Below are 71477 nucleotides of genomic sequence, written 5' to 3'. Positions count from 1 at the left end.
TAGACGGAAGGAGCCTTGGGGAGGCAGCTGTGCTATAGTCTCAGTTTCTGCCCGAGTTTCAATTCAGGTTTATCCAAGTAAGGGTGGCATTTATAAAATTAATCTAGTATGGGTAGTACTTATAAGACTTAATCTAGTATACATGAGCATGATAGGAGTAGTATAACTTTTAATATGCTATTTTGTTTGTATGAAGGTTGTTATTTATTTAAATTGATGGTTGTTATTTATTCAAGTTGGTGGTTGTTTTGGATATTTAATTTGGCATGGTTATGATTATATTTATATATATAATTATGAAGTATGCTATGTGTATGTGGTTTGGAAAAGTAAATAGGACTGAGAGGAGTAAGGTTATGGATGGGAGGTCTCTTGGTGAGATCAGGGATATAATCTTTGGAGAAAATATGGTATTTCGGAATCCCATTGTGAGGATTTCCAATTTGGAATTTTTCCAAGGATTATATAGTAAACCACTTCAGATGTTAGGTGGATTCTGAAGTACTCCTCTAAGTATCTATTTGCTACCGGTATGGGTCTGGGTCGAGTCATACCGATGGATGAGGTGACCCCACCAGGGTTACGTGACGACGTAATCCAACTGTATACTTTCCATGAGAGGTTAGGCGTGACACATGGGTTGCTGACATGTTTCACCGTATCAACACTTGGTTTGGATAGGTGTTGAGGCCAACATTTGGTTTGGATGTGTTGGTTACATCATGGATTATACGGTGGTGTGACTTTGCTTTGGATGTGGATTATGTATATATATATGGTATGAATTGTATACTTTGGTTATGGATTTCTTTAATTAATATGTATGCATTGGCATGGATGTGTATACATTATATTGGTTGGTTTGAATAAATAGTTGTTAAAATGATATTTATACTATGGTTGGTTTTATACGTGCTAACCCTTATGTTTCCATGTGGTGGAACTGTGATGATCTCACTATGTGGGGGAGCAGATCAGGTGTGAAGCCATAGGATAGCAAGGAGTCTTCTGGGTAGCTGCTTTGAGAAGTGGCTAGGCTTAGAGCTTGACCAGCACCTAGGGTGTTTCTGTTAATGGTTAATGTTAATATATTTTGGATGACTGTATGATTTTACTGAGAATGACTAATATACTTATGTTTGCTATTATGAAAACAATTTTTACACTCTAGCGTAGCTGGCTTTTGCTCTATTTTTTTTATTATTATAAATGCTCTTTTATTTTGGTTGGTTATTGATGTGATGACCTAAGGTGGGTCGTTACAGTTTTGGTATCAGAGCTGGTCAAGTCTCTTTAGGATTTGTGGGGAATGGTCTTGTTATGTTTCCGTTGTATGGAAACGAATTTTGAAAGGAACTTCATGAGTAACTCATGAGTTTCTTAATCTTGATTAGAAATTTCTTATGAGTTTCGTGTAAACTCATAAAGTTCTTTGACCTTTTTAGGATGACTGGTAGGGGAAATCATTCTAATTCTTCTTCAAGCATGGATGGGCGGCAAATTGCTCGAGCTATGGAGCTAATTGCTGCTACTATTGGATAATAGAATACTTTATGGTGAGCTTAGGTACCAATAGTATGAATAAAGCCTTGATAATCAACTAGAAATTATTGACACCTTAGATTTAGGTGAGACATTGATTTGGCAAGAGTTTACAATTAATGGAATTTAGGAATCTATAGTAGTAGTGATTGAATCCAAAGAGGTTGTATCTGAGAATTGAAGTTTTGATGGGAGATTGGAACGTTCCTTGAGTGTTGGTGCTTGCATGATAACTTTTATGGTTGAGGTAGTATGTGAATTTTATTTTGTGAGCTGTTTTGGTTTAGGATTGTAATGAAAAGCTTGAATATGAGTTTAAGGTGGAAAGGAGTGAGTTTGGAATGATTAAGGTATGTTAGTACACTAATGCTGTATGATATGGGGATTATTTTTGTTGAAATTTTGTTGTGCCAGTATGAGTATCATATTGATAGAATCTGATTTTGTGGTCTTTATGAGAATTATGACTTTAGATACTATCTTTCTAATGGAACTGGAATCAGGTAAAAAGCAGGTCTAGAACTCTAGTTATGACTGCTTTGGTGATCAGAAGTCTAGTTGTTAGAGCTGAATATACTTGAAGTGATTGTTGAAATTTTAGTTAGGAAGGTGATCTTTTTGAAATCTTAAGAGTTGTAGCTTATTCATTTAGCTTTCATTTAAGACAGGTTTGAAATCATTTGGATGAGTATAACTCTATAGATATATACTGTCATGATAGGCATAACAAGGATAAAATAGATTTGGTGATGTTTTGAGGTTTGGTCATTGAAAGGTTGATTAAAATGATATGCTTGGTTCATGGTGATCAATTCATATATGCTTAGGGATAGTATATGTGAAGGAAGTATTCTAATATGAATTGATATGCAAGTATGTGACCTTATGGATCAATTAGTGGATATTTGTGTGTTAATGAAAGGTTTTGATCTTAGGATGTGATACCATCATATTAGAGTTAAGTGTGAAGATATATCCAAGATAAACTTAGGCTAGATTATCTAAGTATGACTCTGATTGTATTAGGTGCGTGTTTTAGGCCATGTAATTTCTTGTGAAGGTTTAACATAGAGCTACCTAAGGTAGAAGTTGTAGTGAGAGATACCTAATTCAATTAGTAAAATTAAGAGTTTTCTTAGGATAATTTATAGGAGATTTATTAAGTAAATTTCTAAGATAGCAGTTCGAGGTTTAGGCTACTCTCATCTCACTCGCCTCTACTACAGGAATCGCTTTGCTTTCTTTTCCTATAGCTACTAAGATAGATTCGGGAAGAGTGTTGATGCATGAAGGAAAGGTAGTAGCTTATGATTCTAGGCAATTGAAAATTCATGAGAGGAATTACCTTACCCATGACCTTGAGTTAGCAATTTTAATTAAGATTTGGAGACACTACGTATATGATTCTAAGCTTGAGGTATTTAGCGATCATAAGAATTTTAAATATCTATTGACAAGAAGGATAATTGGAATTTTTAAGGACTAGGATTTTGATCTTAGTTGTCATTTGGGCAAAGCTAGTATGGTGGTTGATGCTTTGAGTAGAAGACCTCTAAATATATCTTCCCTTATGGTTAGAGAGATAGATCTTTTGGTTTGGTCTAAAGATTTAAGTTTGGATTATGAGGTTACCCTAGGTATGACTCGAGTAACAAGTGGATTATTGAAGGAAATTGGAGAAGCATAATTAGTTGATTCTGGAAACAAGACAAGAGGATATAGGACAGGGTAGTGGATAAGAGCTGCCTTCGGTATAGATGAAGTGGTAAGACTTAGAGATTGATTCTGTGTACCTAGTGAACTTATGCTTAGGCACTTGATTTTTGAAAGGGTCGTAGAAATGAAGATATTATTCTGGAAGATACCTTGAGTAGGATGATCTTTCGCCTACCACATTTGATGATTTAAAGGTTGGATTTGACTAAAGAACTTAGAGACTTAAGCGTGATGTGTGAGCTCACCCTTAGGAGCATTGAATTTAGTATGTTGAAAGTAACTAATGAATTAATGGACGAGATTAGAGAAGCCTAGGAGTTAAATTCTTTCTTAGTGAACCAAGTGGAGAGGATTAGTAGGGGTGGGTATAAATAGCCCTTTACGAGTGGAAATTGATGATGTTTTGGGGTTCAATAATAGGATCTATGGCCTAGTAATCTTGAATTTAGGAAGATGATCTTAAAGGGAGGACACAAGTGTTCTCTTAGTATCCATTGAGGAGCTACTAAGGTGTATCAAAGTCGTGCAGTGGAAGCATGGTGGCCTTAAGTGTAGAGAGGAATAGAGGATGGTGTGTACTCATATTTAGTATAGTATAAGTCTGAGATAGAACATTAGAAGCCTTTTAGGACTTTTGTAGCCTTTAGATGTTCCTATTTGAAAATGAGATAATGTGTATAGACTTTGTTGTGGGTTTTCCTAGGAAGTTTAGGAAGAATCTTGAACAAGATATGGATGGAGTTTTAAGGTACAAGTGCAGAATTTGTATTCCACAAGATGCAAAATTGAAGAAGTTGATACTTGAGGAAGGTCATAAAAAGCAAGTTGAGTGTACATCAGGGTATGACAAAAATGGTGGAATGGTATAAAGAGGGAGGTGGCCGAGTATGTTGCATCTTGCATTGTGTCAGAAAGCTAAGGTAGAACATCAAAAACCAGGAGGTTTATTATAGATGATGGAAGTGCCAGAATGGAAATGGGATAGTATAACTATGGATTTTGTTGTTGGATTTCCAAGGTCTATTAAGAATTGTGATTCTATTTGGGTGATTGTGGATAGATTAACTAAGTGTGCTCATTTTCTTCCAGTGAATATAAAGTGGTCCTTGGAAAAGTTAACTCAGTTGTATATTAAGGAGATTGTTAGATTACATGGTGTGCTCTCCAGTATTATTTCTGATAAGGATCCTCGTTTTACTTCTCGATTTTGGCAGAGTTTGCATCAGGCATTAGGGACTAAGTTGAGACTCAGTTCTGCTTATCACCCACAGACTGATGGACAGTCTCAGAGAACTATCCAATCTTTGGAGGATTTGTTGCTTGTATTTTGGATCATCTAGGGAGTTGGGAAGAAATGTTACCTTTGGTCGAGTTCACTTATAATAATAGTTTTCACGCAAGTATAGGAATGACACCATTTGAGGCTCTATATGGGAGGAAATGTAGAACACCTTTGTGTTGGTTTAAAGAGGGAGAACATGTATTTTGAAGGTGACTCCTACCACCGGTGTGGGAAGAGCTATTAAAGCTAAGAAGTTGAATCCTAAGTTTATTGGGCCGTATCAAATTCTCAAGGGGATTGGATCAGTGGTATATCAGATTGCATTACCTCCATTCCTGTCTAATTTGCATGATGTGTTTCATGTTTCACAACTGAGAAAGTATATTCACGATCCGAGTCATGTTTTGGAATCAGAGGCAGTACAAGTTAAGGAGAATTTAACTTTTGAGAAACAGCCAGTCTCAATGATAGATAAGAAAGTTAAACATTTGCGGAGAAAATCTATCAATTTGGTAAAGATTATTTGGGATGAGGTTACTAATGAAGCCACTTGGGAGTTGGAAGATAAGATGAAGGATCAAATCTCTTTTCAAGTAAGTGAATTTTCGAGGACGAAAATTTTTGTTGTTGGGGAGAATTGTAACATCCCAGTTTTCAACATGATTATTACTATTATTATTATTATTGTCATTATTACTATGTGGTATTTGGTCATAATTTGGTGGTTATATTTTAATTCAATTATAGATAATTCATACTCCATTTATGCTTAGAAAGATATGTGTGTTGTTAGATCTAATTAGATAGTTGTGAAATTTTTTTTAAGAATCATTTCTCGCTGGGCTGACTGACTAGTCTCAGTGTCCGAGGCATAACTTGGGCTGTGATGGTCCAAATGATGCAAAATTGGTGTCAATGCAAATCTAAGAGAAAAACGCACAACTTTTGCAGAAATAGCCATTTGCAAAATCGGTCGTTTAGGAGGTCAAAATTGGAATTTTATTTATACAATTGTTTCTCGCTGGGCTGATTGGCAAGTCTCGGTTTTTGGGGTATAACTTGGTCGGTGGTTGTTCAAATGATACAAACTTGGTGGCTATGGAAAGATAAGAGAAAATCCTACAACTTTCATGAAGGAAATATTTTCAGATTCGGCTGTCTATAAGGTCCAAATCAGTAGCCAAAGTCGGTGCGGAAAAGAACATGGCACCAACTCCATTAATTCACACCAACTCCATTAATTCATCCCACCAACTTCTATAATTCATTCCACTAATTCATTCCACTTAGTTTTGTCTATCTTTTTCTCCATTATTTTACATTTTTTAATGTGTTTTGGAGGCTATAAATAGGCCTTCACTTCTCCATTGCAAACCATCCCAAGAAACACTTCTCATTCTCATCCTCTCTTCTCTCATACTCTCTTCTTTCCCTCTTCTTCTCTTTGAAGACCAAGGGAAATCTAGAGGAGGAGGTTCTGTCCTAGTTTTAGCTCCGGCCCCTATTTTAGACGGAAGGAGCCTTGGGGAGGCAGCTGTGCTATAGTCTCAGTTTCTGCCCGAGTTTCAATTCAGGTTTATCCAAGTAAGGGTGGCATTTATAAAATTAATCTAGTATGGGTAGTACTTATAAGACTTAATCTAGTATACATGAGCATGATAGGAGTAGTATAACTTTTAATATGCTATTTTGTTTGTATGAAGGTTGTTATTTATTTAAATTGATGGTTGTTATTTATTCAAGTTGGTGGTTGTTTTGGATATTTAATTTGGCATGGTTATGATTATATTTATATATATAATTATGAAGTATGCTATGTGTATGTGGTTTGGAAAAGTAAATAGGACTGAGAGGAGTAAGGTTATGGATGGGAGGTCTCTTGGTGAGATCAGGGATATAATCTTTGGAGAAAATATGGTATTTCGGAATCCCATTGTGAGGATTTCCAATTTGGAATTTTTCCAAGGATTATATAGTAAACCACTTCAGATGTTAGGTGGATTCTGAAGTACTCCTCTAAGTATCTATTTGCTACCGGTATGGGTCTGGGTCGAGTCATACCGATGGATGAGGTGACCCCACCAGGGTTACGTGACGACGTAATCCAACTGTATACTTTCCATGAGAGGTTAGGCGTGACACATGGGTTGCTGACATGTTTCACCGTATCAACACTTGGTTTGGATAGGTGTTGAGGCCAACATTTGGTTTGGATGTGTTGGTTACATCATGGATTATACGGTGGTGTGACTTTGCTTTGGATGTGGATTATGTATATATATATGGTATGAATTGTATACTTTGGTTATGGATTTCTTTAATTAATATGTATGCATTGGCATGGATGTGTATACATTATATTGGTTGGTTTGAATAAATAGTTGTTAAAATGATATTTATACTATGGTTGGTTTTATACGTGCTAACCCTTATGTTTCCATGTGGTGGAACTGTGATGATCTCACTATGTGGGGGAGCAGATCAGGTGTGAAGCCATAGGATAGCAAGGAGTCTTCTGGGTAGCTGCTTTGAGAAGTGGCTAGGCTTAGAGCTTGACCAGCACCTAGGGTGTTTCTGTTAATGGTTAATGTTAATATATTTTGGATGACTGTATGATTTTACTGAGAATGACTAATATACTTATGTTTGCTATTATGAAAACAATTTTTACACTCTAGCGTAGCTGGCTTTTGCTCTATTTTTTTTATTATTATAAATGCTCTTTTATTTTGGTTGGTTATTGATGTGATGACCTAAGGTGGGTCGTTACACGGGTCGTTACATTTTGTACTTTAGGTGATATCTTTCCTTAATCTTTTTAATTACTTTGATAGGTTTCTCAAGGTAGATGAATTCTCGAGTAGGTTTCTCAAGAAAAATAGGTATCTTGTAGTGTGGGGTGCTATAAGGGTGCTTCTTAGGGTTCAAGAAGTAGTTTTTTTTTATTTGTTGAAGTGTTTTGCATGTGGTTGTGTGATTTGTAAAACTTTAAAAATTTAAAAATAATAGAATTACTCAATTAAGTTGATTGGGGACTAGATGTAGGTCACTAGTAGAAGTGGTTGAACCAGTATAAAATGTTGTACAAGCTTCTCTTACCCTTTAACTTGAATATACTTTCTTGTTAATATGATTACAAGCTTGTTAGTATTTTTTTTGTATCTTGAATATTGCATGTAGGGTAATTAAAATCTAACTTGCATTAATAAGTATTTTTAGCAATCCATTTCACTTTGGATAAAAATCAATTGGTTCAATTGGAAAGTCTTTAGAAAAGTTTGTTCAAGAAAGTTAAGGAGAATTATTAAAATCCAATTCACCCCCTCGTAGATCAATCATCTTTTCTAACACTCAAGACAATTCTCCCCCCTCACGTCTGACACTAATCCAAACAGATTCAATTATCTTATCTCACATCAGACATCATTCAAACTATGTTTGGTGCCGATTCAACTTGATACATCAGATGCCACCAATCCTACGACTGGCATCAGTTAGATATAATGTCTTTAATTGAACCACGTCCAACACGATGAAGGCACACCTAACATGACAATGACGTCTGCACTCTACACCTCACAAATTTGACTCAAACCACCTAAAAAACAGAAAAATCCAACATGCAATGCACTACAATATATTTATACACAGTCAACAACTTGAATCAACTCAAAACAACAACATGCATTCACAAATCATTGCAAGTTATCAATTTTGCTCAATTCATTCAAGAGAACACCAGCCCCCAATCTCAACATTCAATCTACACCAAATCAACCAACACAACTACAAATTCCATGAATTCCAATAACATTCAACTTCATGAATCAACAACTAAACAGTTTCTAGCTTTCCTTACCTCCAAGTCTCACAATCCAAGAGAGATCAGAAGAGGAAGAAAAAGATGAAGCTTTTTGGGGACTCCACACAACACTACACTCACTCCAATTTCTTAGCTATGAAGTTTCAGAACACTACTCCAACCCTCAACAATGAGCTCCTATAACTCTTAAGAATATGGAGGAAGAAGAAGTTAGAAAAATTACAGTTCCTCTCACTGTTATCTCTTTAGGCTCCCTGAAGAAATGAACTTATATATGAAACTTATTTTTCAAAGAAAAGCTTTATATACTCTTCTCATACAAATCTAACTTGACCCTTATTCAGAGATACTTTTAAACAACTAAAAACTCGTAAAATTTTTCATAATTTTAAAATTTCTCAATAATTAGATAACAATTTGACATAATACTATTATATATATATATATATATAACCGACGACACTTAATAAAAGTGTAATCCAATTATAATCAAATCAATAAATTGTGAATTAGTATATTTACATATTTACAAGTCAATTCAATATGTGGTGGTTACTACGTACTTATGATTTTCAAGGAATCTCCTCTACAACCTACCAATCTATAACTTGTCAGTTTTGTACCTTGTATTCTTTAATCCTTTGCCACGTTCATACAAATACAATGCAAACACACTTATATTAGGGTGTAAATGTAACAAATATGATGAGGAAGTATTTGTCCCAAATACTAAAGATGAGATTTGGAACGTCAAACGTAAAATTTTCCTTTTTGATTTACTTTTTGTAAAGTTGTAATAAAATGCATGATTCTTTCAATATATATCCGTGTGAATGGAAAGGAACTCATATTATTTAATTAAGTGATCAAACTTTTACTAATGTAAAAAACTTAAATTAAAAAAATACGTTTATCCAATTGATGTCTGCCAAATTCTTAAAAAAAAAAAATTAACCTTTGTATTTGACAAAAAGGAACTCTTTCATAATGGAAAAAAAAAACACACAATTCGTGAATTCAATCTAATATGATTTAAGCTAATTTAGATTTGTAAAGAGTTATAATAAGGTTAGTTCTAACGAAAAGAACTACTTTTTCATTACATAACAAATCAAAATTCATATTTTCGTTGGGGAATTGTCAAAATATAGTACATAACAACGTTTCAAGTAAAATTTAATTTAAAAAAAAAAACGAATGAGAGAAAAAAAAAAGTGATGGAAAAGAGAGTAACATATATAATAGGAGAGAGAAAGAGAAAATGTACAAAATAACATTACTTTATATAAAAATAATGAAAAGAAAATAAATAACCATAGAATATGAATACAAATAACTGAAATAAGCTTCTAAAAAAAAATATATATTATTGAGTGAAAAATGTTATGAAGAAAACATTTCAACAATTTAAGTTACATGATACTTTTTTTTTGGACTTTTTTTTTGTAAGATATATCGATTGTTTTGTAAGATACTTTCTCTATTTTTGTTTGGACAAATTTTATATAGAACTTTTTAATTAAAATTAAAGTTTTATGTCGGTTACATATACTAACATATCATCCAAATATTTATTAAATGAAACTTGATTTAAATTTTAAAAGCACCTTAAAAAGTAAGAAAAACTATATATAAGTCTCATCCTTATTATTTGCGATACTTGACGTGTTTAAAAGTAGTAAAAGAAAACGGTGATGCTTACATGATCGACCCACAGCAACTAATTCTTTTTCATCTGAAAACTCATTACTAACCACAAAATGAACTCTTCACGTAAAACATAAGTGGCACTTTGATTCCCAAATGAAGAGAATAATTTCTTGTAGATAATCAAACCCCAGATAGACCAGGACGGGGAGAACCTAAAATTAAACCCCACATAATCATATTGTCATTTTATGAGTCTAGACAAAATACTAAATTAAAACTCTTTAAATATAAATATAAAAAAAACATGTAACTTTATTAAAAATATTGTACATCTTATTATATTAAGTACATAGTATGATTTTAGAGATGACAAGTATAATTATAATATAAAATGAATTTAAAGTGTTGAGATATGTACAATTAGGAGTCCTTCTAAGTAATTTTTTTTTTCTTAACATATGAGAGACTAAAAAAAATTGAATCTCTCAATTAAACACCCTACACAACTAATCCCAAGCATGTGCTTTAGCGGTAAGGGTTGATCCATGCTTAAGCAAGGTCAGAGGTTCGAATCCTGCCTTGTGTATGCAGCCGCGTTAAATCTTGAGACCAGTTATCCACCCTTTGAGTATTAAATACTCCAAGGCACGAACCAGAAGAAGAAAAAAAAAGCTTCAGGTCCGGCTTTAGAACACTCACGTTCACACCAATTGAAAAGACACCCAAATTTTCGCACCAAACAGAACGAAAACAACACTTTTTTTTATCCTCTTTCTTCATAGGTATTTTCTGTACCAAAAACGAGATAATTCTTTTCGAGCTACAATTAATTATTAAATATTAAAAGTGTGTTCGGGGAGAAGAAAACAAAAAGTTAAAGATAGAATGAACAGAAAAAGAAAATAAATAAATATAAACGAGAAATAGAATTAATAGAGATGATTAATTTGAAAAAAAAAATGTCTTTTTAATCGATTTTCATTTATTACAATCGATTTTTATTTGTTAAAATTGATTATATTCTTTTAAAATCAATTTTTATTTGTTAAAATAATATTTCATCAATAAAAATCATATTTTACAAGTAAAACATTAAAACAATACATGTATTATGTTCATGAACCAAAAAAATCAATTTTTATATTTGATTTGATGAACACATGAATTAATTAATATGAGATTATTTTAACTTAATTAATAATCTTGAATTCAAATTATATATAATTATGTTAAATATTTGAAAAAAGAGTTTTATCATTCATAATAATTTTATATAAAAAATATATATTGTCTTTATAAAAAATAAAAAAAAAGTTAACTTTTATATATGGTGTGAGAAAGTGCTTTCATTCTCTTTATTTTCACACCTTTCTATTCCCTTTTTTTCCTATTTCCATGCAGTTAAACAAGAAGAAAAATTCATTTCTCATCTAGTAACTCTCTAACTTTTCCATTTCTCACTAATTTTTCTTTACTAAAGAAATTATAAATTTAATCGGTCATATTATCTATGATCATAATTAAATTCGATATCCAAATATTTACAATTACTCATATACTCTTCTTGTTGAAATAAAATTTAGGTAAACTCTAACAATTGGACTTATAAAATAAAAAAAAATGGCATCCAACTCTATTAGCACCTTTCTGATGGGCTATCATTTTTCCCCGACTAAACATAGTACCAAGTAATTAATGTTATTTAGTTTATAAAAATAGTAAAAAAGAGTATAAAATGGTGATTGTTGAGAGGGAGGTTGACTAGTAGTATTTATTGGCGATGACAGGCCGTTTACTTTGCAGTTGTTGCTGCTTTCCCCGCAACTCGGTCACTGAATCTGGACGTCACTAAAGCAGCCACCCCACGCACCATTTTCCACTTTCAAACCCAACGCAACACGGAAACAAACAAAACCCCCAAATAAGACCAACGAAAACAGAACCACCAGCCACCACCAAAACGGTGCGTCGTTTAACGCCTCTTTCTTTCGCTCCTCCTTTTAAGATTCCTCTGTTTTGCGGATTCTTATGCTTTCTTAACGCCGCAGTCCTTAATTAGGATCGCGGATCCGTTGCTTTTCGCTCCTCTTGTTTTCTTCTGCTTCCAGAGATTTTGCAATTTCGTGATTTAGGTTCACTTCCCAGCTCGAATCTGCTGTCAATTTCTCTATGTTGTAGAGAAGAGTAATGGATCTGATGAAATTGTGCTATTCTGGTTTGATTTCGCTTGCTATTGTTTTTTATTAGCTGAATCGTGTCTTTGAGATGCTGGATTTTGGTTATAGTTAATCTTAGTTCGCTCTGTATATCGTGAACTTCAATGTCCATGTCTCTGTCCTTGGAACCTTGACTTGTTTGTTTTCTTTTTCATTTTTTGTTTACGCCTTTTTTTTTAGGATGTTTTGACCAATAAAACAAGGAGTTTCTCATAAGAAACTCAGATATGACTCAATTGTTTCTAACTTTATATATATCTATATATAGTAGAAGCCTCTGCTGTTGATGTCAACTCTCTGGACGGAGGCATCAATGAAGTGAGGATTGGATTTTCATATTTCTTGTTGTTTTCCTTTGTTAGTAAATCTCCTTATATATTAATATAAACTCCTACTGTTTACTTGGATTTGGACTTATGCTCGATTGCGTTTTTTTTTTTTTTTTTTTTTCCTCTGTGTGAAATGTGAAGCAGCGTGAGGATTTTATTCTGTATATAGTAATACGTGCTTCTTCTGATGATTTATTTCTCTCTACAGATAAAGCTGTGGGATTCTGAAACTAGTGATACATTTTATTGCATGAAGGCGGAGTAGTGAGGAATTCAGTTTTTGTTAATTGGAAGCTCTAGTTCAATATGTCTTCTGTAAGCAAGGGTGATAGGAAGGCCTCCCTTGATGCAGCATCGTGGTTGTTCAACGTGGTCACGTCTGTGGGAATAATCCTTGTGAATAAAGCCTTGATGGCTACGTATGGTTTCAGTTTTGGTATGCCTCATCTTGACTTTTCCCATTCCCTCTCTTGAATCTTTGATTTCTCATGCCTTTGATTGTCATGCTTCTTTTCCACGAGTTGTTTGGATAAACTATCAATCTTGTGCATGCCTTTTTGGATAAACTACCATATTTTTTACTATATGTGGAGGACTAAAGAAGGAGAAAGCTTTTTGGTAAAATAGAGTTGTGTTTTACGAGCTTAATTTCACTTTGATATTATCTGTTAGTGTCGTTCAGATTTTTCAACATTAGTATCTCAGGTTGGATCATTGAGGATGTGGTTCGATAGTGCTAACTATAAAATGACCTAATAAACTGGAGTTATGATGTAGCTTGGAAATGGACTGGAAAATATACTATAGGATGGCATTTGACATGGTGGTTGGTAACAAACTATAATATAATATTTTAAATGATTTACTCCTGACTTTAATTTCATTCTCTAAATATAAGTTATGCTAAATTAGGAATACTTTAAGTTGATGTATTGATTAGGTATGGCTTTTATTGACGTGTACAACTGTACATTATAAAATTTTCCTACCATTTGAAAGAAGCATCCATTATGTCTTAGTGGTAGTTGAATCGGGAACAAATTAGCATCAATGATGCTGTAAGCAATATTATATTGTTTGGTTAGAAAGAAAATCTGAGGAAAAGGTCTGCATTTAGATGACAAGCTGAGGTAGTACAGTCTGCAAACTTTTTGTATTAGTGATGTTAAATCCAAAAATACGAGCAAAATCTGCGAATTTTTTTTTCATCCAAAAATTTGTGATGATGTTCAAGATAGGCACTCAAGTTTACCCTAGGAAAGCTTTTTTAAAACAACTTTTCGTTGCCTTTTTTATTTGGCTGAGATTGATAACAGAAGTATTGTGATTCATATATCCCACAACTAAAATGGCATTAAAGTACTGAAAATAGCATTGGATGATAGATTAAAAATCTATTCTATAACTAGTCAACCAAAGAATAATTTGGTTTATGGTTTCTTTTGATTTAACTTGTAAGGCTACAGATTATTGCTTCTGAACTTCTGGACTACTCCTGAAGCTTGACATTCTATATCATATAATGCTATTATGCAGCTACAACTTTAACTGGTCTGCATTTTGCCACGACAACCTTGTTGACGTTCATTCTTAAATCGCTGGGATATATCCAGACATCCCATCTTCCATTCTCTGATATAATCAAATTTGTCCTGTTTGCGAATTTCTCCATTGTTGGAATGAATGTGAGTTTAATGTGGAACTCTGTTGGTTTCTATCAGGTAACTTCTATGCTTTTAGTAATATTTTAACATTTTGAACTCTCTATAATAAAGATAAATATTTATATAATTCTTCCTTGAAATAAAATTGTCAGATTGCTAAGCTGAGCATGATTCCAGTATCTTGTTTCCTGGAGGTTGTCTTGGACAATGTGCGATATTCAAGGGATACAAAGCTTAGTATTGTTTTGGTTTTGCTTGGCGTTGCTGTCTGTACAGTGACTGATGTCAGTGTTAATACAAAGGGTTTCGTGGCTGCTGTAATTGCAGTTTGGAGCACAGCCCTGCAACAATATGTAAGTAATGTACACTAACAACAAAGCCTGAGTCACCAATGAAATTGAATTGTGTCATAAAGGCAGGTCCGGATTGGTAAATGTTCACTTTCTGGTTTATGATGCTTGTTGGCAACATTCATACATGTAATAATTAATTAGATTTGTTATAAAAATTAAAATGAAAAATTGGGAAGCCTGCAATATTTTTTCTTTGTTTTTCTTCATTTTTATTACACAGTATTCTCGGGTGTGTCTTCTAGATCAGACTTCAATAACATGCTTTAGTTCACAATGCTTCTTATTATTCCTTCTGGCTTTATTTGGGTTTCATGACCTCAATCAATCTTGTTGGGCTGATATTTAACATAACTTTTTGTACAGTATGTGCATTTTCTTCAGAGAAAATATTCTATTGGGTCATTTAACTTGTTGGGCCACACTGCACCGGCACAGGCAGCCAGTTTACTGCTAGTAGGTCCTTTTCTGGACTATTTTTTGACAGGCAAACGAGTTGATGCCTACGACTATGGTTTCACATCCACAGTAAGTTTCTCTATTTCTTTTCTAGTATTTCTTTAAAATGTTTTGTTGTGAGGAGGATGAGAAGAGACTTAATAAATTTATTTATATGACGTTTAGGCTGCCTTAATTTTTTGGTGAGTCTTAGAATGTGAGTTTGAGCTCAACTTAACCCTACAAAACCTACTAATAAGTTTAGGTTTATCCCCAACTTATATACTTTATTTTGCTCTTATCCCTTGTCAATGTAAGACTTGGGTTTTTCCTATACATTTTCAATACTATTAAATTTGATGCATAGATAATATGGTGGTGGGTGGGCATTTTTAATAGATTTAGAATAGACTTTGATATCATCTTAAAATGTGAGTTTAGGCCTAACTCAACACTACAAAATTGATTTGTAAGGTGAGGGTTGCTCTTCACTAATGTACTCTATTTTGGCCTTATCTCTAATCTATGTGAGACATGGATTTTTTCCAATAAAGAGAAATTTAAAATAACTTGCAACCATAGGTACTAATCTTGAATGTTTCTTGCATGGTGAATTTCCTGTTTGTTATAAAAGTTAATATCCTACGTATTGCTTATTATGTAACTGGGTGTCAAATTCTACTGTCTAAATTCAGTGTCAGGTTGCTTAGAGACACTGAGAAAGAATCCTTTGGTTGACCAAGACTAAGTCTTAACTAATTTATACTGCTTTCCAACCATCTCATTTTCAATTTATAAGTTCAGCTAGAAGTTCTAGAAGGTTCCTTCCATTAAGTGTTTTTCAAAACTCCATATTTGCTGCTTTGGGTCAGCTAAAATAGCATTTGAAGATCAGTGTCATGACAATCCAAATAACTTCTATTAATGCACATCATTTTTCTTTTTAGAGTGAAATTACCCTTTCAGTTTCTTTTAAAGAAGTGGAGTTTCGTTCTTAACAAATGCATGTTTCTTTACCATTCCCTTTTTTTACTCCATATAGCGGATATTTGGTTGACTTTTAGCCTTACAACTAATAGCATGTCTATGTAAAATCTAACGCACATTTGTTTCTAATTTTCTCCTCTTCCAAAATGTTGTTTAGACAAGAAAGTAATTCTGAAAAGTGCCACAGTTATTTCTGTATTTTGTGCAAACTAGTGCTGCTCGGGAGATTAACTGATCCTTTAATTCATTTAGATACTGAATGTTTGGTTCTTTGTATTCTTAATGTGACCAATCTAGTTTAAAATATGAAACATGTTATGAGAAATTTTCTTTAAGAAAGATCTATCAAATTTGTTTATCATGTATAGTCTGAAGGAGTAACTATCTTTTTGAATCATTAATTTTTTTTTGTAGTTTCCAGTGAATGTTGAAGATTCTAAATAGATTTATATAATATTGTTTGTGTAGACCACTCCCCTATTTTTGTATGTATCGTATGTCCCATTTATGACTTATTGGAGATTTTTATTTCATCCCACCCCGATTTGCCAGTGATACTGCTACAATATTTTCCTTTGTCTACAATGTTGCTTGAGACCTATGATGCACCGATACGATACGCGTATCGGATACGACACGTATCCGATACGGCGATACGATTATTTAAAAATATATAGGATACGATACTTGTAAGATACGTGTTCATCAAGGACCAATAGTTTTAGTTTTTATATTAAACATGTTTATATATCTTATTTAGCTGTAATGGGTATTTCATAAATTTTCAAAAATTTGAACACTTTATTGATACGTATCACTAATAAGTATCGGTGAAGTATCTGAAAGTATCAAAATTGAATAAAATTTTTATAATATTTTTAAAGGCTAGGATACTTCATTGACACGTATCGGTGAAGTATCCAAGAGTATCGTATCGGATACGGATACGTGAAGCAAATTGAAGTATCCGTGCTTCATAACTTGAGACTAATGCTAAAAATGATTAGTATCGTGCCTATCCATACTGTGCCTGTAAAATGCATGAAAAACTCACTAACATCCATGTAAATTTTCTTTTATCCCTATACTGAAGACATCCTTATACATTTAAAAGGCATGAAAGACTTCCTACATCCATGTAAATTTGCTTATATATACTGGTAGGCAGCGGCATGATGTAGCTCTTCTTTTCATTCATAAAAGCAGTGTATTTTTGACAATTGGTACTCATCAATAACTGGTTGCTCACTACACGCACAGAATTTGCTATGGTGCTCATCCTTGGTCTACCTTAGAACCAAATGTTCTATCTGTCATTTTGTTTTTTGGTGGATTTTATGCCTTTGCCTTAGGAAAATACTGTCTTTTTTTTAGAAACATTTATTCTGCAGATGGACCAACTGTTTCCTGAGCATGCACTCTGCACGTTTTGTTTGTCTTTCTCTCTTGAAAATGACACTGGCATTTTCCTGAGGAAAAAGAGAGAATCCAAATATGTATACACTTTATGTCAACTTTATAAATACTGTACAGTGTGTACCTTTACTCAAGAAAATAATAATGAATACTGTGACTACTGGAATACTATTATTAAACTGAGCTTCTCCTGTTGTCTGCAGTTGTTCATCATTCTGTCTTGCACTATCGCAGTAGGGACAAACCTCAGCCAGTTCATCTGCATTGGTAGGTTCACGGCTGTAACATTTCAAGTCCTGGGTCACATGAAGACTATTCTGGTCTTGATATTAGGATTCATTTTCTTTGGAAAAGAGGGTCTCAATCTACATGTTGTTCTGGGCATGATCGTTGCAATAGCAGGAATGATCTGGTATGGCAATGCTTCTTCTAAGCCAGGGGGGAAAGAGCGTCGTAGCTTTTCCCTTCCCAAAACACAAGAATATAGTGCAGTACCCGTGTCCTCTGAACCAGATACGAAGGAATAGAAAAATAATAGAAAATCGCTAGAGAAAGTGATGAAACTTATGGTGAACTGCATGGGAAAATCAGATGCCCCTTAGGCGAGTTGATTCATTTTCTTTATACCTGGAGTGAATTCCAATTAGTTATAGATCATAGTCATATCTTTGCTTGTGTTAATGAATTGTTTGGGAGAGAAATGGGAGGAAACACTGAAACAGCGTTGTTTAAGATGGGGAAAATCCACGTTATGTTCCATTTTTTTATAACAGAAATTGTTACTGTTACTTTAATAGTAAAAGTCTAATTCCATTTTTGCCATCAGGGTAGGTTTCGTTGTTAGCCTTCTGCTCGTGACAACTACGTTTTTTGGGTTCAAATATACAAATCAGTTGTAGTAGATGAAATATAATGGCAGCGTGAATCCCTTTGGCTCCACCTTTTGTAAATAACTAAATATCAATTTTCAAATGGATTGCTGTGCTAAAACAAGCAAGCAATCACTCGACAAAGAAACTAGACGAAACAAGGAATAAAACAGGAAATAAAAAGTAGATATTGCCTTGACCGCTCGGGCCATGGGATTGGGCATGCACTATAAATGGACCACATTGTAAACTATGGATTATTAGTGGAACAAAATACCTTGTAAGTCCAGTAATACCTTTGGAATGCAATCTATAGGTTTCAGTGAGAGGAGCATAATTTAGAAAATGAGGATCTATTTAATAGTTAGAGTAAAAATTAGGTGTATGGTAAATAAAAATGTATTGGGCACTCATTTGTCTGTAGGAAAAAAAACAATAAAGGTTCAGATAAGTTGTACCTGCGATTGGCAGAGCTAAATAAAAGAGCATAGTAAATGCCTAACGTTATGTTAGGTGGGCTTCGCAGTAACGTAATCCTGAATAATTGAAGTTGCTTTCTGGAAGGTTTTTGTAGGATTCACTTGCCATGGTCCCAACAACAGCTAGATCTGCATATTTAACACAGCACTTTTGAGACAATGGTAAAGCAGGACCTGTAATAAAAGCCTGATTTTCTGAAACATGGGGAATGATGCATTCATGCAAAACAGTAAAATTAGGTTAAAACTTGACATTTAAGGCGTCACGTACCAGCTCTTCTGTAGCAGCAGGTCAGCACCTGGCTCTGTCACAAGCTAAATTTTTTGGTTTTGTTTTTCCTTTTAGTTGAACAAACTTTTTACTGTTTTATTTTCATCTAACTTTATAATGTAAATTGCACGGCTTGCTACATGCTACTTTCAGATTCCCCTACAGTGCCTTGTTTTTATTTAGGAGCATTAATTTTAGAATGAAAAATGTTTCTTTACCTGTCAGTTTTCGCTAACATTTTTAATACTATATAATACCTCAATATATTTTGTTTCAATTCATTAATTTGTTTTGATCAAAATTATTTTCAAATGACTTTTTTATTTTATTTTTAATGATATAACAACTGAAAAAAAAAATGTTTTCGATAAAATTGATTTTAAAAAAATTCATTCTGGCAACTTAACTTGTAGGTAAATATTTTTTTAAAAAAAATCTTAATCTTAAAAAATTATTTCCACAACTTTTTAAACACGTACTTTTTCAGAAGAGTTTTCGACAAGTTACTCACGCACATTTTATCAAAAACAAAACAAACAAAAAATGATTTGTTGGAATTTGGGTGGATTGGCTTTTGTAGGGTATTGTTTATTGTTTATTGTTTATTATGAAAAGATAAGGGATGATGGAGAAATTTGTTGGTTACGGAGGACAATAGGGAGGAATGAAAGGGGCGAAATCGTTATAGTTTGTTGCAGAATGAGATCACCAATGAGAAAGCCTATGCTTGCTGGGCTTATTATGTTTGTTGTTGAGATCCTGCTATGCTATTGCTAGCTGCTGACTCAATGAGAATTGCCACTATCACTATGTTCCTATGATGTCAATATCCAACCAACGAGATACCTGTTTCCTGAGCTTGGCTGTAAGATTTTTTCTTATGCATGCACTATGTTCCTAACTATTTTGATGGGATTTCTGTTATATTTACACACCTATCAAATAATGATAATTAATGTAAAGTAAATCAAACTTTATTAAAAACCAAAAAAAAAGCAGGATATTTTTTTTTAACTTATCTAAAAATATATTAGTAATGCAAAATACTTTTATATGATTATTTAATATATTGATAATTAATGTATGGTAAGTTTTTTCTTTTTAATGATAACTATTTTAAAAGATATATTTGAGACTATTTTTTATTGAATTATGTGATTTTAATTTCTATAATCATGATAAGGTTAAAATATTTTTTTAATCTTTATAGTTTTACTTATCTTATATTTTAGTCTTTGTAGTTTAAAATACACTTTTTAGTCTTATACTTACATTTTTAATCTTTTTTAAACTCTCATTTTGATGGAGAAGGTAGGAAAAGTGAATGTAGTTCTTCTCCTATTCTTCACCTAGCTCGGATCCTCTTCAATGGAGATGCAAACCGAATGGAATAGAGGCTTAAGTAGATGGAGATTTTCGGAATGGAAGGAGGTTAAGCTTAGAAGGAAGTATCCAAGCTCAAGCATCAATGGATTGTCCACTTCAAAGAGAAGGAACAATGGTGAATTCCTAAAACTAGAGTGAAATTCTCGGTGACTTTGAGGGAGAAACTTGGCTCAATGGCTCTCAAATTTCTGAATATTCAAAGTAAAGTTTACAAGGTGTGAAGGAGGCATTTAAAAGGATCCGGAATCAAGCACTTGGCGCCTAATGTGAAAGCCTCACATGTGGCGCCAAGTTTTGAATTCAAATTTCAAAAATTTGAATTCAAAACTTAGCTCACATGTGGTGACCGGTCACACTTAGAGCTAGGTGCATTTGGCTTTGATTTAGTATGCATTTAGGGTTAATTTTGAGTCACACATGTTCAGCCAAGGTGGCGTCAAACATGTGACTCAAAATGTAACTTAAATGCATCCTAAATTAAATCTAATTTAACCTAATCCAATTAGACTACAAATCCTCCTTAAACTCTAATCTAATGACCTAAATACAATGGTCAAGAAAATACAATAAATAGGAAAAATTACAAGAAGAAGAATGAGCCTAATATTGGGTATCAAAAGCCCAAAGCTCAAGAAGCCCAAAAATAAGCCCAAATACAAAAACTCTATTCTATGGTCAAAATACAAGACCAAACATCAAAGTAACTTCCTATACTAAGTAATGCAATAAAACATGGGGTTTATTCAATGAAGGCCCAAGTGAGAAGCACCCTAGGCCCACCAAGCCCATTGGGCCCACTAAGCTCTGAAGCAGTCAAATCTTCAAGTAATCTCCTGGCCATAGCTCTAGTGGTTGGGCCTTTAGCCCATGCTCTTCCATCATTCCCTCCCTCTTGAGAAGGATTCGTCCTCGAATCTGAAGACTCTTCCTCATCATCACTAACACCTACAAAAGATTTAAGATCACTAACATTAAAAGTAGTGCTGACTCCATAATCAGAGGGTAAATCAAGTCTATAAGCATTATCATTGATACGTTGTAAGACCTGAAATGGACCATCTCCTCTAGGACTGAGTTTGGACTTCCTTTGATTTGGAAAACGTTCTTTTCTTAAATGAAGCCAAACCCAATCTCCTTCCTCGAAGATCATAGGTTTCTTGCCTTTATTTCCTTGCTTGGCATACTTCTCATTTTGATTTTGAATATGAGTTTTAATCCTTTCATGAAGTTTTTTAACAAAATCAGCCCTTGAAGCCCCTTCCTTATGAATGAAATGTTCAACATTAGAAAGAGGTATCAAGTCCAAAGGAGTTAAAGGATTAAACCCATATACAGCCTCAAAAGGAGAAATATTGGTAGTTTTGTGAACTACCCTATTGTAGGCAAATTCAATATGAGGTAAAAACTCATCCCAAGATTTGTGATTACCCTTTAGGACTGCCCTAAGCATAGTTAACAGAGATCTATTCACTACCTCAGTTTGGCCATCTGTTTGAGGATGACAAGTAGTTGAAAAGAGGAGTTTGGTTCTTAGTCTTGACCACAAGACACGCCAAAAGTGGCTTAGAAACTTTGTATCTCTATCTGAAACTATAGTCCTAGGAAGCCCATGGAGTTTAACCACATCTCTAAAGAAGAGTTTTGCAATGTTGCTTGCATCATCTACTTTGTGGCATGGAATAAAATGAGCCATTTTACTAAAACGGTCCACTACCACAAAGATAGAATCCATTCCCCTTGGAGTTCTAGGCAAACCTAGCACAAAATCCATGCTAATATCTACCCAAGGAGAAGAAGCAACAGGCAAAGGTGTGTATGTACCATGAGGCATTACTTTAGACTTAGCTTGTAAACAAGCCAAACATCTAAAACAATGCCTTTGGACATCTTTTCGCATATGGGGCCAATAAAATTTTTCTTTTAGCAAACTAAGGGTTTTCTCAACACCAAAGTGCCCCATAAGCCCACTTTCATGACTCTCTTTAATTAATAATTTCCTAATGGATCCTTGGGGTATGCATAACTTTCCTTCTTTATACAAGTACCCCTCAACCATATAGAAACCATCAAAAGCTTTTTGTTGACATTTTTTATAATTATCACCAAACTCAAGATCTTCCTCATACAACTCCCTAATATTATCAAATCCAAGAATTTGAGTCCCTAGAGACACAAGCAAAGTATGTCTTCTAGATAAAGCATCAGCTACAACATTTGATTTTCCTTTCTTGAATTTAATGATATATGGAAATTGTTCAAGGAACTCTAACCATTTGGCATGCCTCTTATTTAACTTACCTTAACCTCTTAAATACTTAAGTGACTCATGGTCACTATGAATGACAAACTCTTTGGACACAAGGTAGTGTTCCCAAGTTTGTAAGGCTCAAACCAATGCATACAACTCCTTGTCATAGGTAGGGTAATTGAGGGAGGCACCTTTTAGTTTTTCACTAAAATATGCAATGGGGTGTCCTCCTTGCAATAACACAGCTCCTATGCCAACTCCTGATGCATCACATTCTAGCTCAAAAGTCTTTTCAAAATTTGGTAGAGCTAAAATGGGTGCATTAGTAAGTTGATCTTTAAGAAGTTGAAATGCTTGGTCATGTTTTAAAGTCCAATCAAATAAAATATCTTTTTTGACTAGCTCATTCAAGGGTGAAGCAATGCTAGAGAAGTTAGGCACAAATCTTCTATAAAAACTTGCTAGTCCATGAAAACTCCTAACTTCACTAACATTTTTAGGCTTGGGCCACTCTTGAATGGCTTTGATTTTCTCGGGGTCCACTTGCACCCCATTTTTGCTTACAATGAACCCTAGGAAAACCACATGATCCACACAAAAAGTACATTTTTCAAAATTTGCAAATAATTGGTTTTCCCTAAGGATCATCATAACTTTTCTAAGATGTCCTAAGTGATCATCTTGAGACCTACTATAGATTAAGATGTCATCAAAATAAACAACAACAAATTTTCCTATACACTCTCTTAAGACATGATTCATAAGCCTCATGAATGTACTTGGTGCATTAGTTAAACCAAAAGGCATAACTAGCCACTCATACAATCCAAATTTGGTCTTAAAAGCAGTTTTCCACTCATCACCCTTTTTAATTCTTATTTGGTGATAACCACTTTTAAGATCAATTTTAGAAAATATAGAAGCACCATGTAATTCATCAAGCATATCATCAAGTCTAGGGAGTGGGTGCATGTACTTGATTGTGATATTGTTAATGGCCCTACAATCACAACACATTCTCCATTTTCCATCTTTCTTGGGCACTAACAATACAGGCACAGCACAGGGACTCAAACTCTTTTGCACTCACCCCTTATCCAAAAGTTCTTGGACTTGGTTCTCTATCTCCTTAGTTTCTTGAGGATTTGTCCTATAGGCTGGTCTATTGGGTAGACTAGCCCCAGGCACAAAATCAATTTGATGTTCTATACCCATAAAAGGAGGAAGGCCCTTTGGACCATCACTAGGGAATACATCATCAAATTCTTTTAATAAATGAGAAACTTGAGGAGGTAAAGAACTAATCTCAATGCTTAAATTATAACACTTAAGCACACCTCTACAAAGAAGAAGGTAAGAAGGTTTTTCAACAATTAAGGTTTGTTTTAAAGTTTCTTGTTGAATTCCTTCTATAGAAAAATATTTCTCTTCCTTCTTCTTTGAAGCTTTATGCTTTTTCTCTTCTTCTTTTTTTTAATTAAGTTTTTTTTTCTTCTTCTCTTTTCTTTTTCATTTGTACTTGATCCTCTATCACTTGTGAAGAAGACAAAGGATGAAGTACAAATTTCTTCTCTTTATGAGTGAAAGTGATTTCATTGGTAAGGCCATTGTGCATGGTTTTCTTGTCAAATTGCCATGGCCTTCCCAACAAAATATGGCAAGCCTCCATTGGAACTATGTCACAAACCACTTGATCTTCATAGTTACCAATAGAGAACTTGACTTTCACTTATCAACATTGATATCCCCATCTTCATTAATCCAATGAAGTTGATATGGTTTCGGATGGGGAATAATAGTAAGACCAAGCTTCTCCACCAACCTTGTACTACAACAATTGCAACAAGACCCACTATCCAAAATGAGAGAACAAGCATTATCAAGAATTTTACACCTTGTGTGGAAAATATTCTCTCTTTGTGAAAGGTGAGACTCATGAGGTTGGCTTCCTAGAAGTCTTCTAATCATAAGAAGTTGACCATCACAAGGATATGCACTTTCAATTGGATGGTCTTCCTCACTTGATTCACTATCACTTGAAGTAGTGGAACTAGATTCATCAACACTACTATAAACATATTGCCCTCTCAAAATCATTACCTTTTTAGTTGGGCATTGAGAAGCTATGTGGCTTCTCCCAAGACATTTAAAGCATTTGATGTCACTAGTCTTACTACTAGAAGTGACAACATTTTTATTTTTCTCTTTTTCATTTTCTTTTTCTTTTTCAAGACCTTTGCCAAATTTCTTAGAGGAATCATATTGACCCTCCCTCTTGTAGTCTTTCTTAACATAAGAGCTAGATTGAGTTTTGCCTTTAAAAGAGCTTTTTCTCAAGTTTTGTTGTTCCACCCTTATACAAAGTTGGACCAAATCATCAAGGTCCCTATAAGGGAGTAACTCAACCTTATCTCTTATGTCAAAATTGAGACCACTTAAAAATCTAGCAATGGTCAATCTTTCTTCCTCCCTTATCCCGGCCCTCATGAGATACAACTCCATCTTTTGCCTATATTCCTCAACACTCATATTCTTTTGTTGGAGTCTTTGGAGCTTATCCATAAGCTCCCTACTATAATAAGAAGGAATGTGCCTTCTTCTCATAGCACTCCTCAATTCATTCCAATAAGTGATGGGAGGATCATTGTGAAGTCTTCTCTCTCTTTCCAAGGATGTCCACCAATACATGGCTTGTCCTTGAAAAGCTAGGGTGGCTAGAGGAACTCTTCTTTCCTCACCTACTTGATGACAAGTGAAGATTTGCTCCACTTTCATCTCCCAATCCAAGTAGGCGTCCACATTTTCTTTTCCATGAAAGTAAGGGAGATCAACCCTTGATTCCCTCACTTTGGGTTCTTTAATGACTCTTCTAGGATGGGGTTGGTAATATGCATCAAGGTTTAGGCTATCCTCATTTTGGCTAGGAGAGTCATTGGAACTCCTTGTGGAACCTTTTGAGGAACTTTTTTGACTTTTGTTTTTATGTAATTTTTTTAAAAGTTTTGCTTCTTGTTGTTTAATCTTTTGAATCTCTTCTTCTAAAGCAAGAAGTTGTACTTCTCTTTCAATCTTTTCTTTTTGTTTTTGAAGTACTTCTTCATGCTTCCAAAGTTTTAGTGTTTCAACCTCCTTGACAATTTTTCTAAAACTTTTAGGAGTATCAAAGTCATTACTACTTGGAGAATGATGACTCATGATTAAACAATAAGAATTTGTATGCTATGCAAAAGGTATAAAATGTTTTTGGTATTTTCTAGGAATGAAAATAGCACTTGGAAATCTAAGTGTACAAATTGCACTATCAAGGGAGGTGAGCTACAAAGAGCCACTTAATAACCAAGCCTTTTCAAGTAGAAATCACTAAACTCCTTTGTGGTACTTCCAATTCCCCAAAACTTTTAACAAAAATTTTGAATGCTTTTTCACAATTGGTTTGTTTTGAAAGCTAAGCTAAACGTGAACAATTAAGAACTACACAATTCTAGACGTTTCAAGGCAGCAAAATAAAGCAATTAAAAGACAGGGAACTTAAAGGAAGCAAGATAAGTAACTAGTCGGGTTCCCTAAGTGGAAGCTTGAGACATATGAAATTTTCAAGTCACTTCCACTAGTACTACACGTGAGTAGACTACCAAGGAGTTAGATATACCTGACCAGCTTCTTAATACTCCCTCCAAGCTTTACAAATTGGTTTAAAATACAAGAGATTATGGCAAAAATGTAAACTAGCCTAGAAAGCAATTAAAAGGTGGCTTTAGTAACTAATTAGTGACGGATTTTTGATGTTCAAATTTCCTACACTTATTCAAGTGTTTAATCCGCCACTAATCCTTCAAATATGATGCTCCTGGACCTGCAAAAGAAACACAACAAAGAGGTTAATGGTGGCTGCCTCACAAGGTGAAAGGAATGGTCACTCAAGTGAAGGAAGTTTAGGAAAAGCTAGGTCACTAAATTAGGTCAATTTTTGTAGTCTTAGTGTCCAAACTTTTCCTACTCTTTGTTGAGCAATGCTTGATCCTTGAGCAAGGATTTGAGGCCACTTCCAGCACAGGGAATTTAATGAAAGAAAACTAGACAAGCAATAAAGCACAATTTGGAAAGCTTATACCAAAAGTAAAGAGTAATAAGTGTATATAACAAGACACAAAGAGGTTCAACAAGTAAAACTGAAAATTAAGACTCCAAATAAAAGCTAGCACTCAGTTAGGAAGGTTCCTAGATAGGTACTAGAGTAGATGAACAAAACAAAAAAAAATTTGAAAGCAATTGGATAAGTATAGAACAAATAGTAGTCAAAACAAAAACAAGGAATCAAGTGAAATTTATCCAAGAACACCTCACGGCTTTTGCATTTTAAATTATCTTTTTTTTTTTAATTCTTTCTTTTTCCAGTCTCAAATTAAGACTCCAGAGAAGGTGTTTGCCTTTTGTTTCAAATTTTTCTATGATTCCAAGCTATAGAAACCGAGACTACAAAAAAATTAGGTCAAAATCCAAGTGAAAATGAGAAACTAGTGCACTAGTCTTAGGTTTTTTTTTGTATTGAATTCTTTTTGCACACTTTTCTTTTGAACTTTAGAACTTTTCTTTTGTTTTAGGCTCTGTTTTATCTTTGTTTTCAGCCTCTAATTTTTTTTTAAAATTGAATCCACAAGAAAAAGTGCACTAGAAGTAGAATTAAACACTTGAAATTTTGAGTCAAACAAATTTTTATAAGATTTTTCAATGGAAAGTGATTTGAAAACTCAAGTACACAATGGAAACCTAACTCTAAAGAAACTTGTTAGGACTAATAGCAAATTATGAACACAATAAGGTAAAAGAAAAAGCACATATAGGTAGGCACAAATTAGAGCAAACCGAGAGCAACATGTAGACACAAAATTCAAAATAAAACTAGGTTAAACATGTTATTCAAGGAATTTGCAACATATAAGGACTAAACATGAACTTCTAAGACAAAACAAGATTAAAAAACCAAAATCTAATGTATATGCATGAGGTCCAATCACGGACACATACAAGAATGGAGAGACTCAAAGAAAACAAAATATAAGCACAAGAAAAAAGGTCCTAATTCATGTTGATTGTGAAAGGAACTCAAAAACAATCAACCAATGGATCTATGGAACACAAGAGGATTCAAAACATATAGATCCACAACGAAACTTAAACAAGACAAGAAGAACACATTGAACACAAATTCGGACACAAAAAGATGAAGCACTTATCTCCTTGAAGAACCTTGCTCTTGATACCAAAATTGATGGAGAAGGTAGGAAAAGTGAATGTAGTTCTTCTCCTATTCTTCACCTAGCTCGGATCCTCTTCAATGGAGATGCAAACTGAATGGAATGGAGGCTTAAGTAGATGGAGATTTTCGGAATGGAAGGAGGTTAAGCTTAGAAGGAAGTATCCAAGCTCAAGCATCAATGGATTGTCCACTTCAAAGAGAAGGAACAATGGTGAATTCCTAAAACTAGAGTGAAATTCTCGGTGACTTTGAGGGAGAAACTTGGCTCAATGGCTCTCAAATTTCTGAATATTCAAAGTAAAGTTTACAAGGTGTGAAGGAGGCATTTAAAAGGATCCGGAATCAAGCACTTGGCGCCTAATGTGAAAGCCTCACATGTGGCGCCAAGTTTTGAATTCAAATTTCAAAAATTTGAATTCAAAACTTAGCTCACATGTGGTGACCGGTCACACTTAGAGCTAGGTGCATTTGGCTTTGATTTAGTATGCATTTAGGGTTAATTTTGAGTCACACATGTTCAGCCAAGGTGGCGTCAAACATGTGACTCAAAATGTAACTTAAATGCATCCTAAATTAAACCTAGTTTAACCTAATCCAATTAGACTACAAATCCTCCTTAAACCCTAATCTAATGACCTAAATACAATGGTCAAGAAAATACAATAAATAGGAAAAATTACAAGAAGAAGAATGAGCCTAATATTGGGTATCAAAAGCCCAAAGCTCAAGAAGCCCAAAAATAAGCCCAAATACAAAAACCATATTCTATGGTCAAAATAAAAGACCAAACATCAAAGTAACTTCCTATACTAAGTAATGCAATAAAACATGGTGTTTATTCAATGAAGGCCCAAGTGAGAAGCACCCTAGGCCCACCAAGCCCATTGGGCCCACTAAGCTCTGAAGCAGTCAAATCTTCAAGTAATCTCCTGGCCATAGCTCTAGTGGTTGGGCCTTTAGCCCATGCTCTTCCATCACATTTTAATTTCTTCATAATACCTTTTTCATGTAAGTAATGTGGACTTATTAAATCCATATGATAGAGATATATTTGATTTTTTGGATGATAATGTGTCATTTAATGTTTTACTACACAAGCATTAACAATTTGGTCATTCATCTATATTATATTCAATCATAATAAACATTGATTGTTCACAAAACCATCCGAACTCCTTATTTTTCTTCCTCTCAAATTATTAAGTGACGCATCATCATCCAAAAAATCAAATATATCTAATCATGTGGATTTAATAAATTCACATCAGTCACATGAAAATGGTGTTAAAAAAACAATTACACAAACTAAAAAGGATTAAAATATGTAAGTTATGAATTAAAAGTATTTATTTTAAACTATAAAAACTAAAAAATAAAGTCAAAATTATAAGAGTAAAAGGTATTTAAATCTTATGAAAATATTCAATTTTAGTTGAAAAAATTATTTTGTTTTCTTTTGATCTCCATTTATGTAATGCGTCAAATAAGGTTCTTATTTTTTTTAAAATACTTTTGGTCCTTTATTTTAAAAAAATAAGTATATATGACATATTTTCATAAACAAGAGACTTAAAAAGTGTCGGTTTATTTTTTAGAGATTAAAAATGAATAATACTCTATTTATATGAGCTAAAAGTATATTCAAATCATTTTTGTTAGTGAAAAGTGTGAGAATCTTTATACAAATGATACATAAAAATAAAACTTTTTTTTTTAAGACCAATATCGTGTTCGTTTGTTAAAATTTAAAATAAAATATCATATGGTATAATTTCTTCCTATATTTTTTTCTTCTAGTTTTTGTTTTTGGTTTGAGAAAATTATTAAAATAAATTCTATTAGGATTTTAATTTATTATGTTTTTACATAAATATTATAAGTTTTTTTTTTAAAAAAAACTTAACTATATTTTAAATCATTAAATATGAGATAAACTAATTTTTGATTTTTCAAATTTTAAATTAACTTTTTTAGTTAATGTAATTTGATTTAAAAAAAAAAAGATTCTTAAATGTTGTCGACAAATTTGTTAAACAATACTTACCGATTATTGAATCTAACATATAAAATCTATGCATTTATATCTTGTTAGAGAAATCACATTAAATTTAGATGATGTTGCATAACTTAATATATCTCTGTTAATGAGAGTATTTATAGGTAACATGCAAATCTAAATTGACTCAATAAATTTAAATTTAAATTTTTAGTATTTAGATCAAACCTAATACAAGTTGATCAAAACCCGATATTATATATATATATATATATATATCCTTTTGCACTATAATAATTTTGGCATTGGCGGTAGAAGTTCCAATAGCTTTTGTTTTATTATTCCTTTGCATGTCAATTTCCTTGATTAAGGTCGAAGCACTGATAGTGTTGAAGAATATTTTATTTGATTTTTCTATTTCTTTTAATAATATTCTTGCTGCATGTATCATTTTATGTTGTGAATTTAATTTGTGTTTTTTTTTTTTTGTATACACTAGAATACCTTTCTCCTTCGTCAAGTTTAGTGTTTAGGGCAATTTGGATGAAATATTATGAAACTTTTATGTTTGGCAATGACTCAATGAGTGATTTGAGGTCTTAACTATTGGGCTGTACACCACTAGTACTTTATGGAAATTTAGACTATACTTGAGCAATTTAAGATGCATTTTGTTAGGTTATAACTTGTTCAGTTAATTTAATATGTATCTAATATAGACTATGTTAGTTTATTGTATGAATAATGTTTTGTTATGAATATGATGATCATTTTTGTATTATTGACGATGAATTGTTTGATTGTATTTGTTTACAAGTTTGAAAGAAATAAAACCAAATTAATTATTCACTGATGTAAAAAAAGGATACAAATTAGGCTTTAATATCAATTATATGCTACTTGATATAATAGAAGAGATGGTGTCATTTTTAAAATTAATGACATTATGTTAACATGGATTATATTTTAATCAATGTTGTATACAATATACAACATTATATAGGATATATAACATATGTTAGAAATTAAAATGTAATCATTGTTATATATTTTGTTATAACATGCATGGAACCCTTTCCTCTTTTGCGTCTTCATCATTTTCTCCCTCCTCTATCAAGCTTGATCTACTTTAGATTCATCGGCGTTGTCAATCATGTCTTCCATAAATTGTGTCATTATGCTCACTCTTCACTATTGTCGCTCATTCTCCCTTCAAATTTTTTGACGATAATAAGTAGTGGTTTAACACTCTTCTTTATTCGTGTTCACATAATCAGCATGATTATCTCTGAGTATGTTCTTCTCCATTTTGGTTCTTGTTCATTATGGAATAATTGTTCATTATGCTCTAATTGTTGTGTTTTAAGAGGAGTGTTAGCAAAAAGGGAGGCAATGAGGGGTGTTCACTAAAAGGGTTTATGATTTTGGTGTGTGACAAAGAAGGTGACGGTGACAACGATGTGAGAAAATGGAGGTAACTTGACGAGATTTTTGTTTGTTTTTTTACTAACTCTTTTACATTAGCTATTTATAACCAATAAACATATGATGTTTTATGTGCTCAAATACCATATTAATAAAAACAACAACAGTTATACAAACAATATTATATATCCAAAATAATCGATGTTGTAAATTATTTTCCCGCTAGTAATAAAGAAAAAAAAAAGTACAACAATTATACCATAATCGTTATAATAAAAAGGTCTTGCACATCAATTTTAAATATAATTGATATACCTTTATATTCGTTCTATTTATAACCATTGTAAGAAACTATATTTTACATCGATTCAAATATCAATGTCACAATATTCCTCTTTTGACATTAGTGGGAACAATAGTAATAGATTTAACAACTGATAGAAAGGTATTAACATAAAATTATTTCCCTCCATCGGTGCCTATAAAATATGATGCAGTTGATTTGTGGTAGTGGAAACGTAGGAAGAATGAAATATTTTGAAATTTTTAAATAGCACGGGACAATTATTTTGCATAAAATTCTACAAAGAGAATAAGTTAAATTAATTTAGATTTTTTTTGGCAAAAAAATGAAATTAAGATTGAAAATAATAGCATATATGGAACTAATGGGAAAAAAATACCAATTGGAATTAAGAAATTTTGTGCATAATTTGATTAATGGAGACACAATTAGAAGTTTGATAATTTTTTTTTTTTTAGTTTCACATCTCAATTGACTAGAAGATAAGTAATGTATGATAAAGGATTATTTTTGTTAAAAATTGAATTTGGAGATTACCTAAATTCAACCTTAAATTTAACTCATTGATCACATATGCAGAGTTTGATGAATTTTACAAGGATTGTAGAATAGGAAATAGTAAAAAAAAAAAAAAAAAAAAAAAAAAAAAAGTCTCAACTCCTATTTGATTTCCTAATGAATTATATCCTATCCTTGCAAATGGTAAAAGAAATTATTTTCCATTTACGAAATTATATCATTTCGTTTTAACCATCTAGAACTTTCTTAGTTATTCTTGTTCATCTTTAATTAGCATTTTATTTGTGTGTTAAAATTACACTTTTGATTTATTTATAGTATCAAAATAGTATTTTTTTTGTTTGTGCAATACACAAACATGTTATTATATATAATTTAATTAAAATTTATAATAAATTATATATAAAAATATTATATTTAAATATATAAAATTATATTTAAAATAAGTTTACATAAATATTTTTAAACGTATAAATTATATTTTAGATTTATGATAAATAATTTTTATTATAATTTTTTTATTGATTGATAATTTGTTTTAAAATATTATTATTTAATTAATAAATAATTTTGATAAATAAAAATTAAATTAAATAAGAAAATATAAATAAAAAAAATCTACAAATTCTCTCGAAGAAAAGTCTCTAAAAAATACTTTTACTTAAGATAGAGGTTCGTATTTTAATTTTTCAATTTTATAAAAATTCATAATTTTAGCATGTTATTTATTGGTTAAAATTACACTCTAAGTTATCATTTTTTTTAATCTATTTTTCATTTTATTTTTACTTTTATAAGTTAAAAATAAGATAAAAGTAAAATTTAATCTAAATATCCTCAAATGTTGATTTCCATGTCATTTATTAAATGTCTCATCATGACTAACATTTTAGTTTTTTTTTGGTAGAGAAAGGAAAATAAGGAAAAATAAACAGTATGTAACTAACTAGCATACATTCGCTAGATCTTGAAGGAAAGCTTCAAGGGCTAGGGATGGAGAAGTAATGAACTGGTCTTTAATATTAAACCATTGGCCCCTTCATGAGCCAAGCAATCCGCCACTTTATACCACTCCCGAGGGATATGCACGATTTTCACTCTCCAGTGCTTCCTTAAAATATTTTGTATTTGCAAAAGCTTATCCTTATGCACATGCAGTGACAACTCCCTCATATCAAAAATATTGATTGCATCTACTGCTTCCATACATTCACAGGTTATATTTCTATACCCCAACCTCCAAACATGCATCAGTCCATCCCTTATTACCAGAATTTCTGCGAGAAAAGGACTGCCTTGGCCATAGCATGTGGAGAATCCAAATTGTCAATCTCCACAGCCACCCCGGAGAACACCTCCGCCACCCATCGACTTTTGGTTAGAGCAAGAGCATCCGCATTAAGTTTCACGTCTCCCTGGCCAGGAGGGGCCCAGTGACCATGTTGCTCCCGGGGAGTTTTTGAGCAATAAAGATGACACTCAAGCTTTTGTCGTCGAACTAGTTGACCAACATACGTGACACTCCAGGAGGTGTTGGCAATTACTTGGATATTTCGCCATTTCCAGTTGCACCAAAGTGTAGAAAATATACCAAAGCCAAGGATGTAGGTTGAGAGTCGACATCATTGTCGTAGAAGCAATGCCCATACGATACCATAGTTCCCTCGAATGTGAGTATTTTAGTTTTAACGATTAATGATGAATATAGAGAATCAAAATTATAAATTTTATAAAATTAAAACATTAAAATTGAGAAATTAAAAATAAAGGTATCAAAATATAAATTAAATGTTAAAAAAATTTAATTTAGCAGTATAACTTTCATATAATACATTAGATTGTGAACAAAGATCATAATAGCCAATTTCGGATCATGAGAGAAGTTGTTACTGGGTTTGAGTCGTGAACACCAAAAAAAGATGAAGATTCTGTGACCTTTTTTCTGGACTAATTTTCCTTCATGCATTCATTTTTGGATAAATTTCAAGATTGCTTTATCTCTTCATTGTTTCTATATCGTTAATTTTATGGTACTTTTCTTCCTTTTTTGATGATTTGTTGTATAAAAATTTTATTTTAATCTTAAGAAACTGGTTCTTACAATAGAATATTTTTCAATGTGTATAAGAAGTCATTGAATTTTAATAGTGTAACCAAGCATGAGTCAAATTATATTTTTAAGAACAAGATCGATGAAATTGTTGTTAAAAGGAACAACAGGTCACGATTTTAACTAGGATGTCATTGGCAGTTAGATCAATAAGCATCTCATATACTGCTTAAGCATTTGTAAATACACATAAAATATATAAAAATATTTTTAATAAAAGTGATTTATTAATAATAAAAATATAAAAATTTAAATTACAATTTCAAAACATATAAATTATTAAAATATTATTTTAATAATAAATATATAAGCATCTAAAAATATTTAATATTAATTAAAAATTATTGATTAAAATCTCTATAAAAAAAAGTTCAAAATATCTTTTATGAAATAATTAAAGAAAAAATATTGATTTGATCAAATATATAAATTAATATGATAAGTGTAGAAAAAAAATGTGTGACTGCATAAGTAAAAAAATAATATAATTTTTTTAAGAATGAAAACTTAAAATTTTATTTATAAATAATTATAATAAATAAAAATTAAATTAAGTAAATAAAAATTTTCTCATCAAAAAACTCTTTTTAAAAACACTTTTATAAAAAAAACTATGTTCATATTTAATATATATGAATTTAATTAATTCAGTTTTGAAAAAGGTTGTGTGAATATATATATATATATATATATATATATATATATATATATATATATATTATTTTTATTTTTTTTATTTATTTTTTGTAGCTATAGGCCATTAAGGTATAGGAAGAATGATGATAAAGAATTTTTTTTCAAGAAATGTGGTCATAAAATGCCAAAATTTAGGTTCTAATACAGCTACTACTTGGCCCACTTTGTTGAATTTATCTGTGTAAGTGAGATCAAGCCATCCTGGCCTAACAATTCGGTGGGAAATGGAAATTATTAGATCATCTTATAATTGTACAATTACTATTTCTGTGTGTATCTATTTCTACACTATCACTCTCGACTTTATGAAGTATAATTCCTTTTTTTTACACGTGATAACATTTGCATTAAATAATATGCCTAAAATGATATATTAATTGAAGCTAGTCACCGCAGTTAAAAAGTTCCAGCAGTTTCCAAAATTAATATCAACGCTATCGCACTCACTTTTGCCACAACCTTAATCTACCATGCAAATGCATGTTTTTTTTATTTTGCTAGTTCTTCCCTATCCTACGTGGGGGACAAAAAGCATTTGGTCAGCTTCAAAACCCATTATGGAAAAATAAAAATAAAAAAAATCCAAAAATTTCTAATCATGTATCACAATTGTTAATTCAAGTGCTGGCTTGGTAATGTAACCATAATTAAGTGAATAAACATCCTCTCTCTCTGGCCTTTCCGTTGTTCATTGCCAAAATAATTGGGTAGGGTCACTCTCAAAAGGTCATGGCTCTCGTGTGGCATTGATTTTCATTCTCATTTCTCTTTTGTACTTGTTATTAGTATTTGATGCAAAGAAAGACCAAAAAGACGGCGAGACCCACACACACAAAAAAAAAAAGAAGCCCTTCCTAAAGCACTAGATAATAATCATAGAACTTTCATTAGTATAAATATGAACATGAACATCCCTTTTTTTATTTATTTAACTTTAATGATTTAGACTTATAATTTAATATGCATGTCCTTAATCCTCACCCTATCCATCATCTTTTATAATGATAAGAATTGATTAGGTTTTAAACAAAAAAAAATTTATGACTTATTTTATTTAAAACTTAATTTTTCTTATTTAATAAAAATGTTAGATTTATATTTTTAAAAAATTATTTATTCAAAAAGATTGGTTTAGACTTATAAAAAAAAGTGTTATGTTTGATAAATCAACCTATTTATCTATGTGATATTAGAAAAGATAATATATATATATATATATATATATATATATATTTCTCTTTTAACAGGAATAAATTTATAATAAATAAATGAGTTTATAATAATAAAATAAAAAATATTAATATTTTCTTACATTTATAATGCACTTAAACATGTTATACTTTTTATTAATACAAAATTAAGAAATCAAAAATAAAAATTCTAATATTCACAACTTTGTTTGTTCTTTTTTCTTCACAATTAGTTATTTATAATAATTTTAAATGAGATATAGAAACTATTTATAAAAAGTTAATAAAATTATCTTATTTCATTATAATCTGTGCGTGAGTGTATGCTAATGTATATAAAATGTGTATAGATTATTGACTCTAAATAATCAATTTGGCAATAAATTCAAACTCTTATGCTAATTTTTATTTATTTATTTTAAACATTAATTTTTAATAATAATAAAAATAAATTATTTTTATCATATAAATTAAAAAATATATTTATACACATATTTAAAAATAAATTTATTAACTTATTTAAAATTAAATTAATGAATTTATTTAACATTGTCATTATGAAATAAATGAATAAGTTATATTAGACTTTTAAAAATATGATATTAAATTTATAAAAAAAAAAAAGTTATAATAAATAATAAGTAAAATTTTAATTTTAATTTTATAAAATAAATTTATTGTGTAGACTCAAAATGCGACTTTACTCGTCATATTCTCATATGCAACCTCTTACTATTAATTCTAATAACACGAGGTACATAGGTCCCACCCTAGTCCTTTCGTGTAGGACCCTCGAAGCCTTCAATTATTTTATGCGCGTGCTTGTGCACGTGTGGTGTCCTCTCTATCCCTATCTCTCGCATTCATAATTCATCATTCTCTTCCCTTGCTTAATTGGCTCGGTGTAACACCCATACCACAATTAATTAAGTTCGTCAAATACAATTATTATGGTTCAATATGTTGCCATTAATTTCACCGAAGAAGAAAAACAAAAAGACTCGTGTGAATGAATGAATGCTAAGAGTAATATTGACAACTTGGCCAACGTGTCGGTAACCATGCAGTCAAATGTGGATAGAATTCTGTTATTTGGCCACGTAATCATATTGGACACGAGCACGTGTTGATCGCAGCTTGAGGTCCCTCCACATCATAATCATCGCTATCATCATCTATTTATTTTTAATTTTATTTTTTTAATAGTTATTTTGACTTCTTTTTTTTTCTTTTGTGAAACTACTCAAACCTTTTTTCCCATTTTCAGTGCCCATTTATTCATGCTGAGGTGAGACCCGTCAATTCGGGTCCCACTTGTGAAATCATACCTTTGTGGACCAACCGTCGGATTATACGACAGTGAGTAAAATTTTCTGTTTCTTGTTTCATCCACCATTCATTTTGCAAAGTGAGAAAGAGGAAGCAATGACAAATTGACTGCCACGTCACTCTCATTTAGCCATATATTTTTTAGTCACTTAAAATAATAAAAATATTGTTTGTTTTAGATTTTTAACCAAACTTTTTGAATACCTTGAAAATAACATTTAAGAATAAAATAAACAAGACATTTTATCTAAAAAAAATTAAAAGACAATAAAAATAGACACTGAAATAGTAGAATCAAAATATTTAATAAATTAATATTAAATTAAACTTAAGTTTTATATACGATAAAATTAAATGTGAAATTAAATCAGCAATGTCAATATATATAAATAACTTAGGAAGATTTTTTTACCTGCAATTCATTCTACTGAGAGTGAAAAGAGAGAGAGAGAAGTGGGGAGAAATTGGCATCCACATCACTCCAGTTAACCACAAAAATTTGTAGTGACTTTGTCACAGCTGATAAATATTTTTTTTCTTTCTAAAATTTAAAAATAATTTTGTAGTTACTTGATTTAACTTTCTTTTTAATTTTTATTCTTTAAAATTTAAAGTTATTCTTTCTTGTTTTTATAATCTTTTTAAAGTATATATTTAATAAATTTTTTAAGAATTTATACTAAAATGTAGAATTGTCATATATAGATAAAAATATTACACATAGTAATGGATATCACTTGAAATAATTACATAATTTCTATTAAACACATAAATAGTTAAAAATGTCACATGATAATATGAACTAAAATAATATTTTTTAATTTTAAAGAAATAAAAAATAAAAAAAACTACAAGGATCGAAATTAAAAATGATTATTTTGCACAAACTTAAAATATATGCTTATATTAAATTATTTCTTAAAAATATAAACTTAAGTTGTACAATAAAAATGCAAAATAAATTAAAAATATAATTAAAATTTACATTGTAGAAATAATAAAAATGCAAGTGTGAAACTTAATCAACATCGCATTATAGAAAGAAAAAAAAACCGTTACAACTAGTATATATACCGAACACATTTAAGTATATATACTATATAGAGTGAGAAGAAGTAATAAGATTAAATGTGTTTTTGGTCATTCAAGTAACGTATTATAAAAACAAAAGATAATTACTTTCACATTTATTTTTATGCTTTGGAAGGTTAATGCACTTTTGGTCCATCAAATATACTACTAACACATTTAAGTTACATGTATTATAATTTTTATTTGTGTATTTAATTAATAATATATTTATAATTGCTAAAATTATTATTGGTATTAAAAAAATTTATCATCACAATTCAAAATACAAGGAAAATATAAGGTAGGCTTGTGAAAAGAATCGACACAAAGATTAAAACTAAACAACTTACAACCTCACACAATCTACATTCATTTAAGAAAGTAACACGCAACTCATTTCATCAGCAACACATACAACTTACGATTTATAGCATCATAATAACTTCAACATAACAAGTTTCAACAAATTACAACACAACTCCACATCACCATAAAATAACTTTAAACAACTAATGTGTCATCATGCATATTAACTATGGAGTACAGTAGAGGTCAGAAGTTTAAGTAGTTAGGCCCTAACAAACCACAATGTGTGACCTGTCTTAACTAGGTCAACTAACAAATCAATTTGATTTTGCGGGTTTTATCACTTAAACTAGGAAGTTTGGTACTGTTATAAAGATAGAATAACTTGGATATGAGTCTACCACGACATTAGCTTACAAAATTAAACCACCTAGGGGATTAACTCATTAACTATCCTCTAAATACCATGCCCCTCCAATACTTGGTTATAGATTAAGTCCCGAACCTTGTACTTAGTTAGTTGTTTTATACACAATTATATCAACCTTGCCCACATATGGATGCCGCATAAAACCTAGAGAAGACAACTTAAAACAATTACCCCATTTAGAGGTCAACTTACTTATTGAAGGGTTTCAACAAGCTCTTAGAGTACCGCAATGTATATCCACACAATGAGATATTTTAACTTCAAAAATAACACTTAATATCCTATAGTTTATATGTATATTTAGTAAAGATGTGACTCTACCACATGTCTAACAGCTTAACAACTTAACAACTTGAATAACTTAAACATCATACAACTTCACAACTCATTCAACTAGAACATCTTACAACTTATACAACTTATTCATTAATCAACTTACAACTTAACAACATAAAAATTGTCATATATTAAATCAACTTACAACATATGAATTTATCATCATACATCATTCATCTCACAACTTATCATCATCATTTAACTATAAAACAACTTAACACAACAAGTTTTTGATCATGCATCTCGCGCCCGACGCCACTTAGAAGATGTCCAACACCATTTACACAAAGGGTTTCTTATTTTGCCCATGTCTAGTGCCAAACTACCTGTGCCTAGCTTGATTAACATAGAGAGTCTCCCACTCTCTTGCGCTTGGCATGGCAATAGCCCCACGCCTTGCCCCCAACATGTAGGGGTCTCCACACAATTCATGCCTGTCGTCACTCCATTGACACCTAACATGATTTCAACCTGAGATGATTATCTCTCCTCACGCTCGATGCCATCAACCCTACGCCTCACATGGACGAGACAAAACCCCTAGGTTTGAAACCATGCTTAGTGCCCTAAAAGCGCACTCGACACGATATTAGTTTTGCTCCTATGTAGAACTTGATTTTAGCCCAATCCACCTAAAGTTTAGCCAAAACTCATTTGTAATGCCCAAAACAATATATAAACATAAAAAATAGCTTGAAAATAATTTCATTTACAACATGCAACCACTCTAAAGCAAGAAGCACTATATTCAACACATAACCACTTCAAGAGAAAACCCCTAACTCCATAAATCATCATCCCAATACATGTAACAATAACATCATGAATCTAGTGATTATAGGCAACACTAATCAACATGCATCCAACCCAATCAACACAAGCTTCCTTTACCTATTAGAGAATCGAATTAGGAAGAGAAGAAGAGAAAAATGAGGATGTGAGCTCTATACGACTTTCGACTTAAGATTTTAAGCTCTTGAACTTCAAATCTCACTACCACTACAAGTCTATATCAACTACAGGAATGAGGGGAGAAGAGTTTAGTACAAAAATTAGGATAATGTTCATTCACCAAAGAAATTTTTTTCTATTTCTCTCTATAATTTTCTTAAAATATGACATCTTAAGAAAATTCTTATATATTTTCTTGAGTTGATGAAACTTGTCTCTGATTTAACTATTCTAAAGATCAATTTAACCTTCAAAATCTCTTAACTCCAAAGTTTGTAAGTAGCATTACTAACAATAATTTACAACTAAAAACACTCATATAATTAAGTTAAAATACCATAAAATCACCCGTGTTAAAAAAAGTACACGTACTATTATTATATTGAGCGACAAAAACACATTATTACCTGTCAATTTTGGTCAATGAGGAATGAGGGAACGGGGAGCGGGAACCCGCGACAAATTGACAGCCACACTCATTCTTATTTAGAAAAAAAAAAATTACTTCCACAGCTTCAACATAATAAAGTATTCTTTACCTTCCAAAGTATTTTTTTTAAAGCTGGAAATAAAGTTTTTTTTAAAGATTTTTAAGGGTACTTTTTAAATAGCTTTTAAAAAAAGACAATCGTTTTTTTTTTTGTTTTACGTCAAGAGCATTTAAGATGACAATAAAAGAAGAAATTTTATCTTTACAAAACAACTAAGTTTGTCAGTATTTTCCTTATTTTTTAATAAAAAAAATTATCTTGATTTTATCTAATAATTAATAAAATTAGTTGATGTAATAAATTAGATATGGTATTGAGTAAATACAATATATCAATTAAAAATATAAAATACCTAAATTAAATAACAAAAAAAGATAAGTTGAATGTATTAATTTAATTATTATATTCAAAATAATTGTGGATAAATAATTATTTTTATGAGAGTCAATGAACAAAATGGTAACGGTCTTTTCCGTTTTAAGTAAATTAATGATTTAAATATAAAATGAAAGCAAAATAGAAAAACTTAATATGTATAAAAAGTAGAAAAACTTGATTTTATACAAGGAAAAAAAAAACTTAAAAAGATTGTATTGACCCAATTAACATATGAGGGATTAAGAATTATTTGTGTTTCTTAAACAAGAACCAAGTTCGACTCTTACCTTAAACATGAAATTGAGTCTAGAAATATCATTTTATTTTTATAAGCATCAACCTATTGAAAAATAAATATATGTCCTTACCAAGTAAAAAAAAATTAAAGTAATTAAACATAAAATTTACAAACAATAAAAATATAAATGTGAAATTAAATTAGTGATGTAATAAGAATAAACAAAAACTGTAATATTGTATGATAAATATATTATCTTGTGAAGTGAAGGAAAAAAAAAAGAGAACTATAAAGAAATGCTGAGATATAAAGTAAATTATTAGGTAAAGGAAAAATGAATAAGAAATAGTATTTTTAATTAATAATTTTATTTTAAAAAATAATAACTTTTTTTTATTACCAGAAGTTTATACTTTTTATGAATAATATTATTCAAAAATAATATATAATTAAATTGGCCCCTATTTTCATAAAAAAAAAAAAAGGAGTAAAATTTCTCATATTTTTTGTTATTTTAGAAAGAAAGTTTTACATAACAAACAAGACCACCTAAAAATATTGACACTTTTCTTTTTTTCCTTCATATCCAAAACAATATTTTCTAACTTCTCTTTAGTTTTCCAGATTTCTTCTATTTCTTTCTTTTCAAATAGGCTCTTATTGGTACGATTGAAGTTAGATGAGTGCCACGTGGCAGGATGCGTATATGTGGATCTTCACTTCACAGTCAGCTGATGAGATCATGTGTTTGTGTGTGCAGAATGAAAGTGTAGGACAAACGTGAGTGAGTGGAGTGGCGGGTGAGGATAGCGAAACCCGGCAGGTATTGGGTTATGGAAGCGACGAGAGAGTGGGGAAAGTTTTGAAGCTCGAGTGAAGAACAAGATAAATTTTGTTGTCGTTTGGCTTAGATTCACCTTTTCATTTCTCTTTCGCCTGCAGAAGTTATCCAAGTAACTGTAAAAACTGATTACCCTACTTCTTTTCAAGAATTGCTATTTCCCCTCTCTTTTCTACCTCTGCCACTACCCTGTTTATGTAAACTCTTTTATTTATTAGCCAAAATGAAACATATAACTAAGTTCTCTTTAATTACATTAGCGAGGTATCAAAAGGCCCACAGGTAAAGTAGGCAGTGAGGATAATTAATTTAGTTGTGTATTAGACTAATGTTTTAACTCAAATTATCAACGAAAGAGACGTCGCTTTCATAACTACTTTAGTGTCCTCTTAGGTTGATTAACAAAATAATACACTTTAAATTTTGCAAACAAATGTTGAGACCCTATGAAAATGGAATAAGATAAAATCAAAATTACTTAAAATATAATATTTGCCCGTATTCCCTTATTTATAGCTTTACTTCCAATGAAATGTGTCGTCTTTTTCTTTATTACATTTTGGGAGACATTTAGAAGAGCTAATGTAGAATGTATTTTGAATTATAAAGTATTTTATAACCTTTTTATAACTCTTTTCTTCTTAACTTACTTTAAAAAATTTCACCAAGTTTCGCTATAAAATCCATCAACATAAATATTGCTAATTTATTTAATAAGTTTTTTAATCAAACTTATTATATATATTTTCATGTAATAATCTTATTGAATAAAAGCTTGAAGATCATATGCTTTAAATTTATTGTAAAATGTGATATTAATAAATTTAAATATTATAAATATTCGATATGTTTTTTTTTTAAAAAGTTTAAATTCTTTTATATATCTATCAAAATCATTATCATTCTTTTAACGAGATGTGAGAGATGTCTAAGTAACCTCGTACAAGTAATAACTTCTAACTAGTTGTTTGTAGTTTGTATGTACTTTAAGGTTGTTCTACACGGTACTTCAATAATTTTCTCGTATGAATTTCAATACTCTAAATACCTTAAAACAGGTTCCGAATTGTTAATATATCTTTAAAGGGTAATCCACCTACAAAAGACATTTTAATACTCAAATAAGATTTTGACTTAGAATGATAAAAATTAGTAATAACTGCATGAATAATATTTTTAACTCGATATATATGGCTCTATTTGTCCTAGCTATAACGAATTTGGATCTTTGAACTTTTATCTTCGTTACCCAATAAGGTTATAGATTGCTAATGGTAGGTTAATCATGTTAATGTTACTAACGGTCTTATTATTACTTACCTAACTTGTTCTATTAAGGTTAATTGTTAGTAAGGCCTTGACAACTCAACAAGTGAATATACCAAAATATCTCTTTTAAATGATTGTTTGCCAAGTGTGCTGAGAATAAGTTCATGTTTCTTGGTTATTATATACAACGAGGAAAGGTATAGGTTTCTAACCATTGGATATGCCGATAGGTAATGATCTACTTGTTCCTAGTCTTATGATATCCAGACTCATTATGATTTTTTTCGATATTTAATGACTCAAGTACCTTTATGTTATACAAACAATACTTCAACAACAATAATAAGAGCATATAGGGTATATGTTGTTTAAGAATTCATTATGGTATATTTTTGTTATTGATTTAAAATTTATAGAATGTAACAACTTCTTATATGGATCGATGTAAAAAATATTTTTTGTACCATATATGTTTATAATCAGTGTAGAAAAATGTTTTTTTTTTTTTTTTACATTAGTTATGTGCATAATCAATGTAGAAAGTACATCAAAATCCATTCTTCTGGAATCAAATGAGTTCTTCTCATTGTACATCTTCCCACACCAAAGCACTTTTAACAACTTATGCATCACAAACTTAATATAATGACTTGTAAAGTCCCTATTCATATGCATGAGTGAGCACACATGAACATCAAATACAAATTAACTCTCAATGTCTACCACGTTATTAATAGATTTTTTTTTTTTTTTTTTTTTTTTACATTAGTTTAAGGAAATGACTTGGGTGATGAAGTGGTGTACTTCGTTGGTAAATGAGTCTTGGTGGTGGAGGTTGTTGAGTAGGATGACTTTGTTGGCAATCCAGAAGGAGGCTTTAATTTATTATATGTTTTCCATATTTGAGTGTATTGGATTGGGGACATGCAAAAGCGATCGGGTTTGAAAGTGACGAAGGGATCTTAGGGAATTTCATACATTGTGGTTTTACATTTGTGTCTGAAAGCAAAGAGTGAGAGGGTTACATAAGGATCAAGAAGAGAAGAATAAAGGTTTTCTCGGGGTGGGATTTGAAAGTTTTGAGTTTCTCAAAAAAACTTGCAAGAAAAAATTGGAGTGAGAAAAAAGGGATTCCTTTTGGAATGTATTTTATTTTACATTGATTCAAAATTTAACCAGGGTAAAATATCTTAACATTAATTAAATTTTAACTAATGTAAAAGTTTTTTTATTATTAAAAACATTATCACATTATTTTTTATATTGGTGACATTAATGGTAGTCACAACAATGACAATAACGATAATAATAATATAGTTATTATCATCATTATTGTTATTGATATTGTTGTTCCTGACACTGTCATTAACAATAACGATAATAATAATAATAACAATAACAATAATGATAATGACAATAATAATAACGTTGATCGGTGAATGATTATTAATAATTATGCAAGGAATAATAATAATAATTTTATAAAAAAATATTTATAGATCATTAATTAATTTTACTTATAATTTAAAAATTATGATTTATTTTTCTCATCTATAATAATAAAATATATTTTGATTAGATATATTTCATATTATATATATAGATATATAAATTACTATATTTACACAAACTTGCAATATGTTGGCGAACACATAATTGGAAGATGATTAAAATAAAAAGCAAATAGAATTAAACTATTTATATATTTTTTGACCGTATAAAGTATTTTTATTTTTATTTAAGCTTTTATCTACATAATATACTAAAATGTTGGAGAGATAATTAAATGTGTGGTTAAATATTTTTAATGAAAGTGAAGGAAGTGAAAATGGGGGAAATGTTAAATGAGCGTAATAAATGATTGTGGGGTTTTTGCAGTTTGATGAAGTATTTTGATTGAAGACATGCCATGGAGAGTGGAAAAGGGGAAGCTTAGATTAAAGAAATGATCCAACAGGGAGAGGGAGTGTCACATGGCATGTGAGCAACAGCTGTGTCCACTCTTCCACTTGATAAATACCCATCTTACCTTCCTTACTAGGACTTTTGACTCTCTTTCATTTTGAATCCGACTTTCTCTCTCAACAGAGCTACCTTGAGTGGTCTCTCATGGCAGAGCTCACACCCTAAACCAAGAGAGATCAAATCAAATAAAAAACAACAAACAACCAACAACCAACAACCATCCTCACTTGGCACTTGCATAGGAAAATGAAAGCCCTGTACAGAAGCTCTCTCTTGGTCCTCCTCTCTTTGGCCATCTTCTTCACTTTGATAGGCGCTGCTTCCAGAGACCCCACTCCGCAACTCATAAGCTTCAAGAACTCTCTACCCAACCCGACCCTGCTCCCCAACTGGCTCCCAAACCAAAACCCCTGTACCTTCACCCGAATCACCTGCAACCAGACCCACCTCACTTCCATAGACCTCACCTCCATCCCACTCAGCACCGACCTCACCGTCGTAGCAACCTACCTCCTCACCCTCGACCACCTCCAGTTCATCTCCCTCAAATCCACCAACCTAACCGGTTCGCTTTCCCTCCCTCCCTCCCATTCCAAGTGCGCCTCCTCATTGTCCGCCATAGATCTGTCGCAAAACGCACTCTCCGGTTCCCTCTCCGACATGTCCTTTTTCTCCTCATGCTCAAACCTCCAATCGCTCAACCTCTCCAACAACCTCCTCCAGTTCGACTCAGCGCGCTGGAAGCTCAACCTCCGCGTGGCGGATTTCTCCTACAACAAGATTTCAGGGCCGGCACTCATCCCGTGGCTCCTCAACCCCGACCTCAACCACCTGGCGCTGAAAGGAAACAAAATCTCCGGCGAAAGCGACTTCTCCGCTGCCGCTTCTCTTCAGTACTTGGACCTCTCCTCCAACAACTTCTCCGTGCCGATTCCTTCCTTCGGTGACTGTTCCTCCCTCCAGTATCTAGACCTTTCCGCCAACAAATACTTCGGCGACATTGCTCACACTCTCTCCGCTTGTAACCGCCTCCTCTACCTCAACGTCTCCAGCAACCAGTTCTCCGGTCCGCTTCCCTCCCTCCCCTCCGGTTCCCTCCAGTTCGTGTACCTCGCCGCCAACCACTTCCACGGCCAGATTCCCTCCGCGCTCGCCGACCTCTGCTCCACTCTAGTTCAGCTGGATCTCTCCTCCAACAACCTCACCGGCTTAGTCCCCGGCGCGTTCGGCGCGTGTGCTTCTCTCGAATCCTTCGACATCTCCAGCAACCTCTTCGGCGGCGCCTTGCCCATGGAGGTGTTGATGAAAATGAGCAGCCTGAAGGAGCTGGCGGTGGCGTTCAACACCTTCACCGGTCCTCTCCCGGAGACTCTCTCGAAGCTGGCGTCTCTGGAGTCCCTGGATCTGAGCTCCAACAACTTCACTGGGCCTATAACGGCAACTCTCTGCGGAGACGGTGAGAGTAATCTGAAGGAGCTTTTCCTGCAGAATAACCGTTTCACGGGTTTTATTCCGCCCTCCCTCAGCAACTGCTCCAACCTCGTTGCCTTGGACTTGAGCTTCAACTTCCTCAGTGGGACTATCCCTGCGAGCCTGGGCTCGCTCTCCAAGCTTCGAGACCTAATCATCTGGCTGAACCAGCTCCACGGCGAGATTCCTCGGGAGCTTATGTATTTGAACAACCTCGAGAACCTGATTCTGGATTTCAACGAGTTGACAGGGAACATTCCCTCTGGACTAGTTAACTGCACCAAGCTCAATTGGATCTCCCTCTCCAACAACAGGCTCACCGGCCAGATTCCTCCCTGGATTGGGAAGCTTTCCAATCTCGCCATACTCAAGCTCAGCAATAACTCTTTATCCGGCCGGATTCCGCCGGAGCTTGGTGACTGCACTAGCTTGATATGGCTGGATCTGAACACCAATTCCCTCACCGGCTCGATTCCGCCGGAGCTCTTCAAGCAGTCCGGGAAGATCGCGGTGAATTTCATCAGCGGGAAGACGTATGTTTACATAAAGAATGATGGGAGTAAGGAGTGTCACGGAGCGGGGAACTTGCTGGAGTTTGCGGGGATCAGTCAGCAGCAGCTGAACAGGATTTCGACTAGGAACCCTTGCAATTTCACTAGGGTTTATGGAGGTAAGGTGCAGCCAACGTTTAACCATAATGGTTCTATGATATTTTTGGATATCTCGCACAACATGTTGTCAGGGAGTATTCCTAAGGAAATCGGGGCCATGTACTATTTGTACGTTCTCAATTTGGGCCACAACAATGTGTCCGGGAGCATTCCTCAGGAGCTTGGCAAGATGAAGAATCTCAACATACTTGATCTCTCTAATAATAGACTCGCGGGGCAGATTCCCGAGAGCCTCACGGGGCTTTCTTTGCTCACTGAGATTAATTTGTCAAACAACTTACTTTCGGGCCAGATTCCTGAATCGGGTCAATTGGATACTTTACCTGTGGCTGGGTTTCAGAACAACTCTGGTCTCTGTGGAGTTCCTCTGAGCCTGTGTGGATCGGATTCGGTAAACAGTGGAAGTGGCCAACATTTGAAGTCTCATAGGAGGCAGGCTTCTCTGGCGGGGAGTGTGGCCATGGGGTTGCTCTTTTCCCTATTCTGTATCTTTGGTTTGATCATAATTGCCATTGAGACCAGAAAGAGGAGGAAGAAGAAGGAGGCTGCTCTTGAGGCTTATGTTGATGGTAATTCGCATTCGGGTCCTGCCAATGTGAGCTGGAAGCACACCAGTAACCGGGAAGCGCTTAGCATAAACCTTGCAACGTTTGAGAAGCCCCTTCGGAAACTCACGTTCGCGGACCTTCTGGACGCTACCAATGGCTTTCACAACGACAGTCTCATTGGCTCTGGCGGGTTCGGGGACGTGTACAAGGCTCAGTTGAAGGACGGAAGTGTTGTGGCCATCAAGAAGCTGATCCATGTCAGCGGACAAGGGGACAGGGAATTCACCGCTGAAATGGAAACTATTGGGAAAATCAAGCACAGGAACCTTGTTCCCCTGCTGGGATACTGTAAGGTTGGGGAAGAGAGGCTCCTGGTTTATGAGTACATGAAGTATGGAAGCTTGGAGGATGTTCTGCATGACCAGAAGAAAGCTGGGATCAGGTTGAACTGGGCTGTGAGGAGGAAAATTGCGATTGGGGCTGCGAGGGGTTTGTCTTTTCTTCACCACAACTGTAACCCGCACATCATTCACAGAGATATGAAGTCGAGCAATGTGTTGCTTGATGAAAACCTGGAGGCCAGGGTGTCTGATTTTGGAATGGCTAGGCACATGAGTGCTATGGATACACATTTGAGTGTGAGCACACTTGCGGGCACCCCCGGGTACGTTCCTCCGGAGTATTATCAGAGTTTCAGATGCTCCACCAAAGGTGATGTCTACAGTTACGGTGTGGTTTTGTTGGAGCTTCTAACTGGGAAGAGGCCAACGGACTCGTCTGATTTTGGAGACAATAATCTTGTAGGATGGGTTAAACAACATGCTAAGATGAAAATAAGTGATATTTTTGACCCGGAGCTCATGAAGGAAGACCCCAATCTGGAGGTTGAGCTTTTGCAGCACCTCAAGGTTGCTTGTTCTTGTTTGGATGATAGGCCATGGCGGCGTCCAACCATGATTCAAGTGATGGCAATGTTCAAGGAGATTCAGGCGGGATCCGGGATTGATTCTCAGTCAACCATAACCAACGAAGAGGATAGTTTCAATGCGGTTGAGATGGTGGAGATGAGCATTAAAGAAGTCCCAGAATTGAGCAAGCATTAGGCAAAAAATTCCGGAAGTGTCAAAGTGGATTCATCGGGAAACAAACAAGAAGAGAGGAGGAGATGACGGATTCAGCTCCCCCAAAAGTTTTTTTTCCTTCTTCTTTGCCGCTTCAAATTAATTATTTCAGACATAAGGGGAAACGGTTGAAAGGGGAATGAATGCTTTTGATGTATGTAGTCTTGTTATTTTTATACATAAAAAAGTTGTTTAACTTGTATATAAACAGCTTCAGTTGTTACCCACCTGTGTTTTCCTAGAATTTTCAAAGTACTTTCTCATTCAGATATAATCCTGAAAAAGGTTCTGTTGAATCTGCGACCCCAGTGATGGCGACTAAGTGGAGGATCTTTTGGCCCTTTCTTTAGCCTGCTTGATTTGTTTTCTTTTCCCCCATTCGATCAACCGCTACTTTTGCGATATAATTTGTCAAAACTTGCCTCTAAAATAACTCTAACATCAATTTTCTTCAATAAGAAATTAACAACCCCCCAAACTTGTTCTGACCCTTGTTTTGTTTGCTAGTTTACCCTGTAGGAAAAGTATCACGCCACTCATAGTATTTTCACTTCAGCTGGACATAAATAATTTTGGCCTAATTCAGCATCACATATCAGGAGTCAATACGCTCGCTGTCTGTCTGTATTTATCATCCGTCTCCGTGCTACTTTCACATCCCATTTTGTTATAGATTTTTTCTTATAAAAACAAAAAGGAACAGGTAAGCCACTTGAGTTAGGACCCAACGTAGGTGTCACCACCCATGTCCTTCATACAAGCGTGCGTGTTTATAGGATCAACCTCAGAATTAAATGCTTGATAATCTCCCGTTTGCAAGTTGATGATAAATTACAATAAACAAACCAAATTGTGCGGACTGCCATTTCCCAAAATATTTTGTGCGCGTGTGCGTTGTGGGGGTGTCATTAAAATGAAGATTGTAAAATAGATAAGAGATAAACGTCAGTTGTCAAAAGATGAAAGAATATTAGGAAGGGACCAAACCTTGACCTATGGAAACTGAGTGCTACGGTAATTATTGTCACAGGATTTAGGATTTAATAATAGTTCGGACCACAAATAAACAGCTTTAAGAAGTTTCAACTTTCCCCACGGATAGCAAATTTGGTTGGACCATCTTTGATCAAAGTCCCCATTCTCATTATTGCGAACCTTTTATACGAAACTAGTATTTTCATAATTATCAAGAATCTTCAACTCATCAGTGATTGCTCATTTTCAATTAAGAAAATAAAGTAAGTAAATGAATCCATTTTGTCTGTTCTCCATGGATGTCGTGCTTTGCACGTGATGGATCATAGATGCGGTAAATTATTATTTTCTCTGTGACTGGGACAATGTGCCCCCTCCAGTGGCCACGTGTTTGTAAGCCTTATGCCAGAACACTACTATTTATATAATCAATGGTAACCATTTCACAAAGACAAAGACAATTTTTAATAAATTACCCTATACTAAATAGAAGGGTTTTGGTTTCATTTAATTTAACCCAACATGTGCAATTTTAACTTTTGCGCGTGTCTCTTTGTGTTAGAGAAAAAAACATTTACTATATTTTCATACCAACCTAAACTTGGAAACATAATCACAAGTATATCTGTATTCTTAAAAAGAAAAAAGAGCTCGAGAACGATGCGTAAAGATGACAACAATGGGTTGACCATACACGTTGATGAAGATTGAAAATAGAACCTGCAGGAAATAAAGTTGCATTTAATTTGAATAGTATATTTTTGGAGCATCAAGTTAACGAACCATTCAGCTATTAAATACTAGTACTACTGGCCATTACCATCCCTTCAAGCTCAGACCAATGTATTAGTATAATTAATAATTAATGTTATGTTTGTTTCGTGTGTCTTAATAATTTCATTCTAGTTTTAATTTATTTGGTGTTCATCTCCTGTCGTTTCTTGTTCCATTGTCTGGGTTACATCTCTGAACGAGTTGGAAACACTTTAGTCCTCTAATCTGTCATTTGAATTAGATAAATACAATGCTATTGTCGTGATGAAAGTACATAGGGTGGTACGTACCATTGTGCATATTCTCCCTACGAATCTTTCATGCATTACCACCCAAAAGAAACAGGGTTAATTAAAAAGTAGTACTCAATAGTGGTATTATGGCCTTTCCAATGAACATGTTCCTTCACTTAACTACACGAAAGATTGAAAAAAAAGAATAGGACGCCAGAAAAATGAATCACGGAAAGAGACTTGTAAAATTCAAAACTTGAAACGGAACCATATGGTTTTGTTGGAGGAATTGTTTAATTAATTTATTTATTTATTGTCTATACTATAGTGTGGTTGATGGTTAGTTTTACGTTAGTGAATTGTAGAAAGTGTGTGACGGACATGGTGATGGAACAGTGTTGACCCAAAACTGTAGTATTTGATTTGAGGCATGTGGATGAAGGTTTTGAAAGCCCAAAAAGGGGTTTAAGAATTAAGATTCGTGTGGTTGGCACATTCGGAGCCACAGCTATGAGAATGACACGCGCAGGTTGAGTGACACGTGGGCCAATGGGCCATCTGGTTGTGTCGGAAAGCTTACCCTGCAGCGTCGCCTTTGCGATACGATGCCATTACTTTCGGGTCCCGCTTCAATTGACTCCAATGTTTTAAACAATAATCACCATGTGATGATTCCTTAAAATGCTCACCAGTTTCCGATTACTTATTAGACTAATCTTATCAACCTAATTAAATAAATATTTTAGCATCACCATTCCAAATCTTTGAACAATATATTTTAAGTCAAACTAATTCACTTTTTTTAAGCTCATTATCGGTCAGAATAATATATTTAACCGGTTTTTAAACATTACTTAATTAACTGAGAAACAATTAAGTGAAAAGAGAGATGATATCTTAAAGTTAATTTTGGAAAATAGTTCATGTTATTGACAAACTTAATATTATTTACCTAAATTAACTAATTTCTTAAAAGTGTAAATTAATTCTAACAGTCTTATTTACATAAACATAGATAGTATAACAGAAAATAATAGAGGAAGAAAATTAAAATAAAATGATAGAAATAATTAATTCATTCTTTTGAGAAAAATAAGAAGAAAAACTCCCTCTCTCTCTATCTAAATCAACAATAAAAACTTCTCTCCAAATCATAAAATTTTGGAAAAAAGAGGATGAAGACTTCCTTTTCATTTTTTTTTAAATTTCTTAAAATATAAATAATTTTTTTAATAAAAAAACTAAAGAAATAATTAATAAACTTGAACAATAATTGATGGAATTGGCCATAATTAAAAGAAAAATAAAATTATATTAGAAGAAGGTATAAAAATATTGTTTCCCAATCACCATTAGTTCTTGTTCATCATCTTACTTCTGAGTGCATGTCTTTCATTCAATTTCATTATGTAGGAATGATAAAATTACACTATTGATATTAACTCAACAAATAATAACTTGATAATATTTAATAATTGATGTAAACGTCTTTGTGCGAACGGTACTTTACTTATCATTATTTACACAAGGTAATTGGTATACCTACTGAAGTACTAGTTGTTTGCTTTAAGCAAATAACCATCAAATTTCACACAAAGCAATTGTTTTTGTCTACACCATAAAAAAAAATCTATATATAACACACATCCATTTATAACACACTATTTGTGATTAAAAATTATTTATATTTATATTATAAATATAATATATATTGATATATTATTAAAAATATAAGTATAAATTACAATGACATATAATATGTGTTATTGAATGAACTTGACTTCATATTTGTGAGGTAACATATGTATTGTAATTAAAAAATTACAAAATAAGCCATGAATATTCATAAAAAGTGTATTTAGATGAATTCATAGCATTATATGAACTCAAGTATCCGATCAACATTGTCAACATACGAGTCCTATGGTAAAAATCATGAAATTGATCATAGAAAATCATAATATAGACTCACTATTTTTTTTAATATGTTGATATATATATATATATTTCATTGAATTCACCCAAACTTGTTTCAAGAACATCAAAGTTTTAATCAAAAATCTCAAAATTCAAGTTGGACAACTAACGGAACAAATTGATGAAAAAATATTTCGCAAGATAATTATATAAAGCATGATAATTTTTTTTTATATCAAAATTACAATGACAATACTAATATAAGACTCTATATATTTTATTTTAATTTCTCATCATCAGACCAATCCTAACACATGGTTCAAGACTAAAGTCATTCACGTGTTTATTAATATGGAAAAAAGTTGTATCCTCGTCTCCTTGTCCATTAGCACCTTCCTTTCAAAAATATGGAAATTGTTTATTAATAATATCTAGGCTCTATGGAACTTCTAACTAAAAAACAGAAATGTAATTAAGGATGATGTGTTCTTTGTATCCTACACATCTTCTTGAGAAAGTGCACATCAATGTCGAACTAATGACAATAAAAAAGTGCTACTTGAGAGCGTAAAGAATGAGATTTTCCTTTATATTTTTCTTTGTTTTTCAATTTACGTAGTTAATTTAGTTTAAGTTAAAAAATTAATTCCACTTTTTTTTTAGTACATGGGATACATTAAAAATTGAACTGTTTGTAGGTGCTAAGAAAACCCGTGCTGAAAATTAATAATCAAAATCTGTAATGTTTAGTCTCAATGTTCTAAATTAATAAATATTATATTTATTGTTGAACTTCAAATGATGTGACGTTTTTATTTTTATTTTTTATAATCAAAATGTGATGTGATATGTTAGACAATTACGAATGTATGTTATTTTATAATTTAATATATTATATAAAATTAAAAAAGAAATTACATAGTTACTTCAGTGTATTAGTGGCTTTTATAAATATAAAATTTAAACTAAATATGTGATGGGAAATTAAAGTGAAGAGATGTAACTAAACTACAAAGATATGTAGACAAAACATTATGGTAGAGTAGTAGGATTGGAAGGAAGGAGGGGGGCATCCTCAATCAGTAGGTGAAATTCACAGTACTGTATATGCTCTAATGATTTTAAGAAAAGATTGTAATGTAAAACGTGTACGACCATGGAGTGTCGTTTATGCTCCCATGATTGGTCGCATATATTAGCTAGATCTATCAAGGTAGAAGAAGAAATATATATGCAAAGACGATATTGGATTTGGATGGGTCACACAACCTTTTTCTTTTCTTCTTGCCGTTTCCAATTTCGGAGTTGCAACTTGCAACAATTTCTTTTGCCTAATTGGTTCTAACTCAAACCATGTGATACATAAGTTCTATATTATAAAGTGATGATGCCCATAGGGTATATGATGTTGTTTTGTTTCAAAAATTTTTGTAATGGATAATTTTTAAAAAATTATGAGGATGGATAAATCGTGTTTACTATATATATATGAAACTTAACGTAAAATTATGTTTTAAAATATATTCTTTTAATAATTTTAAGATATTTTTTAAATTTTAAAAATCAAAATTGTGTTTAATAACATGATTTTTGTAAATATTCATCTTCCAAAATTTGACTTTATTTATTTTTATTTATTTAATTTTATTTTTTTACAAAAAATAGTGAAATCGTATTTAATAACGACTTTTAAAAAAAATTAAAATCGTAAATTTTTTTTATAATGCATAATATTTTTTAAAATTGAAATAATTTTTCTAAAGAATTGTTTGCTTCATTATTAATAAATTTTCTAAACCCTAAACGTATAATTTTTTAAAAACTAAAATAAATTTTCTAAAATTACTATTAATAAAATTTAAATATTTATACATAATACTAAATCTAATTGTGTAATATTTAATTTAATTTTATAACATTAGAGCAAATATTCTTAATATTTAATATAATTTTATATGTTATTTTTAATTTTTTTTAGATACTACGACCATAACATCAAACACTTATAAAATATGACTCCCACATTTCAAAACAATTGATGATGATATAATGATGTCTTATATGACTCTCATAACATCAAATCTGATAAAATCCTAAGCCTTAAATGATAAAATATGCCATTATAATTTTATGTTCAATATGCAATCCCTTCAAAGTGTTTTTTCTTCTCCTCCATTTCAACATTAAGTGGAGGAATTTTATGTTCAAGTCCCCCTCTACTAACCATTTGGCTCTTGATTTTTGGGATAATATAGACTTACTTTGAACTACCATCGACCAAAACTAAACTTTTAAATATAAAAAATCGTTAATTTAAAGTAAAATATTTTTATTTATTAACTTTAACAAAACTAAACTTTTAAATATAAAAAATTGTTAATTCAAGTGATTCAACACTTATATTCTTTAATCAAAGAATGAAGTTTAATTCTCACGTTAAATATAGAGTTAAGAATGAAAGTATTACTTTACCTCTATAGGAGACAATCCAACCAATATCATATAAAAATAACTAAACTTTGAGATATGTAATAAAAACTTTAAACATCCCCCAATAATAAAAGGCCTTATATAAAATGTTGCAATAAATGATAACCAACTTACTGCATAATTTTATATTTGGTAAAATTTATTTAAATTCTATCAAATCAATTTGTTATTAATTATAGTAATGGTTAAAGACGTCATAAATACAAATTATTTTTCCACAAAAATATGGAAAAAATGTATGTAGAATATTAGATATTATATTCTCTTAATGTTTTTTAAATTTTGATTCTTTAAGAAAAATGGTAAGTAAAGCCCCTATTAAATTATGTGGATTATCTCTCTCTCTCTCTCTCTTTTTTTTTAACATGATAAAAAAGTATAAAATATATTATATAATTTAACAACTATTTTAAATATTAGATAATTTTTACTAGTTACAACCTAACTTGAATAAGAATGTATCTTATAGAAAATAAATTTGATTTCGTAAAAGAAAAAATTATTGATGGGGAACAAAATCACAGAGATTCCTATTATTTAATTAAGGGTTCGCGTTGAAAGGCAAAGGTTGTAAGAACCATGGTACTCCACCCGTGGGACCCGAACACTCCCGTTTGGAAGGCAACAAAATCAATGGTAGAGTAAAAAGAAAAAAAAAAGAAAAAAGGATACATATTTATCAAAAATAAAAAAATTCTTTTAATTTTTTTTATAAGTAAATTAGTAGATATAAGATGACATTTTTAAGATTATTAGATAAAGAGTCAAAAACATACTAGAAATTATCAGACTAAATACTATTATTAACTTAATGATTAATTAAAATTTAATAATATTTAATTTGATCTAAAATTTTATTTATTAAATTGAGGGTCAATAGAAACTCACCAAAATAATTTCACCTCTTACATGAAAAGATTTTCTTAAATAAGTATATCTACCAAAATAAGATTTTAATTAGTCATAAGACATGTAAAACCTACTTTATGAAAAATGCAACTTCAAACTAAATTCTAAACCATTTATATCAAATTCAAATATTTTAGAAATAGAGAACAAGACAAGGTCATGAAAAATTCAAGTACTCAATCTTACATTACTCGTATGAAAAAAATATTTGTTAAGTAATATCAACTTCTTAAATAAATTCAACATTATAAAGGACTAGTCGTTATTTTTCAACTAAAATATATCTTGGTTTGTAAAAAAAAAATTGAATACAAAATAAGAAATATTTTTATGCATTATATACTATTTTTATTTAAAATATTTATATTTATTTTTCATTATATAACGAAATAATTTTTTATAAGTTAAAGATATATATTGTCATGCGATTATCATATACTAATTTATTTGAAAGCATTAAAATCACGAAAATAAGTTTATCTGTCTGAAGAAAGTGTTTTTTATATATGAAATTAGAAAATCAAGTATGAACATCATAAGAGATTTGAACTGTTAATTAAGTGTTATTTCTTTGATATATTTGATCCAGAAGATTGGGGTAAGAGAGAGAAAATGGCAGTGTATGGGGGCAAGTGGGGCAGATGAACCCTTCATCTATTTGGCCACCACACGTGCACTCATCAACTCAAATATCACGGTTACCATTTTCTTTTCGTTTTATGCGCCATGCGGGAACCAAAAACCTTTTAAACCCAATACTCTAAGCATTCAACTTTTTAGTAGTAACTTGCCATTTTTAAATTATATTTCTTTTATAAATTTGACCAAAACCAAACAAATAACTCACAGATTCCAAGCACGGACCTGGTCGTGCTCCGTTCCTTCCGATTCTTTCATGAGTAATCAATGACACATCTAAGTATGGGTAAACCAAACACGGATTGGGTTCCCTAAAGAGGACTAATCTTTCATTAAATAATCCATCACTCTTTTATATTTAATACTTCATCACATTCAACTAACATTATATTATACCAATTAAACTCTTTTCTTAAATATGTAAGAGTGTATAATAAGTGTAATTTTTTTTGTTTTGGTACAAGTTCCCATTACTTTTACAAAATATATTTTATTTATGAAAAGACGATATTACCCTTTTGTTTCTGCCATTGGATGATTGACTTTGGGTTCATGATATATGCACCTCCTTTTTTTTTTAATAAGTACACTTCCTTTAAAAAAAAATAATTAAAATTTTAATATTCTTAATTTTTTATTTTATTTTTAATTTTTAATTTTACATCTACAATATTTAATTTAGTACTTTTTTCACATATCTTTCCTCCTTTTTTCAATTTTTACATGCACCTCCTTACTTTTCTTTCACTACACTTATTTTAGTAGCATGTGAAAATTAAAAGAGAAAAAAAAAATATGTGAAAAAGAATAAAAAAGTAACAAATTAAAAGTTGGAGGTGTAAAATAAAAAATTAAAAAAAAATTATAATATTTAATAATTTTTTTTAAAAAAATAAAGGAGGTGTACTTATAAAAAAAGGGAGGTGTATATATCATGAGCCTTGACTTTGTATTACTAGTCCAATATGAGAGAGAGACTCCAAGTTCGTTATCAGATTATTATTAGGCAGATGATAAATACACCTCCACTCTCGTATAAGCACACCCCCTTTTTTAAAAAATATATATAAAATGTCTAAATTACCCTTAAAAAAATAAAATTTCTAAATTTACACCCCCTTCCCCACACTCCACGTACCCCGCACCCCCTTCCCCGCACCCCACACCCCCAAAACCCACACACTTCAATGTCATCGATTGTCAATTATACTATAGAACCAGAACATCGAATCATGAATCCAATCAAAAACTAATATATCTCATTCTCAAATCAAAATAAAAACAATGAATGCCTATCAACTGAAATCATAAAAAACAAACAAAACACACAAAACCATATTCAAACAAGAACTACTCACATACAACTTCAATCCATATCTTCTGGAAAATTCCTCCATCTCCTTTCCCCGCTGTCGTGCGCAGACCCACCTGCATCAAAAGGATTCCCCAGATATATTCTAAAAGTCCTGTGAACAGGCCTGTTACTCCCCCTTGCACTTGCACCGCCATTGTCGCTGCCACCACTATCTCTCCCACTGGACCTCGACCCATCACCGGCGTTCCCCTGCGTCCGATTCTCGTAATCGGCGTCGTTTGTGGGCAATTCGTACCGGCACACGGGGCAAGAGTTGTGCAGGCGAAGCCAGGGAATCAAGCAGTCACCGTGGTACACGTGCTTGCAGGGCATTTGCGTCACATGCAACCCCTTCTCAAACTCTCCTGGCAAACCGCACACTGGTTCAACTCCGAGTTCAGTGTCTTCGTCGACGGTGACGGTGGGGAGGTTCTTGACGACGTCCTTGGCGGCAGGCGGCGTGCCATAGCGGTTGGGGTCGTTGTCGGCGAGCTGCTGCACCAACTGCTCGAAGCCGGGGTCGGGGGTGCGGAAAAGGGAGTGTAAATTTAGGAATTTTATTTTTTTTAAGGGTAATTTAAACATTATATATATATTTTTTAAAAAAGGGAGTGTACTTATATGAGAGTGGAAGTGTGTTTATCATCAGCCTTATTATTAATATTTTGGCCCAACTAGTCTTATTATTTGGGCTGATAGTCCTTTTGTTCTCCCTAAAGATTCCAGATATGATCATACCATGATTGAGGGTTTAAATTATTTGACCATTATTTGTTTTTGCTTATTTAGCTATTTGAAAGTGTAACGCTCAGTATGATGAATGAACAATCTTTATGTTATTTGATTAGTCTGTTTTATTAATATTCATGTTAATTCCTAACACTTTGTTTAATTTTAAAAGGTCAAATGATGATCATTAATAATAGGAAGAAAAAATAGTTACATGCTACTTATAATATTCTAGCGATCTTGATCGATAACTTTATTAATTTTTATAATAATTAGATAAAAAGTCTTATTGTGATTTCTAGTCAGTTGTCTATATAAAATTTTTACATGAAAATTAAACTCGTCTGTTAACATCCCTCTAAGAAAACATTGTGACAAAATTAAAGTTTATAATGTAGTTGTTACTACTTTAGTATTCAAGTGATTAGAACTCTCATCAGCCCATAACCCTAAGCTGAAGGACCTTGCTCCAAAAACAAGATGGAGATTTAGCCACTTAGGCCCAGTTCATTATCAAGGCCTAATGGGCACTGGCTTTAGTCCAAACTTATTTTTTTATTGTCTTCTTATTTATACTTTTCCCTTCTTTTAACAAGTTAATTAAACCTTTTTTTAACTTTATTAGACTCGATTATTGTTTGAAATCACGTACTTTTTTTTTTTTTTTTGGTTTCTGGAGTATCCACCAAGATTTAATGCGGCTGCATACCCAAGGCAGGATTCGAACCCCTGACCTTGCTTAAGCGTAGATTAACCCCTACCGCTGAACTACACGCTTGGAGTTAAAATCATGTACTTTAGATTATATATAATTTTTTTTATAATTTTAATTGATGTTTTATTTAAATAAATTATCACAATTAATTTCAATATTAAAAAAGTATTTTTTTTTATAAATTTGTTTAAAAAATACATTAAACTATTCCATTTAATCAAAATGTAAATAATGAGTATGAATATGGGTATATAAACTAATTTTAAAGGTGCAAATATAAAAATGAAAACTTTAATATTATACTAATATCCTACCCATTATCATCTCTAACTCGTCTAACCTTATATTCTGCAATAATTTATGTTCATTTTATTGGTTGAAAACTTAAATAATATGTGTGTGGTGCAGGTATTCAATGAATTTAGCAGCTTCCAAACATTTCTTTTTGAGTAGAACACCTTATCACGCGTGCTGATTTGTCAAAAACAACGTTCCCTTGAACAATAACTTTTTTTTTTTCTGTATATATAAAAAAAAAACTCTTGAATCATGACCTAAGCATATTTGGTTTATAAACATGGGTGTTACTCCGCTTGCAAAGAGATTTCTAAATCTGACTTTTGCTCAATTCTCTAATACTTTGATTCTAACATTGGAATATTTTTCTGACATTCAATTAGATAAGAAAACTAAAACAATAAAATATAATCTTTTGGCCTCTTTAAAATTATGTTTGGATAATAAACTGAAACGCAATAGAATTCATAATTACAATTTACATCACATTTTATTTTGTCTTGGGTGTAAAGATTACAAAGACAAGAAAAGAAAGGCGAAGCACAAATGGTGGGCCGAACCAGCTCATCATCAATGCAAGTACAAGATAAGACGTCTAAGACATGCTACTGTATTGTATACACCCCAATCAACAATCATAGTTACAAAGACTCATAAACTCGACAACAGTCGAAAACCTAATCACAAATTACATAGCATGTATATATAGATGGCTTATGTATATATATTTTTTTTATCCATAAGAAGATGATTCAAACATATGCATATTACTCAAACCTTCCACTACTAGATTTTTTTTTATCACTTGATTTTTTACTAATGCCACCACTATTTTTTTTTTAACAATTATATACTAAAATTATTAGATATGATGAATATGTCATTATTTCTTTGTGAAATAAACTCGTTTAAAAAATTTCAATTCTGGAAGTAATTTGAAATTAAAATTCTGAAAAGAGTTTAAGACACATTGGAATTAAATTTTTAAAAATTAATTGAATGAAAAGGCCTTCAAGGCTTGAAGCTATTAGGATCCTCACAGCAGAAGAACCTTCAGGATGGGAGAGTTTAGGCCATGCTTAATGGATCTACGCAATCCAATCCATCCCAGTAAATTAAGGTAAAATGGGTATTGGAAGAATAAACAAGGGACCAAAACAAAACTATTGCCACTTGCTACTTATTTAAAAGGCCATGTATAGGCACATCAAGGCCCAGTGGCAGTAGCTTCAGTCCAAACTGTTACACTAAGCTTGATAGAGGGTGAGGAGTCAGAGGGAATGGAAGATAACTGATTTGATAGAGAATAGAATAAAATAGAGTGTGATTTATAGTTGGTTCACAGAGTAAAATTAGATGAGAAATAAAAAATTGATATTTTAAAATTATATTTTATGTATAAATAAATAATGTATATAATTATTATTTTATTCATTTATCTTTTTTCAAGTCTGTTAATATATACATATATGAATATAATAATACATTATTAATTTTACTATATTTTGAATATGATAATTTTTATATATAACGCATTGCTTATTAGTATAATGTATTAACTATGTAGGGTGTTTTGCTTATTCAATCAGGGGTGCATATAATACAAAATAAACAAATGTTTTTTTGTCTTTCTTGTTCAATTTTGTGACAATCCCTTTATTTCATAGAGTAAATTTTTAACTTATAGGATTCATTATCTTCTTCACTCAAATATCCGCTAATTAGCCTCCAATCCACCCTCCTCCCTTGAATACATTCTAATTCACCCAACCAAACGTAGAGTTAATTAGTTCCACTGCTGTCATATTATGTATATTTTTCACCAATACTTTTCTATCATCTTTTCCCGTAGTTTTTATTTTATTTAAAGAGGTTTCAATAACACATTGTCCAATTAACGAGATAGACGGTCATGACATGCAATTATTTAATTGTGATAGCTTAGTTCATTACATACTTAGGTTAGAATTTTTTTAAAACTATTTATATAGAAACTTCTCACAGTAATAAATATATTAATTTTTATTTTATTTTTAAAATGATTAAATAAATAAACTGAAAACTTTTTATCTATTTTTTTTTTACAAATAGAGGGTAACTTTCATGAGAAAAAATTGAAACAAATCAACTAAAATTAATTCACTTTTTAAACGTTGTTGTAATTGGAAGCAAGTGTTTTTGCTAGAGCTGTCAAAATGGGCTCAGCCCGGTGAGCCAACCCGGCCCACCACGGGTTCGAGCCGGGTTGGGCTAAAAAAATTTTGAAATTTTAATACGGGCCAATTTTGAACCCGGCTCACTAACAACCGGGCTCACCCGGGTTGAACCCGTGGTGAGCCGGGCTGACCCACCAACTCGTTAAAAAAAAAAAAACTTATGCTTTAACTTTCATTTTATTGGGCCCAATTGCCCAAATGAGCATGAGGATTTGAATTATATTTGAATTATTAGGCCCAAAAGAGTATTTGAGATGATTTTGAATTATATTTATTTACATGAGATTATTTAGATTTTATTTGATTATATTTAGAATTATCATTTAATTATGATTTTGGGCTTTAGTTGTATATTAAAAAAAATTACATTTTTTTTAAATTAGGTGAGCCAACCCGTTTAACCCACCAACCTGTGGTGGGCCGAGCCGGGCTCAATTTTTTTGAACTCACTAATAAATGAGCCGGGTTGGGTTAGCCCACCAAATGCTCAACCCGTGGTGGGCCGGGCCGGGTTACCCGTTTTGACAGCTCTAGTTTTTGCATTCGGCCAACATTGTCATTAGGGAGTCTAAATCCATATTTATTGTTGGAGAGTCTTTAACATCGGGGAGCACTCTACAATAGCTAGTGAGTAAGTCACACAAGTGAGTTTGACACCACAACATATCCTAAAACCTTAAGGCATTAGGTAGGTGGATCTTTCTCACTTATATATTACTCAACATGCCTAACTCTAACCAATGTGCGACTTCACTTCACACTTAAACTCCAACACTCCTCCTCAAGTGTGAATCCCTTCCACATGGTCACGTTCCCCCTCAAGCGGAAGCTTTTTTCTTTCGTCCACGAGTATCCAATGGTGGCCTTACTTGCACTATCATTGCATTTCAACGACACACGTCCTCCACACCTCTAGGGAGACTTTCAGTACAAGGGATGATCCTACTCTTGGATCTCCTGCCAATTCCATTCAGGATCCCACTCTTGGATCCGGTCAATACTCGTTTAAGCCGATCACTAGTCACTTGGTCGAAATCCCTTCCACATGGTCACGCTCCCCCTCAAGCGGAAGCTTTTTTCTTTCGTCCACGAGTATCCAATGGTGGCCTTACTTACACTATCATTGCACTTCAACGACACAAGGGATGATCCTACTCTTGGATCTCCTGCCAGTTCCATTCAGGATCCCACTCTTAGATCCAGTCAATACTCGTTTGAGCCGATCACCAGTCACTTGGTCGAACCATCGACTCTGATACTAATGTTGGGGAGTTTTTAACATCGGGGAGCACTCCACATAATGGGTAATGAGTAAGTTACACAAGTGAATTTGATACAACAACATATCCTAAAACTTTAACACATTAGGTAAGTCAATCTTTCTCACTTATATATTACTCAACATGCTCAACTCTAACCAATGTGAAATAGTATTTGCCCTTAGTGCACAGTGTTGTCGCCTCACATTGTTACCGCCATTGCCACCTCATATATGGCTTTTGTGTATGGTGTTACCCCAGGAGTAAGAATTTGTGAGTGTGAGATTGAAATGGGAGGTTTTTCGAAAGGGTTCAAAGACTGAGATTCTTAAAATTTCCACAAGTTTGTGTTTCTTATTTTTTTTTTTCACAAATAATTTGAAATTAAAATGAATTATATGAAATGCAAGTAAAATTTCTCATTTAATTTATAAGGTACATTTCTTACTTGCATATTTTAATTTATCATTTGACTGTCACATAATTACTAGTAGTAGGTTACGTGACAACTGACATGATTATCATATTATTACTTAATATATAGTGATACTTAACTATATATACAAATAATATTTAAAAGATGAGATTGATAAAAAAAATTATTAAAAGATTAAAAGTAAATCTTATGAGAAAATAAGAAGCTAAAAACATAATTAATTTACCTAAATGCATACTGATAGTTAATATGATAAGTCACTTAATGGTGATACTTAGAAAGGACAAAGAATAGTTAAGAGATTAAAGCAAATAAAAAAATTATTAAGTAGCTAAAAGATACTTTTCATACAAAGATGATAGACTAAAAATATGATTAGCCTACTATTAATGTGGAAAAGTCAAATTCTGAAGCCCAGTACTTACAAATATATTACTGGTTTTGGGTTGGAGTTTTTATGAAACACCACCAGGACTGTGAAGTACATACTCTTAATTGTTTTTGAGCATGACAATGGTGTAAAACTAAAAAGCATAGTAAAGGGAGAAAATGGCATGGGAGTGGATGGAAACGAGTGAAAATTGACAATGAATCAAAGCATGCATGCATCATTTCCTAGATACACTGTCAATTTTTACTCATTCCTCTCTACTTATTAATCCGTCTTCATGGATCTCTTGCTACGATAAAAATATACATATGTAAACATTATTATGTTGGTTTACACTACCAGAAGAAGTTACTAAGTTCAGAAGGAGATTGCGAGTCTTCAAGTTCATTTGATGGTGAGTGCGCATGTCTCCCTTCATATGTGGTTATCACCATCCTTGGATCCTCTGCCAACCGCTCCACGCGTTTCTTTACTCGACAGTTATCTTGGGTGCAACGATAGTAGCTTCTACATGCATGCACCCAAACACGCATCATTACAGAGTTAAATATATATATTATAATTGTAGAGGCAAGATAATAACTTTGATAGCATTAAACATCATTATACATATATAACTTGCAGAAAGCTTTTAAAATATTGCCAGTGGAGTTAACTTAACTGCAAACAGTTTTTTAATTACTTTGTTTATTATGCATTTGTTTTAAAGCATGGCCCCTCGATCAAATACATGAAATTTACTCACTCGCTAAAAGTTTTATCGTAAAAAATATATACTTAAATTTTTATATTTCTGGCCCCACTATTGAGATACACAACCCTCTTTAACCTGCCTCCAACCAAGCTTTTTGGGTCAACTAGCCTGTCCTTCCAGCGAAAAAGAGTATATAATTTCTGCAACATGTTGGACTGTAAATAAATTTAGATCTTTTAAATAAATATGTTAGAGGCTAAAATAGAGTCTTTAAAATGATGCACTTTAATTTGAAGGGTTGGTTAAACTAAATATATAAGAATTGATTGATAACATGAGTTAGGGCAATTTATATTATTTTATAATTTTATTCAATTCACATTTCGAGATGATTTAATTTTATTCCACTTAAAATTCGGTTTTAATTGACCTGTACATTATTAGTTTCTTTCGGTCTAATGTCGGGTTTAAGTTTAAAGAATTGACAAGATTAAAAAGTAATCAAGGCAGAGAATATAAACAGGAACTCACCACTAGGCTAATACTTCAACTGTAATTACTTACTTTGTAACTTCTCCGAGCCATTTTTATAAATATATGTAACATACAATTTTGAACTTAAGACCACAATAAGGTCCCAGAAGCCTCACAACTAGCTAGCTAACTGCATGGCAATGGCTTTCTTTATTTGGTTTTTTCAAATCCATTTTTTTGCAAGTTCATATTTAATTATTTAGCTCCCAGAAAACAGCACCCTCTTATGTAAGAAAGATGTTTGTGTACGTCAATTGACAAAATTTTCATACCTCCCAGTTGTAATTTCAAACATCATGATTAAAAATGATAACAGTATGATTTAGCGGTATCCCTTCGTAGTAATTAATTACACCGTCGAATAGTTGACACTGAAAACATATTGTTAAGCAAATATTGAGGATAAAATCAGCATCCAAATATATTAGCATTGCGTTTTTTTTTTTCAATAAAAAAAAGGCATAATAAATCCTTTCTATTTGTTTATTTTATGTTTCTACTCAGTAAAACATTCCTCAAGACACGAAAATCCTATAAAGGGATTTCCGGGGGGAAAAGTCTTACCACAGACCTAAAGTAGCAATGGCAACAGCTGTGTTTTTGTACTTAATATACATGCCATAACTTCTGAGAGTTCTAGCTACCTAGTTCTAATTTTATTTTATTTGGTGTAAAAGAGCTGTGTGTTTGATTTGTACTCATACATACCATAACATCTGAGGGTTATTTAGTTCTATAACATTGGCAGATTCACATGCTCTCCTTTACCCAAAAAAAAAAAAAAAAAACGCTGGCACTTTCCCCCACAAGACATAAAGTGAATCTATCTAGCTTTAATATGATTAATGATTATAATCATGTCTGCATTACGACCCCAAATTAAACCTTCCCAAAACCAGTAGTGAGCCGAATATTCAATTATGATAAAAGCATGAAACAATAATGAGAGGGGTCGAGAGGTTGGAGAGAGAGAGAGAATGTCGAATTTAAACAAATATGCTTTCTCCTTTTCTTGATCTATATGCAGTCACTCTCTATTAAAGCCATCAGAAAAGAGAAAATTTTGAATTGGAGAGTACCTTGGGTGCTGTGTGTTCTTTACCACTTTCTGTCCGTACTTCCTCCACTTGTAGCCATCATCCAACACATCCACATCGCTCATAGTCTTGAAGCAAAACCTTGGCTCCCTCACCTTTCTCCTTGCCTTGACTTTCTTCATCTTCATGGAAGAAACCCCTAGATGATGATGATTATCATCTCCTCCAATTCTTTTACCCATCAAGCAATCGGTTACTTCTTCCCATGCCCTAGATTCATGAGACCTATCTCTAGTCATAAATCTTATCAGAAAGAGTAATTACAACAAAGATTTGAATCCTCTCCCTTAATGAGGATCATAAGTCTTGTTAGAGAGAGAAAAACACAGAAGATAGAAAATATAAGTGACGAGTCATATATACAATCACTTGTAATACCGAAATGGTTAACATGCATGGAGAGATTTGAAAATTAAAGTACACAGTGAATCTTCTCACCATGAATTCACCCTCGATCTGTTCAAGGAAAGGAGTTGGCCTTCTCCTCCACCAAAACTTGAAGTGAGATCTTCTCGTGGTCTTTGAATAGCAGTTGAGAGTAGGGTTTCAGCAAAATTTGCAGCAGAAGAAGCAGTTTCAGATGAAAGTGAAGGAACTATTGCACCGATGGGTTTCAAAGATTGATGACAACCCAAAGGAGGGAAGGTTTGGTTAGGTGGGAAAGGAATGAACCCCATCTGCGTAGAGATCTGATCCTGCTCTTCAAACAAGCTTTGGTTAACATTAGTTTGAGACGTTGTTGACATCATTTCGTGATTATCTTTCTTTCTCGTTCTCCACCCTTTGCGATCCAACACAATCAGTAGCTATCTTACCGAAACTTGGAGAAGATCTTGATAATAATAATAATAACATAACAGAAGACACAAGTGGTTAAAAAAGGGTTTCTCTCGAACTTTGGTGGCGACGAGAATTTACCATGATCTGTAAGTATGTCTTATAACGTCGTAGCTCAACCAACTTTCCCTTTTCTTTTTGGCTCTTTTACTTTCTTCAAAGGATATGTGTTGTGTCAATTTCTAATAAAATTATTTCTTTCAGATCTCATGTAAAAGGTTCATTAACTAGCTAAGTTGAGATAGCAAAATAAATACATAAAGGAATAAATAAATAGGTGGGGTAGGACAGAATGTTGAAAAAAGGAAGTGAGAATATGCAAAAGGTGAGACTATAGTAACAACTCAACCTGACCTTGCGGTTTGCTTCAAATGATAATGGTACTGTTTGTCCTTTAAAGCTTGGAAATTCCATGTCCTTCGTGGTTAGTGGAACTTCACTGTGGCATGGAAGTCAACAATACAAGACAAATGAGAAAAAATATGTATCAACTTAACTTATAATTTTTATTTTTAATTAATCCTGTTTTAACACATGTATTACTTTCTTTTTTCTTTTTTCTTTTATCAGTTCTCTATTTTACTTTTTTGTTAAATATACACTCCCAAGAAGTGATTCTCCACCCACCGCCCCCCCCCCCCACCCCCAAATGTATGAAACTTTCATGCAACAGGCCTGTCACTGTAGATAATAATTATAATATGGGCGAAAGCGAAACCTGTTGAGTGCACAATAATAGAACGAGAGATACATAATCAAGTGAGAGTGAAAAATATCATTCACCAATTCACCATTTGATTCTCTCAAAAGAAAATAAAGTGAAAAAGAGAGCGGATGATACATATATCTTTTGTATTTTATTATGTAGATGATCTATTTAGGGGCACCATATATTATAAAAGAAATATCAGAGAACAATGATGATGAATCTTGGGTGCAAATCTATCACACACACTCTGTCATTATGATGGGTGAAAGAGGCCCTATTTGACTTTTTTGCAGCAAAAAAGCTAATTGCCTTTCTCATGTGCCTTTTGTTATTTAACTTTCTAAAACTCGAACTAACCCACATCCACCAACCTTTTTCCTCAAATTCCTCCAGACCAACCTTATAATATTGTTATCATCTCTAGGATTAATTGTGTAACATTCAATTATTAAGTAACTTCATATTTTGTATGCCTAAACATTACGTGGACCAATGTGGCAATTGAAAGCACATAGTTTTCTATACCCCTTTGAAAATTTACCCATAATTCAATAATTATGTGTTCTTTTTGTACTTTAGCTACTTGTTTAACTAAGCATTAAATGATGAACTTCATTTGTAGAAATTAATGAATGAAGTAAAAAGTAGCTGTTGTGTAACAATTTCTACAGTGAAACAAAAAATGTATGATTAATGCGATCGATCAATGAACAATTGATTATATATGTGCATGCATTTAGAGTGAAAGTCCTTAATTTGCTTTATTTGACAGTATTTTTAGATATGCACTCCATTTGACTGTGGATTGAAAGATATATACTGGCGCTATAGGAGAAATCATTCTTTCCCTGTTTTTATCATAAATTTACCGTTGTTTTTCATGTGATAGTAAAAATAAACTCAATAATAATTAAGATAGTGTTGTCAAAAGAAAATTATTAAGATAGTTAATTATGTGACTTAGTTTTATTTTATTTTATTTATTTATAACAATATTTATTAAAAATATATAATTAAGAAGGATTTAATTTGTTTTGACATGTTAAGTATTTTTTATGACATTTGGAAAATTTAAACTTTTACCATTTCTTTTGGTTATTTAATTTACATACCATTTAATTTTAAAAGCTAATGATGTAACGATTGCTTCTCAGGGTAATATTAAATGTCATAATTTAATAGTATTATTAATTAAGTTTTTTAAGGAAATTGTAATGTATAAAAATATAGATAAATTCTCTCGAAAAGAAGCATGGACCCCTGAAATAATTATCTCCCTTCTTAACCCCTAATTAGTTATAATTTGAACTTGTTAAAATACAAATTATAACCTAACCAAAGTTCTCCTGGCTGAAATAATATTTTTTATTCTACTGTTATCTCCTTAATTAAATATACCCTCGAACTAAAAAAATAATAATTAAAGCTCAAATCGTGTGTAATTTGTTAAAAGAATGCATCTCATTATAATTTAATTTATAGATTAAGCAGCATTCATTTTACTCTTTCAAAATTTGTGTTCAATGTTCTGCCACTGATCCGCTTGTAGCAGATAATGGGCATGCTAATAAAGTTTTTTCAAAAAATAAATGTTAAACGGAAAGAGCGTGGCTGTTGAAACGGGGTCACCCTTTCGTCAGCTGTGATATCATCGAAATAGTTAACTAGCATTTTGTACAAACAAATTAAATTACTGTTATGTTAGCAAAGAATCAAGAAACAATGAATCTGTCAACATGTGGTGCTTCGTATTCACCGGATTTAATCATCAACTTCCTGGTTGATTCAATCAACTGAGGTTTTAATTTGTGTCTTTTCAACTCTATTTTTTTTTTATTAATTTCTAATCAGCTAATATTTTTAATACGTTGAAGATTTTCCATCATCTAAGAAAAAGAGCATAATAATATATATCAATAAAAAATAACTTTTATTTTATAAATTTATTTTATAAAGTTCAACTAGACTTTTAATCTATTTTTAAGTTAATTCTAACAATTCTTGCTATTAGTCTAATTTACTAAGTCACTCATTATTGGACTATTATTTTATTGAACTATTCACATGTGTCTATATGATAGTAATTATTGATTTAAGTGAATTTATCTAGTCATTTGCTATCAAACTATTATCGAACCATTCACATATGTTTAGTCCTACAAACTTTATGTTTGAAATGTCCAATTTGAAATGTCTAGTTCTCGACGTGAAAAAGATCTCAGATCAATTATGAATAATGTCATAATAGTATATATAAATAGGGAGTAATTCTTATAAGCTAATTTTATAAAATTAAGTTAAGTTTTTAACCCACTTTCTAATATGCTATCAGTGCATATCAAAACCTATATAATATCCTAACAACTATCGATTGTTTAAGGACTTATTAGATCATTCGTTATCATGTCATTATTAAATCACATATAGATGTCAAGTAATATATATAAGTGAATGACAATTTTTATCTTACAAATTAATTTTGTAAGGGTAAATTAGACTCTTAATTTACTTTCTAATACAATCTTTAAAAAAATTATAGTTTTAATCTTCTCATTAATCGTTAAAATTATAATATTGATCATAATATGACATTATATATATAATATAATAATTAATATTTAATAATATTTAAGTAAAAAATATAATTTTAATTTTTTATTTTATTTATCATTTTTATAAATATAATTTAAAATT

The 71477-nt window shown here is 32.0% G+C and overlaps 4 protein-coding genes across 10 annotated transcripts; 2 read left to right on the top strand and 2 right to left on the bottom strand.

Moving 5' to 3' along the window:
• Positions 1-11777: 11777 nt before the first annotated feature.
• LOC109796720 (UDP-rhamnose/UDP-galactose transporter 6) lies at positions 11778-18238 on the top strand. 5 transcript variants are annotated; one of them, XM_029270796.2, is made up of 7 exons: positions 11778-11976; positions 12062-12145; positions 12767-12994; positions 14095-14279; positions 14375-14575; positions 14939-15100; positions 17617-18238. In XM_029270796.2, exons 3-7 carry the CDS (start codon positions 12865-12867, stop codon positions 17938-17940), a joined length of 1002 nt encoding a protein of 333 aa, XP_029126629.1. In that variant the 5' UTR covers positions 11778-11976; positions 12062-12145; positions 12767-12864; the 3' UTR covers positions 17941-18238. The 5 variants fall into 5 exon arrangements, with proteins under 5 accessions (XP_029126629.1, XP_082932613.1, XP_082932614.1 ...); XM_083076487.1 differs by lacking the exon at positions 12062-12145 and having other exon boundaries at positions 11779-11976; XM_083076488.1 differs by lacking the exon at positions 11778-11976 and having other exon boundaries at positions 11983-12145.
• A 27477-nt stretch (positions 18239-45715) lies between these two features.
• BRI1 (Leucine-rich receptor-like protein kinase family protein) lies at positions 45716-49805 on the top strand. The gene has a single exon (XM_020355886.3). The coding sequence runs from the start codon at positions 46015-46017 to the stop codon at positions 49558-49560; it is 3546 nt and encodes a 1181-aa protein (XP_020211475.2). The 5' UTR covers positions 45716-46014; the 3' UTR covers positions 49561-49805.
• An 8939-nt stretch (positions 49806-58744) lies between these two features.
• Positions 58745-64005, bottom strand: LOC109795997 (E3 ubiquitin-protein ligase RING1). Its single transcript, XM_083059366.1, has 2 exons — positions 63943-64005; positions 58745-59373 (listed from the first exon to the last, which is right to left on the bottom strand). Exons 1-2 carry the CDS (start codon positions 64003-64005, stop codon positions 58882-58884), a joined length of 555 nt encoding a protein of 184 aa, XP_082915492.1. The 3' UTR covers positions 58745-58881.
• Positions 64006-64880: 875 nt separating this feature from the next.
• On the bottom strand, positions 64881-68425 carry WRKY13 (WRKY DNA-binding protein 13). 3 transcript variants are annotated; one of them, XM_083076486.1, is made up of 3 exons: positions 67676-68425; positions 67220-67462; positions 64881-65416 (listed from the first exon to the last, which is right to left on the bottom strand). In XM_083076486.1, the coding sequence occupies exons 1-3, from the start codon at positions 67984-67986 to the stop codon at positions 65248-65250; spliced, it is 723 nt and encodes a 240-aa protein (XP_082932612.1). In that variant the 5' UTR covers positions 67987-68425; the 3' UTR covers positions 64881-65247. The 3 variants fall into 3 exon arrangements, with proteins under 3 accessions (XP_082932612.1, XP_020213067.1, XP_020213068.1); XM_020357478.3 differs by having other exon boundaries at positions 64881-65419; positions 67676-68360; XM_020357479.3 differs by having other exon boundaries at positions 64881-65419; positions 67220-67447; positions 67676-68342.
• Positions 68426-71477: the final 3052 nt, after the last annotated feature.

Source organism: Cajanus cajan, chromosome 6 (genome assembly GCF_000230855.2).
Source record: "Cajanus cajan strain Asha chromosome 6, NIPB_CcT2T_4, whole genome shotgun sequence".
Lineage (NCBI taxonomy): Eukaryota > Viridiplantae > Streptophyta > Magnoliopsida > Fabales > Fabaceae > Cajanus > Cajanus cajan.
Note: the sequence above shows the minus strand (reverse complement) of the source record. Positions and strands in the feature narration are given on the sequence as shown.

Bases quoted from the DNA above. Each gene is read 5' to 3' on its own strand.
- LOC109796720 (XM_029270796.2), top strand. From the start codon at position 12,865: ATGTCTTCTGTAAGCAAGGGTGATAGGAAGGCCTCCCTTGATGCAGCA. The intron at 12,995-14,094 runs GTATGCCTCATC...GCTATTATGCAG, and splicing joins TACGTATGGTTTCAGTTTTG to CTACAACTTTAACTGGTCTG. The intron at 15,101-17,616 runs GTAAGTTTCTCT...TGTTGTCTGCAG, and splicing joins ACTATGGTTTCACATCCACA to TTGTTCATCATTCTGTCTTG.
- BRI1 (XM_020355886.3), top strand. From the start codon at position 46,015: ATGAAAGCCCTGTACAGAAGCTCTCTCTTGGTCCTCCTCTCTTTGGCC.
- LOC109795997 (XM_083059366.1), bottom strand. From the start codon at position 64,005: ATGGAACTGGCAGGAGATCCAAGAGTAGGATCATCCCTTGTGTCGTTG. The intron at 59,374-63,942 runs GTAAGTAAGGCC...GGCTTCGAGCAG, and splicing joins CGTTGAAGTGCAATGATAGT to TTGGTGCAGCAGCTCGCCGA.
- WRKY13 (XM_020357478.3), bottom strand. From the start codon at position 67,986: ATGATGTCAACAACGTCTCAAACTAATGTTAACCAAAGCTTGTTTGAA. The intron at 67,463-67,675 runs GTGAGAAGATTC...GACTAGAGATAG, and splicing joins AGATCGAGGGTGAATTCATG to GTCTCATGAATCTAGGGCAT. The intron at 65,420-67,219 runs GTACTCTCCAAT...GCATGCATGTAG, and splicing joins AAGAACACACAGCACCCAAG to AAGCTACTATCGTTGCACCC.